The following is a 72,089-nucleotide window of genomic DNA, read 5'->3' on the forward strand; positions in this document are numbered from 1 at the left end:
TGCGGCATTAGCTAGTCGCTGCTATCTGTTCGCCGCGTAACGTTCCTATGGCCCCCGCGCTGCCTCCCGCAACCTCCTGATAACACAGTTGCTCTCTTCATTTCTCCGACCACAAAGCTTCTTCCATGACAGCCAAGAACTGTTAGTGGAGTGTTTCTTGAAGGAATACGTGCGAAAAATGAAAAAAGTTGTCTGTAATTGTAGATACGTGTCTTGCTCGAAATCTTTGCCTTAGTCTTTCGAACAGGTGAAACAACTGAAGAGTTGCGCTAAAATTTCGCATTAGGAAGTAACGTAATCGTGGGCAATTTTTTCGCTTGCATTTTGAAAAATCTCACCCGACTTTGGCAGAGAAGGCTCACTGAACGAGAGAGAACCGGCTTTTCAAAAGAATCGCCGTTCCAGCTATCTAGCAGATCTCCATCCATAGAAGAAAAGTAAAAGAACCACCTCACTCGCTTTCCAAAAGAACGGCTCTCTCCGCTCAAAAGACAGCCGAGGGCGAGGACATTATTGCGAATCTTGCGAGAAAAGGCAGGAGATTTCTTTCTCGCATCTCTAATAGATGGCGGGGAAATCGCACCCGCATGTGACAGAAAGTTTCACTGAACGAGAGAACCAGCAACCACCTGTCCGCAAGATCCGACGGCTCCGAACGCTGCGATGGCTCCGACCGCTTCAGCTCAGACTGCTGTGGGGGCTCACTGTGCGCGCGGGCAAAAAAGAGTAAAAAAAAAGGTCGCAAAAGAGAGAGTAATAAAATTGAAAATTTAATGGAATCTCTCCGGAAGAGTAAAAATCAGAGAAGCCTGAAAAAAATAAATAAATGTATGCTCACCAAAACCTGTGGCAAAATGAAATACGATTGCCCATGCCATACGAGTGCCTCCACAAGTATAGCTGCGGTGTCTGCTTTATTGAGTCCTCGTTCAGCGGCCATTAAATATAATTAAATGCGCGCCGTGCCCCTGCGATGGGCGTTTCTCCTAACAGCTCTCCGACAGGAACTTTCTGCGCATGGAGACGGGTCACCTGCGCCGCCCACTGCCACATGCTGGCTACTCGGGGACACTTTTTCTTGGCAATGGAGCGAAAGCCGAAACGCATCGTCTTCCTACGCAGCTGAATTTAGTCACTAGTTACATGAGCAGTTTCTGCAAAAACAAATTGAAATCATAGCGCTAGTTATTTACGGTAAAATTTTCTTATTACGGAACCGAGTTTCCGAAATGAAGGTGTTATGCCTAAAATACTTTTCTTGGTTCCACCGGGTTTTCTCGTTTGATGTCTGTCACGGGTTTTCGAGATGCCCCGACTTTCCAGACAAGATGGCGACAGGCGCCCGTTCGGGTCATTCCGGCTGTTCTAGTTCATCCACTCCATAAGGGTTGGAAGCGTTTTCACCAGACAAGATTCGAGGTAAGTTAGAAACGCTGGCTATCGATGCAAATGAAGGAAATGATCTAAAACGTTTATGCAGACAGAAAGCTGCACGGTCGAAGTATGGGGCGGAGTGACACGTTTAAAAACCTTTAAAGGGCCACTGTCCAGGGAAGGCCCTTTTAAGCAAAGGAGCCCAGCGTTTCGATCAGGTACCGGAGATAGTCTGTGCAAAATGCTACAGTGACATGCGCGCCGCAAAGCATCGAAAATACAGTTCAAAGCTCTCTCATGCTCTCCTCCGGGAAGCCAGCTTCCCCGTTTCCTGCGCTGGCCCGACGGGCCACAGCAATGACGTACGTACCGCGAACGATGTCCATTGGTCCGTCTCGCTGACTGACGGGAGAAGGATGGGTGTCTACCGCTCGCAGCTCGCTTTACCCTCGCCACGGCCAGACTGAATCCAGCGGCGCGCGCTCCCTCGACCGTTTTTCTTTTTCGCGCTCGCGGCGAGCCACGCCCCACCTCCTACCAAACGCGGAGGAGGAAGGGGAATTTGTATTGCGGAGGCTAGACGACCTCGGGCAGGAGAGTGAAAAACCTTTGCGAGGGAACGGAAGGAGAGAGGCATGACAGAATCGGGTGATTGCGGTGGCTGTAACTGCGTTATATTAGTTACTCTTCTCAAAAACATTTTGCGGCCTTGCGTTCTAGAGGCGAAGTCTCACAGTCACCGGGGAAGAAAATATTTTCGACCGGAGGGTAGACAGTGGGCCTTTAAAGACATCCCTACCTTTGCGCCCATTGCCAAGAAAAAGTGTCCCCGAGTATAGCGCTGTAAAACCGCGTGACGAGGGGAGCATCGGGCCGGCTTGAAAACAGTCGTGTGTCTGGCATACCTTTTTTATTTTTTTTTTTCATCGCAATATTGTTGTCGTGCGGAGAAGACGGCGTTTAGTGCACCGCTTGTCATGCGGGGAAGACAGCCAAGCTCGCCAGATGCTTGAGGCTGCTCTCGTACGGCCTGCTTCGCTGCTAAAGGAGACTGCAGCTATGATTTAAGGCTCAAATTCAAAGGAATTCGTACCGCGTGGCGCGACATGCGAGCAGCGCAAAGTTTAGTGTTCTGGTTTCTCCCTGCAACATAATTAGTGGCGAGCTGGCGCCCATGGAGCAGCCCATTGAGGTGCGCCCAGCGTGTTTTCCTTTTCGATGCCTAGCGGGAGGTGAATCTTGGCACGCGAGTGCGCGCCCGTATGCCTCTTGGGTTGCCGCACCCGCGGCGAATGGTGGCCTGCCGCTGTGCCTCGGGCAACACGTCACTGCAGGAAGTGCGCCAATCGCGTGGGAGCACCGTATTCACACTGCTAAGTTACAAACGGGCTTATCTGTTGGCATGTTTTAAATAACGAATTATCGATATATCGAAGTATTCGTAATCTACTTCCAGTTTGATATATCCAGAACTGACATATGCTGTTTTAAAGTATAGTGTCCTATATTTTAATAATTGTCTCACCAGACCCTGCATAATGCTATGGCAGTGGGTAGAATGGGCTGCGGATTCAGTGCAATGTGGGCGAGGTTAACACACACGCACCTGAAAGTGAAGCTTCCATAGTTGTTCAGAAAGTCTGTAAAACGTCTTATTGAAGGTCACTTACCGTGTCATCGACTTTGGTAAGATTGGCAGGAGTGGCAAAGAAAACTTATTACTATAAGGCTTGCAGAATCCCTCGACATTCAGTCGAATGTACACACAATTAAACGAACACGGGGAAATCTTACGAGAGACATACATCCGCTCCTTCAGATGAATCACTAATGCAGCAGCCCGTGTTTCGGTTCTCTGTTATCAAGGCACCCGTATGGGCGCCGAAACGTTAACCTTTTCTCATCTTAGTGCTCCATTTAGCGAATGTGTTTTTATGAAGTGGCTATAAAAAAGACAAGTGTAGCATTCGGCTAAACGTTCTAACTGGCACCAACCACCCAAAATATCTATGGTCGCCATTGTTCTGCACAAATGAGCAATTATTGTCCTCCTCATGGGTACAGTGTACATAGAGAATACAAACAACGTGTCTTCCCTGAGATACATACATACATACATACATACATACATACATACATACATACATACATACATACATACATACATACATACATACATACATACATACATACATACATACATACATACATACATACATACATACATACATACATACATACATACATACATACATACATACATACATACATACATACATACATACATACATACATACATACATACATGCATACATGCATACATACATACATACATACATAAATACATACATACATACATACATACATACATACATACATACATACATACATACATACATACATACATACATACATACATACATACATACATACATACATACATACATACATACATACATACAAGGATCTCTCAAATTATTTGCTTTAATATATTCCAAAAACGCTTTAATAGCTGCGCTCAAATTTTGCATTAGGGAGTATCGTAATCTTCCTTCGAATTTATTTTGAAACTGTTTAAACTATGAAAGCTCAATATTTTTGGCATAAATACATTTGGCAAGCATTGAACAGCACCTAGCAAGCTATTCAATGCTACAAGGTTAACCATAAGGAAGTGGTAACACCAGGAACTCAGTCGGAGCCTTGGAATCGAGTCTGCGGCTGGGTTTCGATACGTTGGTCCGCTCAGTGGGACAGGCCGTTGCCGTTCGCTATGCTTGGGGCAGTTGCTTGAGTAACGCCCCGATCACACGGAACTTCCCCAAGGCATTTACTGCAAAGGCGGTTTATTTCTCTGTAAGAGCGAAACCAAAAAGGGGCAGTGGCGCAGTGGCGCAGCTACACGGCAAGTGCAAGGAGATAGATGACGATTCAGCTAACGTCTGTGAGCGCCTTCTGTAGACCAGCAAAATCACGTTAAATATATAAAACAGTTCAAGTAAAACGTGGTAATACGAAAAAAAAGTTGTACATTAACGAGAAAACACTTCCCAACGAAAAATGCGCGCGCAACAAAAAGGCAGCTAAGAAAGAACACTGCGCAAGGGTCAAGGAAAAGCATATGTACGTCGATGCAGTTGCTGAAAACATTCGAAATCTTCTCTCAACACTCTAGACTTTCAAAGTTGATTGTAATGTAAAATTAACCCCTAATTATAATTAGGCTTAAATATAATATTCAAAATTATAGTTGTGTCAACGTTTCTGCTACGAACTCGCTCGATGGCGCTATGTTTGGACTGCTCTTTCAGGCTGATTGAAGGCTGCTGACGACCGCACTTCGGGCCTTTTTCGCAAGTCTCGAGGCTTTGCCGTATAGCTTCCAGGCAACCGCCTCTGGAGCAAAGACGCTTAATTCCCAAGGCTTACAAGTGTTCGTGTGATAGGCGCATGTTTCTCCACTTCATGTAATGGCACTGACAACCGTTAGAACCGAAACAAGCATCCATTATAAGGGAGACATACGCATAAATGTCATGACTGTGTCATGTAGCTGCTTGAGGAAAGTCTAGCTCTACTGCTGAGGTCACCGATTGGGGCATGAAAAATGCTGTCCTCTCGTTAAGCGAAGATTGTATACGAACATGGCAACGAAGGTTTTAGAAGTGAACTTCACCCTACCTTGAGTTCAGAAGAAAATTTCATCCTACCGTTTTATCTGGCGGTCTGTCTTTCACGTTCACAACCTCTAGTTTTTGTAACGACTGTAAACTTTCTTCTTTGTAAATACGACCTATAATGTGATGAGGTGTTTAGTAATATTGCTGTATTTACTCATTCCTAAAAACAGCAAAAGCATTGGTCTAATGAAGCGTGACCACATAGCTACATCATGCATTTAGCCCAAATAACAAGCCAAAATTCCGAAGTGGTAAAAATATTAACGCAAGAAACCCGAAAGTGACTTTCTGTGATAAACAGCAAGAAAAAAAAAGACCCCCCCCCCCCCCATTGTACTTTTAAAAACTAAAAACTAAAAATTCAACTTCAATTTATGACCAAAGAAATAAAAATGTTTCATATATACATAGCTTGTATACGAGAGAACTAAAACCTCCTAAACGAAAAAGCTCCAGCGACGAAGGTAAAGGAAGGCTTTAGGGATGGGTCACTCCGAAGCGAGTCGGATCTTCGGAGCCGCTCCTTTCAAAGAGCGGGTGAGCCATTTGACTCCGCAAAGTCGGAGCCGGAAGTTGAAAAGACTGTGGGCGGGGGCTAATTGTCGGCATTGTACAGTGCAGGCCCAACCTCAAATATATCAGGTTCCACATTATAGCTGTAGCATTTTCCATTGGCAATCAATTTGTTGTGCCGTAAATTGACTGGTAGATCATACTGTTTGGCGTATTCAATTAACCGCTTCCTCGCCTTACGTGTCGATGCGGAAAAATCTTCCCTTACAGACGGGTCCTTGAGCACAGATCGCTTGCAGTAAACCAGCGTTTTTGTTTTGTGGGTCTCAAATTGTAGCACGACTGGCCTGGTTTTGTTTTCTGCGAATCTACCGACTCTATGTGCCCGAGCAATGCAGTCACTAGTTACAGAGAGTTCGAGTTTTTCGTTGATAAGACCAACAACTTTTTCTTCAATTTGTTCATGAGTCTCAGGAGCGCTGTCAGGAAACCCATCAAATATAAGGTTGTCACGCCGGGAACGATCTTCGCTGTCGTCTAAACGAGCACGAAACGCACGTGTTTTCATTTCTACACGTTCGAGTGCTTTACGTGTACCACAAAGATCCCGCTTCCAGTTATCAATACCAGACTCTATATTTTCGACAGCTTGAAGACGCTTCTTACTGTCGGTAATGTCACGTGTTGCCGTCTGTTGGTCTCGTTTCAACTCTGATGGATCGTTAGACATAGCAACCTGCGCTGCTTCCATGCGAATCGATCTTTCGCGTATGTCCTGCAGCATTTCACAAATGTTAGAGAGGGACTCTCCATCCGGACAGGGTCGCTGTCGATGACACCGCATATCACCAATAAAATATCACTGAACGGCTGGATTAGTGCTCCGGGGCGTGGAAGCAGAACTATACACCGGTCATCGGATTTAAAACATGCATATGAAGGTTGACTGACCTGCACAAAGACCAGCATGAGGCCATTGCTGTCACGGTGCTTCCACGCCCACACACACACATATATATATATATATATATATATATATATATATATATATATATATATATATATATATATATATATATATATATATATATATATGAAGGAATGAAGCCAACAGTCGGCGAGGCCGAGGAACGCGTTGGGGATGGTACTTTTATGTTTTTTTTAATGTTTACTTGGATAATCACAGAGATTATTAATGTAACCTGATTAGGGGAAAGATAATTAAACACAAAGTAGAAGAAAAAACAACGTGCCGATGATGGGAACCGACCCCACGACCTCCGAATATCGCGTCCGGTGCTCTTCCAACTGAGCTACATCGGCCGCTGTCCCCCCTGCTACTTTCTTGGGTATTTATGTTGTCTGTATACGAACCTTGAGAGTTACATCAGGTTACATTAATAATTTCTGTGATTATCCAAGTAAACATTAAAAAAAAGACATAAAAGTACCATCCCCAACGCGTTTCTCGGCCTCGTCGACTGTTGGCTTCTTTCCTTCATGTATTATAACGAGCACCCTCATTTCCCCTTAATTGATCTGCTTCTAGCTTACGGGGGTCTCGGTTCTGGCAGTCTTGAAGCCACAGGTAGCGTAAGAGGGTTCTAGCACAGCTTTCGCCCTCGCTCTTGATCACGTTCCACGTGACGCTGACGGTAACAAAGGACGTTCCACGTCCGCCGCTATGGTTGAGGGTGGCGCTGGTGAACGCTCTCAAGGTTCGTATACAGACAACATAAATACCCCAGAAAGTAGCAGGGGGGACAGCGGCCGATGTAGCTCAGTTGGAAGAGCACCGGACGCGATATTTGGAGGTCGTGGGTTCGGTTCCCACCTTCGGCACGTTGTTTTTTCTTCTACTTTGTGTTTAATTATCTTTCCCCTAATGAGTAACATTAATCATTTCTGTGATTATCCAAGTAAACATTAAAAAAAAGACATAAAAGTACCATCCCCAACGCGTTCCTCGGCCACGCCGACTGTTGGCTTCTTTCCTTCATGTATTATAACGAGCACCCTCATTTCCCCTTTATATATATATATATTGTCACGTACTGGTGACGAGGTCAACGACACAAATGAAGGGGGTCGATAATTACACTAAAGCAACTCTTTATTTGGGCTGACTTGTGCCAGCAAAAGAACTAAGCAACTCGGCGGCGGCGATAGAAACAAACGTGCTCGTCGATCGTCGAACAAAGAATGCCCGTCACACTCGGCAACGCTCAATTTAAAGGCTGCACAGAACAATCTAGATAACGTCGCAAGCAGCTACCAGCACGGGCTGGAACATTGTGGAAAGACACCCGAGTGGCCGGAACCTTCGAGACAGATCTCGGTGCATCTTGTGCTACAACAAAACTGATAAAGGTGTGACTCGCGGCATCGAGCATTAACAAACAAAGATTACGGAACTGATACGCGGTCCAGAATCAGTGTGATAAGCCTGTATGCCGGCGGCTGTTGAAAAACAACAAATACTGTTTTGAAGGTTTCGCGGCATTACTCCCCTCTTAAAAAAAAACATCGCCTCGATGTTCCAAAACAAAGCAACTTAAACATAAGCACTGCAAATTTTAAACACCACACATTCTTCTTTAACGCGCGTATTATGGCTTCAGTCGTACAACATGTACAATTTCTGGGCGTGCGCGTCGCCGTTGTGATGCTGACATTCCGTCGGGAATGACTTCATAGTCCAGTGGGCCGACGCGGCGAATGATTTTGTACGGCCCAAAGTATCGACGCAACAACTTTTCACTTAATCCGCGACGGCGAACAGGTGTCCAAACCCACACCTGGTCTCCTGGATTATACTCTGCGTGGTGTCGTCGTAAGTTGTATCGTCGGCTCTCGGTGCGCTGTTGGTCCTAATACGCAGCCGTGCGAGTCGTCGGGCTTCCTCTGCACTCAGCAGGTAGGCGGCGACGTCGAGGTTGTCCTCGTTGGTTACGTGCGGTAGCATTGCGTCGAGCGTCGTCGTGGGCTCCCTACCGTACACTAGCTTGAACGGAGTCGCTCTGGTCGTCTCCTGGACTGCCGTGTTATACGCGAAGATCACGTACGGCAAGATGGCGTCCCAGGCCTTGTGTTCAGCGTCGACGTACATAGCGATCATGTCAGCGATCGTTTTGTTCAGGCGCTCCGTAAGGCCATTGGTCTGGGGATGGTACGCAGTTGTTCGTCGATGGCTTGTGTGACTGTATTCCAGGATGGCTTGCGTCAACTCTGCCGTAAACGCCGTTCCCCTGCCCGTGATGAGCACTTCTGGGGCGCCGTGTCGCAAGATAATTTGTTCGACAAAAAATTTGGCGACTTCTGCCGCGGTACCATTTGGTAGTGCTCTTGCTTCGGCGTAACGGGTAAGGTAGTCAGTGGCCACGATGATCCACTTGTTACCCATAGACGAAGATGGAAAGGGGCCGAGGAGATCCATCCCAATTTCTTGAAAGGGCAGGATTGGGGGCGGAATCGGGTTTAGTAGTCCTGCTGGTTTGATCGGCGGCGTCTTGCGTCGTTGGCACTCACGACATGTCTTCACGTAGTGGGCAACTTCGGCAGGCAGTCGCGACCAGTAATACTTATGGATTCGACGCAACGTGCGCGCCAATCCGAGGTGGCCTGCTGTGGGGTCATCGTGCAACGCCTGCAGAATTTCTTGCCGAAGGGTTTTAGGCACTACGAGAAGCTGCGCGGTCTTGTTGGGTGCGAAGTTCTTCTTCACGAGGAGGCCATTGTTTAACGTGAAGGATGATAAATGTCGCCTGAACACACCAGGAGGGGAAGCGGTCTTTCCTTCCAAGTAATCGGCCAGCGCTTTCAGCTCAGGGTCTGATCGCTGTTGTTCTACGAAACTGCTGGCGCTTACCGGTCCCAAAAAGGCGTCATCGTCATCGTCCTTCGGGGTAGAATCGACGGGTGCGCGGGATAAGCAGTCTGCGTCGGAATGCTTCCGGCCCGACTTATAGACTACAGTCATGTCAAATTCTTGAAGTCGCAGGCTCCATCTGGCAAGGCGGCCGGAAGGATCTTTCAAATTAGCCAGCCAGCAGAGCGCGTGATGGTCGCTTACCACCTTGAATGGTCGGCCGTATAGGTATGGACGAAACTTGGAAGTAGCCTAGATGATCGCAAGGCACTTCTTCTCGGTCGTCGAGTAATTGACTTCGGCTTTTGTGAGAGACCTGCTAGCGTAGGCGATTACTTTTTCCTGTCTGGCAGTCTTCTGGACGAGAATGGCTCCTAGGCCTACACTGCTCGCGTCGGTGTGAATTTCGGTCTCGGCATTTTCATCAAAGTGGCCAAGTACAGGAGGGCATTGCAGGCGGCGCTTAAGTTCGTCGAAGGCTTCTCCTTGCGGCGCTTCCCATTTAAAAGGTACGTCAGCCTTTGTATGCTGCGTCAACGGTTCGGCGATCCGCGAAAAGTTTCTGACAAATCGTCGATAATAAGCGCACAGCCCAAGGAACCGGCGCACAGCTTTCTTGTCGGCAGGCGGTGGGAATTGTCCGATTGCAGCTGTTTTCGCCGGGTCTGGGCGAATACCGTTCTTGCTAACGATGTGACCTAGGAATCGGAGTTCTTCGTAGGCGAAGTGACACTTCTCTGCTTTTAGCGTTAGCCCCGATGACTTGATGGCTTCCAGCACTGCAGCACTGTCTGTAGTCGTTTTAGGTGGTCTTCAAAGTTTGACGAGAAGACAACAACGTCGTCCAAATATATCAAACAAATTTGCCACTTCAAGCCTGCCAGGACTGTGTCCATTACTCGTTGAAACGTGGCTGGTGCGGAGCAGAGGCCAAATGGCATCACCTTAAATTCATAAAGGCCGTCCGGTGTGATGGATGCGGTCTTCTCGCGATCTCTTTCGTCGACCTCAATTTGCCAATATCCGCTCTTCAGGTCCATCTATGAGAAGTACCTTGCATTGCAGAGCCGGTCGAGAGTGTCGTCGATGCGGGGAAGCGGGTAGACATCCTTCTTCGTTATGCTATTCAAGCGGCGGTAATCAGCGCAGAAGCGAAGTGTGCTGTCTTTCTTCTTGACCAAAACGACTGGTGCCGCCCAGGGGCTGTTTGATGGCTGGATTACGTCATCACGCAGCATTTCCTCAACTTGATCGCGAATGGCCTGGCGTTCTCGCGGCGATACACGATAAGGACTTTGGCGCAGAGGTCGGGCGTGTTCGTCCGTTATTATGCGATGCTTGGCCAGTGGTGTTTGTCGTACCTTCGATGACGATGAGAAGCACTCCCCGTAGCTTCGAAGCAGACTGAGAATCTGCTTTTTCTTGTTGTGGGTCAATGCCGGGTTGATGTCAAATGTGGGCTGACGGAATAGGTCTGGTGAGTCTTCCAGCGTTTGGTTGTGGAGGGCGAATACGTCTTTGAGGCCCGCTCATTTGTCCAGAAAAGCGATCCTCGTGCATTTGTTGAGATGCCGGTATTCTTCGGTGAAGTTTGTTACCAGAACCTGAGCTTGACCTCTCCGGAATTTCGTGATGACTCTTGCGATGCCGACACCTCGTTCTAAGAGCAATTGGATATTTCCTTCGACGATGCCTTCAGCGGTTTCGATGTTGGCGCTACCTACGCAGACTGCGATACTTGATCGGGGCGGGACGTTCAATTCTTCGTCGAGGACGTTTAGAGGGATGTGTTGCATCGACGTCGTCGTAGCAGGAATGGCTTTGTCTGCAGAGAGCTTGATGAGCTTGGATCGCAGGTTAATGATAGCCCTATATTCATTTAGGAAGTCCATGCCTAAAATCACGTCGCGGGAGCACTGCTACAAGACCACAAAGCTGGTGGGGTAAGTACGCCCATTTACGGTTATTCTTGCAGTGCATCGTCCAGATGGAGTAATCAGGTTGCCACCTGCTGTGCGAATCAGCGGGCCATCCCAAGCGGTGGTAACTTTTCTTAGCTGAGAGGCTAACGGTCCACTAATGACTGAATAGTCAGCTCCGGTGTCTACTAGGGCAGTGACTGTGACCGTCGACTTCAACTTCAAGGTCACTTGTTCGCGTCCTCGCATTGCACGTGGGCCTTAGTGTCCGATCTCGGCTCCGTCGTTTCTTCAGGTCATGGCCGGGGCATACCGTTGTTACTTCGCTGGGCGGCGGTGTCTGCTTGCACTTTGGTCGTGTTGTCGTCGATGACGTCGTGTGGAGCGGCGGTGAAACGGCTGCGTCGTCGTTAGTGGTCGTCGGCGGCGGAGGATCTTCGTCTTTTCGCCGTTGAGCAACCTCACCTCCAAAGTTTGCTGCCTTTAGTTTCCCCTACGGGGGCTTGGGGACCTTCCGCGCACACTATCATCATAGTTACGTCCTGGCGACGCAAAGAGGGCCCTGTACGGCGATGGAGGCCTGAATCGACGGCTTGGTGGCGCAATCTCACCACTACGCAGATAGTTGTCGATTTCTTGCGGTCGTTCACCTGGGCGTGGTCGTGGAGCGTCGACTGCAAATCAACGGAGACCGATTGGTCGGTACGGGCAGTGCCGCAGGATGTGGCCGGCCTCACCGCAGTGGAAGCATAATGGCCGGTTGTTTGCAGTCCTCCAGGCGTCGCACTTCCTGGGGCTTGGGGGTCGTTGGTAGGCTTGGCGGGCGGGGGCCAAGGGGCGGCTTTCAGGAACAGCACGGTAGCGGCGAGGGCTCGGTAAGTCATCACGTCGGGGCGGAGGGCGACGTAATGCACCAGCGTAGTTCATTGCTGTTGCCTCTTGAGCTGGAACAGTCGCAGCCGTCGCTTGAGGAACGCCCAGCGCCTGCTGAACTTCTTCACGGACGACGTCGGCGAGCGTCGCCACCTGGGGTTGTTGCGATGATGGCAGCATTCGGCGGAGCTCCTCTCGCACGATCTCCCGGATTATGTCCCGAAGGTTCTCTCTGCTTGCAGATGCGCTGGGGTAATGGCATGAGTAGTCTGGTTGAAGTGGTCGCTCGAAGTGGCGCATCCGGGTGTCCAACGTCTTCTCGATGGTCGATGCTTCACTTTCAAATTCTTCCACAGTTTTCGGCGGGTTCCGGACAAGCCCCGCAAAAAGCGACTCTTTAACTCCTCGCATTAGGAATTTCACTCTCTCACCTTCGGTCATGCTAGGGTCGGCGCGGCGAAACAGGCGTTTCATCTCCTCTACGTAGACCAGGACGGGCTCGTTTGGTAGTTGAATTCTTGATTGGAGGAGGGCCTGAGCTCTTTCTTTTCGGACAGAACTTGTAAAGGCCGTCAAGAACTGTGCTTTGAATGTCTCCCAATCCTTGAAAGAAGTCTCGTGATTTTCAAACCAAATTCGGGCATGTCCTTGAAGAACAAAGTAGACCTGCCTGAGTTTCGCAGCGTCGTTCCAGCCGTTGAAATCTGCCCCACGGTCGAAAAGGTCCATCCAATCTCCCGCATCTTCATCTGGTAGTCCATTGAAGCAGGGGGGCTCACGGGGTTGGACGAAAACAACCGGTGCTGTAGGCTGGGCCATTGTCAGCGTCGATGCCTTCCGAGATCGAGTGGGGTCAGGCAGCAGACCGTGTTCGGGTTGTAGGCCTTGAAGTCGGCGGCTGGCTCGGCGACCTGTAGGCTGGTCGTCCAGGGCGTCAGGAACACGGCTTGGGTCTTCGCTTGAAGGATCAACGGCAGCACCTCCACCAGATGTCACGTAGTGGTGACGAGGTCAACGACACAAATGAAGGGGGTCGATAATTGCACTAAAGAAACTCTTTATTTGGGCTGACTTGCGCCCGCAAAAGAACTAAGCAACTCGGCGGCGGCGATAGAAACAAACGTGCTCGTCGATCGTCGAGCAAGGAATGCCCGTCACACTCGGCAACGCTCAATTTAAAGGCTGCACAGAACAATCTAGATAACGTCGCAAGCAGCTACCAGCACGGGCTGGAACATTGTGGAAAGACACCTGAGTGGCCGGAACCTTCGAGACAGATCTCGGTGCATCTTGTGCTACAACAAAACTGATAAAGGTGTGACTCGCGGCATCGAGCATTAACAAACAAAGATTAGGGAACTGATACGCGGTCCAGAATCAGAGTGATAAGCCTGTATGCCGGCGGCTGTTGAAAAACAACAAATACTGTTTTGAAGGTTTCGCGGCAATATATATATATATATATATATATATATATATATATATATATATATATATATATATATATATATAAGCAGATAAATGAAGGGGAAATGAGGGTACTCGTTATAATACATGAAGGAAAGAAGCCGACAGTCGGTGAGGCCAAGGAAAGCATTGGGTATTGTACTTTGTCTTTTTTTTTAATTTTTACTTCATAATCACGTAAATTAGTAATGTAATGTAATTAGTAAAGTAATGTAATGTCCACCGCTGTAGTTGAGGGCGGCTCTGGTGAACACTCTCAAGGTTCGTATACAGACAACATCCATACCCAAGAAAGTAGCAGGGGGGACAGCGGCCGATGTAGCTCAGTTGGAAGAGCACCGGACGCGTTATTCGGAGGTCGTGGGTTCGGTTCCCACCATCGGCACGTTGTTTTTCTTTCTACTTTGTGTTTATTTATCTTTCCCCTAAACACATTACATTACTAATTTACGTGATTATAAAGTAAAAATTAAAAAAAAAAGACAAAGTACAATACCCAATGCTTTCCTTGGCCTCGCCGACTGTCGGCTTCTTTCCTTCATATATATATATATATATATATATATATATATATATATATATATATATATATATATATATATATATATATATATATATAGATAGATATATATGGGCGTGGAAGCACCGTGACAGCAATGGCCTCATGCTGGTCTTTGTTCTTTGTGCAGTTTCTCGGCGCCGCCCTCAGTACCTACCAGTCCTGCTTTCCTCGTCCACTTGTCGAAATACTGTCTTGGACTGGTCTTTAGATCCTTTCTACGGCATCTCTGATGCAGCGGCACTTCCTTCACTGAGAGCCAAAAACATCATCGGCTTGAAAGATGGGGCAGCACAAAGGAACTTCGCTGCAATCAAGGCATCCGGAGCGTCATCGTCAATACCGAGGGTGCCACTGACGTCAGCTATAAAGCCAAATATCTCGAGCGCTTTCTTCAGTGGGCGTGGAAGCACCGTGACAGCAATGGCCTCACGCTGGTCTTTGTGCAGGTTAGTCAACCTTCATATGAATGTTTTAAATCCGATGACCGGTGTATAGTTGTGCTTCCACGCCCCGAAGCACTAATATATATATATATATATATATATATATATATATATATATATATATCTTCTCTAACACCGAAAGTACCAGGTTATCTCTCTCTCTCTCAAATGCAAGCGTATAGTTTTATCGAGGTAATTTTTCCTGCCCGGAGAAAATAAACAGCGATAATAATTAGTTTAAATTAGTAGAACCGCAACACGAAACTGAATTTTAAAGCTTTTAATACTTCGAACCTTTGCTGCGGCGACAGAAAAGTACAGCGAGCGCTGCGGACTACTCTACCCACGCTGCATTCGGCAACCTGCAAGGCACGCGTTATACCCCGCGAGAATAAACAGCATGAAGTTGAGAAGAGCGAGTTAGTGGGCGTTGGTTATGCATGGTGATGGAACAGCTTAAGGGACGTACACAAGCAGCAAAACCATGAAAGACACACATGAGCGCCCGTGTGTGTCGTTCACTGTTTCGCTACTTATGTACTGTCCCTTCCACTGTTCCATTGCCCTTAAACAGCAGTTTAGCTTTGGACTAATCACCCGCGCTGATGGAGTGCATGCGGCATTCGGGTTGCGGTGGGCGGGGAAGCGATCTCTGCAGGCAACCAAGCGGGAGACTCACCTGCGTTCAAAGCGGGAAACATATTGCAGACGTTAAAACATTTGCAAATCATCTGCTAACTATCGCTCTTATGTTTTGACCCCCACGACATGAAGAATAAAACTATATACTGTAGGCCACACTCAGTAGTGAAAGCTTGGTATGCATATGAGAAACAGTTAAGGCACACCTAACGTTACGTGTTGAGAATGGGATGGCATTAAAGTTCTCAACCTACTCGGCTTGCTTCTCTTTATTTGTCGCTGCTGGCCACCGCATTTCCTGGTAATCTGCAGCTGCAAATGCTTCAGCGATATGCTTCCGTGGCCGCTATCGCCGCTATTTCCTAGTTCTACGACCCACTCTGCATTGGTTCTGCTTGCATTCCAAAGCGATATGTTCAGCTCCGTAGACACGCCCGCACACAACCAAGCTCGGCTGTTAACTTCCGCCGAGCACGCTACCGTGTCCCATGACCATGTTCTGATGACCTCACATACATTTCCGACCAGTCAGCCAATTTTATGACGGACGCTGTTGTTGGGCTCCGCACATCTTCTTTCATAAGGCTGAAGGCAGCACGAAACTTCTAGACCAAACCGCGCGAAACCTATAGTTCAAATAAAGCGACGAAGCATGCAATCCATATATGAAATAGAGAAATAAAAAACGCTATGAGACATGTAAGATATACAAATGTGAGGCAAGTGAGTGAAGCGCAAGTGCACGTCCCTAATCGCTTCAAAACTCCAGTTATAGCCTCGTATAATGAATAATACACAGGTACAATTGAATGCTTAGTGTAGGAAAGTGAATGCACTACGCGAAAGCAGCAGAAAAAAAGAAATGGTTTTCATGGGTGAATAATTATATCTTGTCCCATGTCCTGCTGCCTTTATTGTTATGATAATTTTTAAAGGATGAACAATACGACCATTATTCTGAGGACAGTGAGGCCTGAATGAAGGGTTGTAAATTACGTATACGATTGGAGACAAAATTATTTTCATTTACATCCGCATGAGACATGTTACAGAAAAATAGGCGTCGTACTATTCAAGGTTGGTGGAGAGGTCCCCAGTAGCAACTACATCTTCATGGGAGACTTCGTCGACCAGGGCTTTCACAGTGTAGAGACATTTCGTTTGCTGCTCGCCATCAATTTACGGTGCCCAGAACGCATCACACTGATCAGGGGAAACCACTAGAGCCGACATGTTTCGATGCGGTGCGGCTTTTGTGATGAGTGCTTGCGAAAGTACAATTCCCTTGTTGTGTGGCATTTCTACACAGAGACCTTCGAATTCCTGCAATTGTCTGCTGTCACTGAAGGCAAGATTTTCTGCGTTCATGGAGGTCTGTCACCATCTATCCAAACTCTGGATATCTGATCCATCGACCGCAAGCAGGAGGTGGCCCGGTAGGGGGACCAAGTGTGACCTTCTTTGGTCAGACTCTGGAGGCCAACAAGGCTGGAAGACGAGTCCTCGAGTGACTTGCTACCTCTTGGGAAGCGACGCGGTCACTCTATTCAACGCGACCAATCACATCGATATGATCTGCCGCGAACCCCAACTAGTAAAGGAAGGAGTTCCCAGTGACCACTACAGTAATCTGATTTCCTATCTGATGTAGTCTGGACGCCACGGTGTTATTAAGAAACGCAGATTTTTTTCCTGCACACTGCCGCCTTTTCTTGATCACATAATTTTGATGCTAACACCTGAAAGTGCCATATAGCGTAAGATGAGAATTAAGGGTTGCCTTTTTAGGGGAAGTGGGTGGGCCTTTATTGCAGAAGGTACCTGCACTACAGTTTGTGCTCAACATATGCTTGAAAGCTATATCATTTGGATAGCGCTAGTAACCATTAGTTTAGAAGATATTGCTTCTTTCATATTCATCTTCCCCGTCCTCAATTATTGAAAGTTTTCTCGTAGTTTTATTTTTTTCAGCTGCTGCTGCTGCTTCTTGCTGCTGCTTGCTGCTACTACTCGCCTGCAAGCCTGATGCCTGCCTGCCTGCATAGAGGCTTTCTCTTGCTTTTTTGCAGATATTCTTATATTATTAAAGCTGCTGGACGGCTGACATCTATCATTACTTGCAGCATTCAGATCAAAAGGATACAACTGATCTTAAAAAAAAAGAAAAATTGATATTTTCTCTGCCAATGAGGGCGAATATTGAAATCAAGCAGAGTACTGACTATGGTAATATTGGGGAACCGCAACAACCGAAAATAAGAGTTGGAATAAATTCAATCATGAACGTACCCTTTTATTTAATATCTTTTTCACACTAGCCTTGCTGTGGGCACCCCTAAGAGGTGTTGGAAAGCTGGTGTGGCACGTTGACACCACCACCCCAAGTGAAGCATGTGTACGTGCCCTCGATGCTGGCAACAATAGATAATGTTTCGATTATGTTTAAAAACCATACGAAACCAAACTGCTCGCAAATGCGCTGTTTAGCCTTTTTAGACGAAGGATATGACGCTGTATTGAGCTTGAAATGGAATTTTTTCTCACCTGTGCAGAGTTGCAAAAGTATTCAAAATATCGAACTTCTCAGTGCAAAAGTAAAAATAAATTGCTTCATAAGTCTCCTAGATTTTAAAACTAAACATATTTTGAGTCACCGCTCAAACAAACATCTATACTTCAGGCCGTAGCTGGAAATTCCGCGTGATCTTCAAAACGCCAGTGGACGATGATGGTCCGATTTTGACTTCATGTCAGTGATGCCATAAATACTGGCCCTGAGTGCAATAAATTTCTATGGCGTAATATGGAAACATTTCATAAAGATAGCACGAATGTAAAAATCTAAGTTGAAAATAAAATACGCATGGCCGAGATTGTTAATATTGTTTTTCTAGCACGGCCAACAATCTGCTTGAGGCAGAAGACAAAGAGGTTCGAGAATTCTTTTGCACCCTCATCCAAATTTACAAACATCCACATTTTTGCTTCGTATTTTTTTTTCGTTTCAATAAATTTTGTGATCTTAAATCTTATGTTTTCGTTTAGGCGACAATTACTTTATGCACTAATTCAGTATGAGTAGGTCATTTGGCAGTCCACCTGAACAATGGCCAAACCCCCTTCGTGGGTATACGCCATATACCAAGGCACGAGGCCAGGATTCCCGATCATGGCTCTTTAGTTCTCGAAACGAACACCACGTGGTTGACCACCTTGAAGCCCTCCTCGCTATCTTATTTCTCTCCTCTCGGGGCGGATCTTCATCCTCCCACATGGCCGAGACTCAGGGCGACGGGGGGCGCGGGTTAGAATAGGGAAGTTTTTTGCTTGCGTTGGCTACCCTTCAGCAGTGCGAGCGCTGGCCCGTGGGGCAACCGGTGCAATGCCAGCACGGCATGTTCGGGTGTCATCTCCCCTTCCCATCTGAGAACGGTAACCCATGCGGAGGAGAAGGGGGGCGAGGGGGTGAGGAGTCTCTGCTCCGACGTTGCACACTCTTCTCTGTGGCTTATCAGCAAGCGAGTTTTTTTTTTTTTTTGCGATAAATTTCTTGTGCACAGCGGCCGCAACGACGGCGCTGGGCAGTCTGACTTGTTCTCTTTTGACTTCGACCATTGCAATGCATCCAAACCAGCTGGCCCAGACAGCCATTTTCGCCATCTATGTATCGCATCGCAGTCTTTCTACAGCACAAGCGCTAAGCTGACTTGCAAATTAAAAGAACAAAAAGACGCAGAGGTTACAGATTGGATCCCATGTGTTTAAACTACCGTAAATATTAGTAACGCGCATTTTATCTGCAATGTCTGTATTTAGGTTGAACCTTCTTCGAGTATTATGGATCTGATGGTTCGGTTACAGAAATATTATTAGAAAATATCACGCATTGCCCACATATGAGTTTGCGTACAAGTGTTATGTTTGGTAATAAAAAGACGTTTATTACAATGCATAACAATATTCAATGTGGAAAACTGTCTAGTCATTTCTTTCATGGTCCTTTTCTTGTGTTAAACCATCTGTTTGAGCGATCTCAAAATGGGGGATTTGGATTTCTGCTAAGCAGATTTAGACGTTTTCATTGTGGTGTTCTCAAAGGATGCGTCTCATCACTTATCTCATTCAACAATTATGTTTATTACCTTCTAAGTGATAAGATCATAAGAGATTCATGAATATGTAGATTGCAGTCTGCTCATCTTACCTAATACGGATTATTTTTTTCTGCGTGCCTATCGAGAGGTACAAAAGGTTGCTACTAAGTATTAGTTTAAATCTATCTTCGTCGCCATTATTTGATTGGAAGCGCAGCTTGTATGCTTTAGAAGTTCACACAAACTGGTCGCGAATAGTGCACCTGTTTTTTGTTTGTTTGTTGTCATTTTTTTTTTCGCACCGCCAAAAGCACCTCACCACCAGGTTACCCCATTATCTGTCGGAATACATACGGACGGCGAACTATCGTGGAATACACACATGCTTACCTGAACAATAAACTTAAATCGTCGAATGCTTGTTGTATGCTCCCAAATCGCGTACCTGGCGTTTACCACTCAACGTTTAATTGCTCAGTCTTTAGAATATACTAGAATGCTAGAATAGAATATCCTGTCACACGCCCTTTCTTTAAATGTTCTGCTGTGTGGAAAAGCAGGGTCAACCATACTTTAAAATAATTGCTAAATGTTTTATTAATTCTCCGCCCAATAATCCACAAAGTGTGTTAGGCAAATTCCTTGCTCCGCCCCAATACCATTCTCCAACGAAGGCCGACCAGACATAGTTGACAATTCCAGCTTAAAAGAATTTATTTCCGTAATTTCGAACATCTATTTTCACTCAGAGCGCGGTTTCTCATCTCTGTATCAAAGTTCAGTCTCTTCTTGCGTGGATGAGCTCCACTCGAAGACGTCCTCTTCTCCAAGGTTTTCCTCCCAAGGCATTTGGCTGATCCCTCTTCCTCTGTCTCTTTCTTTGCCCAAATTTCCGAAGGCAAGAATCGCGGCGGGTTCTTGGAACCTGGCGGCCGTTGCAGGATTCCGTAGTCGCCCCGAAGCGGGGGCCGCAATAAGGTGCGCCCCCCCCCCCCTTCCCCCTCTTCTCTGCCCCCACGGGGCCGCGTGCTCTCTCGAGCCAGCATCTCACCTTGCGGCTTTCCATGCGGCGGTCCTCTGGACCACTCCGTTGCTCCGCTTCCGTTGCTCTGAGGATGTATTTCATCCGTTGTCACTTGCCGGGACGCAAGGCACACGCACAAGTAAGTCTACCATTAGTTTTGCCAGTACTCCGGAAAAAAACCGCGAGCACGACAGTGTTCCTCTCGTCATGTTTTCCTTCTTTAATTCACATCATGTTCAAACAATTAATGTGATACGTCGCCTCCTAAATGAGGTTATAACTTGGTAAAATTAGTTAATTATAAAAAAAAAAATCCCGATACGCTGTCTCAGGAGTGCGAACCCATTTTAGTGAAATCAAGAAGTCCTACTATGGTGAAGGTGAAAACCAGTGAAAAGAGGACGCGTTAACAAGGAAGGAGTGCACAAGGACGACGCTGGAACACAACTGAATCAGTTGTGTTCCAGCGTCGTCCTTGTGCACTCCTTCCTTGTTAACGCGTCCTCTTTTCGCTGGTTTTCACCTTCATCTATGCATCAACTGGCCCAACAAGCTACGCTTCTTGAGTCCTACTATGCATGTCATATAGATTTATTGAGCCACCCGGCGATGAATTTAGCATAAGCACTCCAAGTCATATATACGTATATGGTGACACTGGTAAGCTTGAAAAATTGCGATTTCATGCTGTACACGATCGACACGAACAAAAAGCTACGTTTAGCAGTAATAGGCTTTTGTTGCACCGAAGCTAGAATACCATTTGAGGCTTTGGCGTATCCCCAAAATGAATATCATTATAAATAATAATAGTAACAAAATAATATTATTTTATCATTTTTTTTTAAATGGCGTGGAGATGCAACATAGCGGGCGAAAGAATGAGACAGAAAAGATTCGGGTATAAGTGCGTGGCAAGAACAATGAGCGGAACAGGACTCCCTATTTTGACCGCTCTGTTAGCATAGCGCGGCATCCGAGCTGTCTGATGCTGTGGAAGGCATCACTTGAGAGGTTTTAAAGACGATTGCAGGTCATTTGAAAGGGACATCAATGTTTTCAGCTACGTCTTATTTCCTACGTTTATAGAATGTATACGCGATGCGTGCGCAAAACGCCGACAACGCCGCCTGTCGCCAAAGCAGCAAAGCATAGGCGGGCTCTGTCGGGCGCTGTTCGCGTCAGCGTCTATGCGCGCGCGTCGTGGAACTTCGGCGACGCCTTAGCAGCGGAGCTAGAGGACGAAATTGGATGAGCTGCGTCACACCGGCGGCAGCTGCTAAAAGCTGAAATTTGCTTCTATTCCGGTTATCACTTCTTCCAAAATCTAGTCACATAACAGCCTTCCTCAGTAAAAATAATTTTGTTTAGATTCCTTCCTCAAATTAAGCGCGCATTATTTAGGATGAACAGAGCATGCTTTCCTTAAGGTGGCAAAAGAAATCCGCCGTGTCAGCGACTCGGCGCCGACAGACCGCGGCAGCGAGCGACCTGTTCCGCCCGCGCTGAGTGCGGTGGCGACGGGTTGGCTGGCAGCGATGGGTGCCAGTATTTTTTTTTTTTTTTTTACGACGCTATTTGACATATTTCTTATAGATGACTAGCAGCAAAACTATAGGAGCACAGTAGTATTTAATGCAGGTTGCACTTTTGTAGTTTAATTTGGGTGTATCTTCGCACAGTCTCTGGTGTCGACATAACACATTTCCTCGTTGATCGCATTCGGATGAGTACCTCAAACTCATTTGATAACTAATGTCGTTTTCATCGCATGTCATTATATTTTCTCATGTAGCAGCAAACAAATATTTTGAACGAGCGTCATTCGATACAAAAAGGCATTAAATTTGACTTGTGGCAGGGCTGAGTGATAACTATTTTTTCAATGTTTTCTGCTTGTCACTGCACCTTCCGTGAACACTTCTTGTTTAAACTTGGTCGCCTCCGCTAGCCGGGAAGATACAATACGCATTAAATTAGTGAAACGCTTAGCCAGAAAATCTTTAGCGTGCATGGACATCGCACAGCACACAGTTGCATTTTGCGTTTCGCCTTCACCTAAACGCGGGTGGCGCGGTCGACTTCGATCCCGATAACTCGATCCTCCTCAGTAGCCTGAGCCACTGCGGCGGGTTATTGAACAGATATTTGCCAATATGCGTTTTGAAACTTGCCATGCAATTACTTTGAAGACCAGAACCAGTGTTCCTGTTGTCTGGCAAGTTTACGAAAACATAACATGTCGCTGCACTTGCTATTTAGACTAAAGGCTCCAGAGCTTGTTATAAAGCGCCCTGTAATTCTGCAGTTGGGCACGAGGGTGACACAAATGAAATGAGGATGATACTACAATAATAAAATAGGACATAAAATTGAAATCTGATATGCTCTTGGCTAACCTGAGATGATGCAGGTTTTCAGATATTGCCTCTGCTGGTATCTCACTCCCCCACGAAATTATCTACCCGCTCTGCCTTTTTGACGACAGAATACGCGAAATCCATACCGTACAGGTAGTGGTAAAGCGCAAGCATGAAAAATCTGAACTCTTATTAGAGGAGCCCAATATGCGCTATTTTTCTGATGCTCAGAATGTTGGTTTGCAAGCTCGCTGGCTTTTCCTGCGGTCGCACCGGTACGAAACCGCTCGCAGTTTCGATGACGCTGCCTAGTTTACTGTAGCAATATGTTGCATGTAAACGAAGCAAGCATGTACCATTAGGCAAAGAAAGAACATTGGTTCATAGGTCAAGGAATTAGTGATTTAGCGTGGCGTTCTAATGAAAGTAGGATACTCAAAATGAGCTCCACTTCGTACGCAACCTTGTTGACGCTCGTCGGCAGCAGACACTTGATGCGTATGGAGGCGATGTAGTTCCAGATGGCCGTGATATCCAACACATATCCACTGTTATAAAGTGCGACCCCCTTGCACACACTGTCACCGCGGAAGTGCCCGTGAGACGCGCACAAACGGCAGATCGCACGCGTGCACCGCGGCCACGCTTGCAGCATGAGGCCCGCCTCTGGTTCCGATGGCCGCCGTCACGGCTTTCAGTGGCGCCCCTATAAGCGCTGCGCATGTCGTATAACTGCAAACTTTCCTACTTTCAGCTTCACTCTCAGCTCCCCAGTTGCCAACACCCTGTTTCACAAAACGACGGCCAGAGGGAGGAACAGAAGAAATGAGACAACAAAGGAGAGAAGGGCGTAGAAAGCGAGATAAGATCCGGGGCAGATCAGAGCGTGCGGGTGCGAACAATCTCACAGGCATTAAGCGGGAAGGGGAGAGTGGCGGCGAAAGTGAGGCCCCGCAAAATTAAAATGAGCGCACAAACAAAATACACGCGAGAAAAGTCTCCCTATTCTTTTTTTTCTCGCAACCCTCCCCCGCCCCTTCTTCTAGTCACATAGACCGAGCGGCTGCGATCCCACAAAACCATCAAGTGGTTGTTTGAGTGAAGCCCTAGTTAAGCAGAAGTGCTAGAAGAGGGCACGATGGTTTGGAGTGGGCGGCAAGAATCTGTTCGTTCCTGCAGTAGCTGTCGCAACACTCCTGAGGACTGAAGGGAGCGGCCCGAGAGCAGTAAGTACAGAGGATATTTTCAGAAAAGTAGTTCCAGTAAAGCGTTCTTTTCAATGCAAGCTTAATTGTGAGACTAGCTAGTCATGCACCCCAATGTACAAAGCTCCCCCCCCCCCCCCATCTCTTGTCCTTTCTTGATATCACTCCCTCAGTGCTTCCCCTCGCTTTCCTCTCCCTATCCCATTTTCTTCTCCGCTGGCCTCCACTCGGGTGGTTTAGATTTTAGATAGCAGTTGCCGCAGCCGAGAACACATTTTTTTCTTCCTTTTATATTATTTAATAAACCACTACCACCACCACCATGCACTCATCATTGACTCAGAGAAGTGAGAGCCTCCAAGAGAGCATCTGCATATTTGAGGTAGTTATCTATTTATTGCACATAAGGACGAATTCAAAAAGAAACTGAAAGATATTTCAAAGAAAGACAGAGATAAAGGGCAAAGGAAAACAATAGACACTGATTACGCTATTCACAACTACGTGCAAGTAAAAAAATGGCTAGGAATGCCACCCTCACACTGTGTTAACATTAGTGTTCCCCAAGGATGGGCGATAGCGATGAGTCACTGGGTCTGTCACCCGCGAGGACATGCATACAAGTAGCGCATTGGGAGCTTCGCTTAACGTGAATGCGCCAAATGCGCACAGTAGGTGTCCGGTCACTGCGGCGTTAGAGGCAGCTATATATAAGGCCTTCAAACTGGCTGCTGCCGTATGTTACCTGCTTCCCAATGGCAGCCCTCACGCAGAGAGAACTAGTGTTCCCACCAGACATGGCACGCGCGTCTGTCATCAACTTGCGTGTGGATCATATGTGACCCGCTAACGGCAGATGTGCCATGGACTATAATCTAGTGACGGCTGCCCAGTTGCGGCATGTTGAGATTGGAGGACTTCTATACGCTGCGGGGCTTTTACAAAGGCGCGTTACGAGGCGCAAAACGTCTACAGGAAGATGAGCATTATACCTCTGTTAATCTCAATATATATATATATATATATATATATATAGCAGATCAATCAAGGGGAAATGAGGGTGCTCGTTATAATACATGAAGGAAAGAAGCCAACAGTCGGCGAGGCCAAGGAAAGCGTTGGGGATGGTACTTTGTCTTTTTTTTTTTTTAATGTTTACTTGGATAACCACAGAAATTAGTAATGTAATCTGTTTAGGGGAAAGATAATTAGACACAAAGTAGAAGAAAAAACAACGTGCCGATGGTGGGATCCGAACCCACGACCTCCGAATAACGCGTCCGGTGCTCTACCAACTGAGCTACATCGGCCGCTGTCCCCCCTGCTACTTTCTTGGGTATTTATGTTGTCTGTATACGAACCTTGAGAGTGCTCACCAGCGCCACCCTCAGCCATAGCGGCGGACGTGGGACGTCCTTTGTTACCGCCAGCGTCACGTAGAACGTGATCAAGAGCGAGGGCGAAAGCTGTGCTAGAACCCTCTTACGCTACCTATGGCTTCAAGACTGCCAGAACCGAGACCCCCGTAAGCTACTAGCAGATCAATCAAGGGGAAATGAGGGTGCTCGTTATAATACATGAAGGAAAGAAGCCAACAGTCGGCGAGGCCAAGGAAAGCGTTGGGGATGGTACTTTGTCTTTTTTTTTTTTTTTTAATGTTTACTTGGATAACCACAGAAATTAGTAATGTAATCTGTTTAGGGGAAAGATAATTAGACACAAAGTAGAAGAAAAAACAACGTGCCGATGGTGGGATCCGAACCCACGACCTCCGAATAACGCGTCCGGTGCTCTACCAACTGAGCTACATCGGCCGCTGTCCCCCCTGCTACTTTCTTGGGTATTTATGTTGTCTGTATACGAACCTTGAGAGTGCTCACCAGCGCCACCCTCAGCCATAGCGGCGGACGTGGGACGTCCTTTGTTACCGCCAGCGTCACGTAGAACGTGATCAAGAGCGAGGGCGAAAGCTGTGCTAGAACCCTCTTACGCTACCTATGGCTTCAAGACTGCCAGAACCGAGACCCCCGTAAGCTACTAGCAGATCAATCAAGGGGAAATGAGGGTGCTCGTTATAATACATGAAGGAAAGAAGCCAACAGTCGGCGAGGCCAAGGAAAGCGTTGGGGATGGCACTTTGTCTTTTTTTTTTTTTTAATGTTTACTTGGATAACCACAGAAATTAGTAATGTAATCTGTTTAGGGGAAAGATAATTAGACACAAAGTAGAAGAAAAAACAACGTGCCGATGGTGGGATCCGAACCCACGACCTCCGAATAACGCGTCCGGTGCTCTACCAACTGAGCTACATCGGCCGCTGTCCCCCCTGCTACTTTCTTGGGTATTTATGTTGTCTGTATACGAACCTTGAGAGTGCTCACCAGCGCCACCCTCAGCCATAGCGGCGGACGTGGGACGTCCTTTGTTACCGCCAGCGTCACGTAGAACGTGATCAAGAGCGAGGGCGAAAGCTGTGCTAGAACCCTCTTACGCTACCTATGGCTTCAAGACTGCCAGAACCGAGACCCCCGTAAGCTACTAGCAGATCAATCAAGGGGAAATGAGGGTGCTCGTTATAATACATGAAGGAAAGAAGCCAACAGTCGGCGAGGCCAAGGAAAGCGTTGGGGATGGTACTTTGTCTTTTTTTTTTTTTTTTTTTTAATGTTTACTTGGATAACCACAGAAATTAGTAATGTAATCTGTTTAGGGGAAAGATAATTAGACACAAAGTAGAAGAAAAAACAACGTGCCGATGGTGGGATCCGAACCCACGACCTCCGAATAACGCGTCCGGTGCTCTACCAACTGAGCTACATCGGCCGCTGTCCCCCCTGCTACTTTCTTGGGTATTTATGTTGTCTGTATACGAACCTTGAGAGTGCTCACCAGCGCCACCCTCAGCCATAGCGGCGGACGTGGGACGTCCTTTGTTACCGCCAGCGTCACGTAGAACGTGATCAAGAGCGAGGGCGAAAGCTGTGCTAGAACCCTCTTACGCTACCTATGGCTTCAAGACTGCCAGAACCGAGACCCCCGTAAGCTACTAGCAGATCAATCAAGGGGAAATGAGGGTGCTCGTTATAATACATGAAGGAAAGAAGCCAACAGTCGGCGAGGCCAAGGAAAGCGTTGGGGATGGTACTTTGTCTTTTTTTTTTTTTTTTTTAATGTTTACTTGGATAACCACAGAAATTAGTAATGTAATCTGTTTAGGGGAAAGATAATTAGACACAAAGTAGAAGAAAAAACAACGTGCCGATGGTGGGATCCGAACCCACGACCTCCGAATAACGCGTCCGGTGCTCTACCAACTGAGCTACATCGGCCGCTGTCCCCCCTGCTACTTTCTTGGGTATTTATGTTGTCTGTATACGAACCTTGAGAGTGCTCACCAGCGCCACCCTCAGCCATAGCGGCGGACGTGGGACGTCCTTTGTTACCGCCAGCGTCACGTAGAACGTGATCAAGAGCGAGGGCGAAAGCTGTGCTAGAACCCTCTTACGCTACCTATGGCTTCAAGACTGCCAGAACCGAGACCCCCGTAAGCTACTAGCAGATCAATCAAGGGGAAATGAGGGTGCTCGTTATAATACATGAAGGAAAGAAGCCAACAGTCGGCGAGGCCAAGGAAAGCGTTGGGGATGGTACTTTGTCTTTTTTTTTTTTTTTTTTTTTAATGTTTACTTGGATAACCACAGAAATTAGTAATGTAATCTGTTTAGGGGAAAGATAATTAGACACAAAGTAGAAGAAAAAACAACGTGCCGATGGTGGGATCCGAACCCACGACCTCCGAATAACGCGTCCGGTGCTCTACCAACTGAGCTACATCGGCCGCTGTCCCCCCTGCTACTTTCTTGGGTATTTATGTTGTCTGTATACGAACCTTGAGAGTGCTCACCAGCGCCACCCTCAGCCATAGCGGCGGACGTGGGACGTCCTTTGTTACCGCCAGCGTCACGTAGAACGTGATCAAGAGCGAGGGCGAAAGCTGTGCTAGAACCCTCTTACGCTACCTATGGCTTCAAGACTGCCAGAACCGAGACCCCCGTAAGCTACTAGCAGATCAATCAAGGGGAAATGAGGGTGCTCGTTATAATACATGAAGGAAAGAAGCCAACAGTCGGCGAGGCCAAGGAAAGCGTTGGGGATGGTACTTTGTCTTTTTTTTTTTTTTTTTTAATGTTTACTTGGATAACCACAGAAATTAGTAATGTAATCTGTTTAGGGGAAAGATAATTAGACACAAAGTAGAAGAAAAAACAACGTGCCGATGGTGGGATCCGAACCCACGACCTCCGAATAACGCGTACGGTGCTCTACCAACTGAGCTACATCGGCCGCTGTCCCCCCTGCTACTTTCTTGGGTATTTATGTTGTCTGTATACGAACCTTGAGAGTGCTCACCAGCGCCACCCTCAGCCATAGCGGCGGACGTGGGACGTCCTTTGTTACCGCCAGCGTCAAGTAGAACGTGATCAAGAGCGAGGGCGAAAGCTGTGCTAGAACCCTCTTACGCTACCTATGGCTTCAAGACTGCCAGAACCGAGACCCCCGTAAGCTACTAGCAGATCAATCAAGGGGAAATGAGGGTGCTCGTTATAATACATGAAGGAAAGAAGCCAACAGTCGGCGAGGCCAAGGAAAGCGTTGGGGATGGTACTTTGTCTTTTTTTTTTTTTTTAATGTTTACTTGGATAACCACAGAAATTAGTAATGTAATCTGTTTAGGGGAAAGATAATTAGACACAAAGTAGAAGAAAAAACAACGTGCCGATGGTGGGATCCGAACCCACGACCTCCGAATAACGCGTCCGGTGCTCTACCAACTGAGCTACATCGGCCGCTGTCCCCCCTGCTACTTTCTTGGGTATTTATGTTGTCTGTATACGAACCTTGAGAGTGCTCACCAGCGCCACCCTCAGCCATAGCGGCGGACGTGGGACGTCCTTTGTTACCGCCAGCGTCACGTAGAACGTGATCAAGAGCGAGGGCGAAAGCTGTGCTAGAACCCTCTTACGCTACCTATGGCTTCAAGACTGCCAGAACCGAGACCCCCGTAAGCTACTAGCAGCTACTACTAGGCTGAGGGTGGCGCTGGTGAGCACTCTCAAGGTTCGTATACAGACAACATAAATACCCAAGAAAGTAGCAGGGGGGACAGCGGCCGATGTAGCTCAGTTGGTAGAGCACCGGACGCGTTATTCGGAGGTCGTGGGTTCGGATCCCACCATCGGCACGTTGTTTTTTCTTCTACTTTGTGTCTAATTATCTTTCCCCTAAACAGATTACATTACTAATTTCTGTGGTTATCCAAGTAAACATTAAAAAAAAAAAAAAAAGACAAAGTACCATCCCCAACGCTTTCCTTGGCCTCGCCGACTGTTGGCTTCTTTCCTTCATATATATATATATATATATATATATATATATATATATATATATATATATATATATATATATATATATATATATATATATTGTCGTGACGCTGGGGCTACGTCGACCCGGCCTTCACTTGGTAGCGTGCAGAGACTCGGGGTTGAAGTAGGATTGAATCTTCGAAGTTGGTGAAATATGTACAAGCAGGTTTAATGGCACTTTGAGAAACTTATTTACAAGATTATTTACACGAAAAAGAAGGGTACATCAGCAAAATGGCAAGCGTTAAGAGTTCATAGCGAGAAGCGACTGGATGAGCCGTTTACCCAGGGCTCAGAGCGACATTTCGTGCTCTGCAGCGTCCTTAAAACCCCCTATGTCCAGCCCCTCTCTGAAGATGCTGACCAACCAAATCCAGGGCACGCCCCTCAGGTATCGGCATCCAATCGAACACATCACTGCACTGATGGTCTGAAGCACTGACTGGTCCGGCATTCATTCGTTGGGCGTGATCACTTGTTGGCGGGAAAAGCTTGGGAACGGCGAGGAGAGGAGGTACATTTCTATTCTTCAGCAAAGAAACCACAGGCTGGTTCTGACAAGTGGTTTTACTTCTCAGAAACCCGAGTGCACGTGGCGCCGCATCCGCTCCCAGCATTGTCCGTTTTCGACAATTGCAAATCTTTCCTGCATTCCTGGGAAATCACTTAATGGCTGTATGCGTCATGCTCCTTTCTTGTCCTGCACGTCAGCGGACATGTCACTCTGTCGTCTCCTTTGAAAAGTAGACATTCCTCACTGGACGATAGCCCTTCTCGACTGGAAGGGTGAACAAAAGAAAGCACTTCCTGCTATTTCCCGCAGGGGGACGTTTCTTTGTGTTTTTCCAGACGTTCTCTTGACAGGGTCAATTTGGCATTTGCAGGTTGTCCACAAAGCAAGACAGGCTTACAAAACAGGATTCCTGGAAACAGGCTCACTTAGAGCCATTGGACCATCACCACATATTCACAATACTTTTCCATGCCCACAGGCGAACAATAGAGCGCGCAAATGCGGATGCACGGTCGTAACAGCCTCCTCCCCCGCCAGAAGAGTCACGGAGGGCAGCAGTCCCAGCTGCTGCATGAAGAGACGACTTAATGGCCTGCACGTGAACGCTTGAAGCTCGCTGTTGCTTGTCGCGTTGTCTCGATTGTTGTAGGCCAAATTGCTCGAGCTGTCTGAAACTCAACCACATGTCGAAGCAAGCACTCGGCTCCCGTCTGAAGAGACCAGGTTAAAAGAAAACTGCCATTGTTGTTCGAGAAAAGCCCACTCTCAAGACGTTCAGGACCCACGTATGCCTAGAAAACCAAACGTGCTGCTTTACATAGTCACACATATACAAGCGCACGGAAAAAAAAAAAAAAAAAAAAAAAAAAAAACCTGATTATCAATTTCGATACATGGTGAGGAACATCTCGGACCGCTTAGAAAGAGCGGCTAAGCGCGTCCGCATTCCCATTTAACTTCCCCTTTTTGTATCTTATTTCAAAATTGTACTGCTGTAAAATCAAGCTCCACCTGAGAAGGCGACTGTTCTTCGATGTCGCAGTTTGCAGCCAAGCCAGGGGACAATGGTCCGTCTCTACGGTGAATTTGGCCCCTCCAAGATAGCACTGCAATTTTTGAATGGCCCATACAATGCAAGCGCATTCTTTCTCTGACGCGCAATAAGCCCTCTCTCTAGAACTCAGTTTTCTGCTCAAGTAGAGCACGGGGTGCTCATTACCGTCGTCATCTCTCTGGCAGAGAACAGCACCTAACCCTCGATCACTGGCATCACACTGGACCGTGAATTCTCGGCCATAGTCTGGAGCTCGCAATACCGGACGGCTAATCAGCACAGCCTTCAGGTTTACGAAGGAGGCTTCCTTTTGTTCGTCCCAGACTACATTTGTCGGTTCTGTCCTGCGGAGAGCGTCGGTCAGAGGGCTAGCCAAAGCTGAATAGTTAGGGATGTAGTGATTGTAGTATCCAGTCAGACCCAGGAATGCTCGAATTTCCGTCTTCGTGCTCGGCCGCGGGTAGTCTGCTACCGCAGAAATCTTAATCTCGCTGGGTTTCCTGAAACCTTGACCTACATTGTGACCCAAGTAGTCCACGGTCGCCCTTGCCAGGCAACATTTCTCGGCCTTTACGGTTAGTCCAGCTTGACGCAAAAGGCTCAGTACAGCTCTTAGATGTACCATATGGTCCGCCCATGAGTCGGAAAAAACCGCAATGTCATCTAAGTAAGGCACTGCGAATGTTTCACACCCCTTTAAAACCCTATCCATGAGTCGGGAAAAACAAAATGGAGCATTTTTGAGCCCGAAACTCATCATTGTTGGCTGGTAGCTGCCCGTCGGAGTGACGAAAGCCGCGTATCTGCTGGCGCGTTCAGTGAGCGGTACTTGCCAGTATCCTCGAGTAAGGTCCAGCGTAGTCACATATGCCGCTCTACTGACCTGTTCTACTCTCTCCTCAATATTCGGAATAGGATACACTTGATCCCTGGTGAGAGAATTTAGCTTTCGGTAGTCTACCACAGGCCTAGGGTCTTTACCTGGAGCTTCTACTAAGATCATAGGCGAAGCATAATCGCTTTCCGAGGGTTTTATTACTCCTAATTCCAGCATGCGAGTTACTTCCCTATCCAGAATTTCTCTTTGCCTTGGAGAAAATCGGTAGTACCTTGATCGCACTGGCACGTCTGAAGTCAGCTCAATATCGTGCTCAGTCAAATCAGTCCTGCCTGGCCTGTCCACGAAGCAGGCCTCAAACTCTGTTATTATTTCGCCCAGATCGGACAGCTGGGATTTCTTTAGTTCTCCTCTCTGCTCTGTCTTTCTGAGAAGCTCCTGAGCGTTGCTTCCTTTTCCGCTGAGGCAAATCAAGTTATCCCCCATCTCCTCGGGAAGGTTTAACGTTAGATTTACCACGGTTTGCTCCATAGCTAAGTCCTCTCGGTTTTCACTTAAAAGTCTCGTTAGATTACTAGACGCTGGCGGCAAGAGGTTACTCCCAAGGACGTCCTCATTCCGCGTCTCATCAAGCTCACTTTCAAGTTGACTTATTTGAGATGCCTTGCTCTCAAAGTTTTCTGACCCACTGTCTTCCGCATCGACCACTGTTTTAGCTGTCGTTTCCTCCGCGGTGGATTTTTCTGGAATGAGCAGTGTAGCTAGTTCTCGCGCTTTTGAACGTGTTAAGGCTTGCACAACTCTGTCTCCGAAAAGGATGCCCCTCTTTCGCAGTAGCATGTCCGATTTGTTGGAGAACAAATACGGATAGCATTTAGGAAGCTTTCCTGAAACGGCAGCCTCGGTTGTTAATTCGCCGAAAGGGCCCTCGATGACCACGTTCGCGATTGGCAAGCACACACTCTGTTCCTCCACTACCTGGCGAATCCATGCACACTGTCCGGTATAGTCGGAAGGCGACACATACGCCGGATGGACAACATCCATCGTTGCGGCCGAATCGCGCAGTACCTTGCAAGGCTTCCCGTTGACTACTAGGTCATGCAGGTAGGGTTCTAAAAGCTGCATATTTTCATCGCAGTCACTGACATACGAGAAAGCAATCTTTTCTTTCCGGCAGTTGACGGCAATGTGACCCTGCTCATTACACCTAAAGCATGTGAGCGGCTTCCTAGCCTCAAGCTTGTTCTTTGTGCTCTTCGCGTTGGTCACTTCTCCACTTTTCTCACTGCCGTCCTTTCTAGGACGTTTGCCTGAAAAAGCCTTCCTTTCTTCGTTTGCAAATCTAGCAAAGTGCCTTTTCTGACGGTTATTCACTCTCAACTTGGGATTGCGGGGCCTATCCACTGCTGGGTTGCTGAATTGTCGGCGCGAAGCATACTCCTCAATAAGTTCGGCAGCTTCAGTTGCCGACTTAATTTCGCCTCGGTCCTGTAACCAATTTTTTTCTTTTTCTGGGAGGCAGTTATAAAACTGCTCCAAAAGAATTCGCTCGACTACAGCGTCCCTATCACTGTAGGAATCAGTGCTCTTTAGCCACTCGCCCAAATTAACTCTTAAATTGTACAGGAATTCAGGGTAACTCTCGTCCCTGGACTTAGTAGCGTTCCGAAAACGTTGTCTGAACGCCTCGGCGCTAAGCCTATACTTTCTCAGAAGGCAAGCTTTGACCTTCTCGTAGTTGTCCGCGTCCTCCTTGCTTAGCCGCGCGACAACCTCCGCTGCCTCGCAGGGCAGAACCGTCAATAATCTCTGAGACCAAGTGTCTCGCTGGAAGGACAGTTTTTCGCAAGTTCGCTCAAAGTTAGCCAGATACAGACCGATATCCCCTGATATCACATATGGCTGCATGTACTTTGACATCTTGAAATCTGCCTCCTTGTTGAGACGAGGTACCGCTAGCTGGGGACAATCGCCCGACCTCTTGCTCAACTCTAGTTCTAATTTCCGGAGCTCAATTTCTTGGTCCAGCTTTTTTGCTTCTCTTTCAAGCTTCTCACGTTCGTGCTCCCTTTCCTCTTTTTCCCTCTCAAGTTCACGCTCCCTTTCCTCTTTTTCCCTCTGACGTTCGCGCTCCCTTTCCTCTTTTTCCCGCTCTTTCTGCTGTCTGAGCTGTTCCTTTTTTTGCCCGATGAGGTTCCATGCTTCACTGAGCTCCTCATCATCGGTTCCCAGATCAGTGATTGCCTTTATAATCAAGGGTTTTCGTGCCAAACCACTTGTATCAATTCCCAATTCCTCACACAATAGCAACAGGTCCGGTTTCTGCAGCTTTTGTAGGTCCATGATCGCTCCGAGTGTCGGCTACTTCCAAAACAACAGTGCAAACTACCAAACCTAAAGGCGTTTCAACACTTTTTACCAGTTCTAAAATCTAACCCTGTTCTAGAACCTGGTCCACATCAGAAGAAAAGCCAAGCACTCACCCACACATGCGATCGATGTTCCGAGCTGCCCTCTTGTTGGCCGATTGTTGCTCCTGCTTGTTGCCTGAGATGCCACCTCCGATCACCAGATGTTGTGGCTTGTAGCTTCAGATCCACCTCCAATCACCAGATGTTGTGGCTTGTAGATTCAGATCCCAACGCTGGTCACCAGTTGTCGTGACGCTGGGGCTACGTCGACCCGGCCTTCACTTGGTAGCGTGCAGAGACTCGGGGTTGAAGTAGGATTGAATCTTCGAAGTTGGTGAAATATGTACAAGCAGGTTTAATGGCACTTTGAGAAACTTATTTACAAGATTATTTACACGAAAAAGAAGGATACATCAGCAAAATGGCAAGCGTTAAGAGTTCATAGCGAGAAGCGACTGGATGAGCCGTTTACCCAGGGCTCAGAGCGACATTTCGTGCTCTGCAGCGTCCTTAAAACCCCCTATGTCCAGCCCCTCTCTGAAGATGCTGACCAACCAAATCCAGGGCACGCCCCTCAGGTATCGGCATCCAATCGAACACATCACTGCACTGATGGTCTGAAGCACTGACTGGTCCGGCATTCATTCGTTGGGCGTGATCACTTGTTGGCGGGAAAAGCTTGGGAACGGCGAGGAGAGGAGGTACATTTCTATTCTTCAGCAAAGAAACCACAGGCTGGTTCTGACAAGTGGTTCTGACAAGTGACAGAAACCCGAGTGCACGTGGCGCCGCATCCGCTCCCAGCATTGTCCGTTTTCGACAATTGCAAATCTTTCCTGCATTCCTGGGAAATCACTTAATGGCTGTATGCGTCATGCTCCTTTCTTGTCCTGCACGTCAGCGGACATGTCACTCTGTCGTCTCCTTTGAAAAGTAGACATTCCTCACTGGATGATAGCCCTTCTCGACTGGAAGGGTGAACAAAAGAAAGCACTTCCTGCTATTTCCCGCAGGGGGACGTTTCTTTGTGTTTTTCCAGACGTTCTCTTGACAGGGTCAATTTGGCATTTGCAGGTTGTCCACAAAGCAAGACAGGCTTACAAAACAGGATTCCTGGAAACAGGCTCACTTAGAGCCATTGGACCATCACCAAATATTCACAATACTTTTCCATGCCCACAGGCGAACAATAGAGCGCGCAAATGCGGATGCACGGTCGTAACAATATATATATATATATATATATATATATATATATATATATATATATATATATATATATATATATATATATATATACACTGGGTGTTCCAGCTAACTTGAACCAAGGGTGACAAAATAATATACTTGAGGTAGGTCAGTGAAACCAGTTGCATACAACTGCCAGCCTCCTTGCGCACTAAAGGCATTTTTTTTTGTTTGCAATTGCTTAATTGGCTAATTATGTTATTTTTTCTCATTTTTTAAATGTTGACTTTAGACCAAAAATGTGAATTGGAAAGTTGGAGAGCGCCTTCAGAAACCCCGTTCCAGTAATTCCGATAACGAAAGTGTCACGTATATCTTTTTTCCCAGGCTCAGAAGAAAGCCCGCGAAATACAAATAAAACCACGTGACTAGCCCATTCGCGTGCCACTATTGTGGTGCTCTCAGTCGTGGTTTAAGTGAGCAAAATCAGCTGCAGCCGTGTCTTCTCGGCCCCGGTAAAGCGGCAGGCCGATATGCCTGCGATGGCTTCTTCGCCCGCTTCAGACAGGCGGCCCACGTGACGTTGCAAGTAGCAGCGAGAGCGGCAAGGCCTTTGCATACCTTCTTTCCCGTCAGCGAACGTCACGACAAGCGGAGGAGCGATAAGGTATCAGCCACTGAATGTGCGCGTAAAGGCTTGGGTAAAGGGGCGAGATGACGTCATGTGACTCAACTCAGATTCGCGCTCGCACCTTCATTTTCTGGTACTTTATCCTCATCCGCCTGTCGTGACGTAGGCTGCAGGGGTTCGCAGGCCTTCCCAAGGTCTTGGTGGCGACGGGCGAGCTCGAGCTCGCTCCAACCATTGCCAACATTTCAGCCTGCCGCTGCAACGGGTTCATCGGGTAACGGCCCCAGCTGATTTCGTTCGCTCAAACCACGACTTAGAGCACCACAATCATGGCGCTCAAATGCTCTAGTCATACGGTATTATTTGCAATTCGCGGGCTTTTTTTTTTTTGAGCCTCGAAAAAAAGATACACGTGAGACTTTCGCAATTCCTGGAATGGGGTTTTCTGAAGGTTCTCTACAACTTTCCAATTCACATTTTTGGCCTGAGGTGAATATTAAGGAAGTTACAGAAATTTACGTAATTACCTAATTAAGTAATTGCAAACTAAAAAATTGCCTGTGGTGCACAAGGAGGCTGGAAGTTGTATGCAACTGGTTTCACTGAGCTACCTCAAAGGTATTACTTTGTAACCCTTGGTTCAAGTTAGCTGGGACACCACTATATATATATATATATATATATATCTACGCGATATTCGGAGGTCGTGAATTCGGTTCCTACCGTCGGCACGTTGTTTTTTCTTCTACTTTGTGTTTACTTGTCTTTCACCTAATCAGATTAGAATACTAATTTCTGTGATTATCCAAGTAAACATTAAAAAAAAAGACATAAAAGTACCATATCCAACGCTTTCCTTGGCCTCGCCGACTGTTGGCTTCTTTCCTTCATGTATTATAACGAGCACCCTCATTCCCCTTAATTGATCTGCTTGTAGCTTACGGGGGTCTCGGTTCTGGCAGTCTTGAAGCCATAGTTAGCGTTAGAGGGGTTCTAGCACAGCTTTCGACCTCGCTCTTGATCACGTTCCACGTGATGCTGTCGGTAACACAGGACGTTTCACGTGCGCCGCTATTGTTGAGGGTGGCGCTGGTGAACACTCTCAAGGTTCGTATACAGACATTATAAATGCCTAAGAAAGTAGCAGGGGGGACAGCGGCCGATGTAGCTCAGTTGGAAGAGCACCGGACGCGATATTCGGAGGTCGTGGGTTCGGTTCCCACCATCGGCACGTTGTTTTTTCTTCTACTTTGTGTTTAATTGTCTTTCTCCTAATCAGATTACAATGAATTTCTGTGATTATCCAAGTAAACATAAAAAAAACACATAAAAGTACCATCCCCAACGCTTTCCTTGGCCTCGCCGACTGTTCGCTTCTTTCCTTCATGTATTATAACGAGCACCCTCATTCCCCTAAATAATCTGATATATATATATATATATATATATATATATATATATATATATATATATATATATATATATATATATATATATATATTTACGCCCCGTCGGACGGATGCGGCGCTGGCCATCGAGCCGCCCTAGGACAATCAGCGACCAGGCGCCTTACCTCGGCTGCTTTTCAGGCGAAAACCTTTCTTGGCTCTTCGGCAGGAAATGTTCGCACTAACTGACACTAAAGAAAAAAAATTGTCTCTGCCTGGAATACAACCACTATCCCTCCGATCTACTGCCGAGAGCGCGAAAACTGCACGTCGGGCTTATGAGAAGACGGTCACAATTCACCTTGTCAAGCCGGAGATTATAATACTGATGATAATAACAATGCAGTTAGCGATAATGATGAAAGTAAGATGATAATTACACTGCGATTAGTGATAACGATGATGGTAGTAGCGATGAGCATTGCAGTGCATTTAGTTCATAATAATGATAGTAGCGATAGCTATGATGATGATTGTAAGGATGACAATGACGATGCAGTTCAGTTAGTGAGAACAACCCTTTTTGGCCATCACCATTTCCGCTCTTCAGTAGACTTAAGCGCAGTCCTGTAATATTTTTTTTTACGTTGATCTGTGTGCGGGAGAGAATGATAGGACGTTTCCTGCGCGTAAGCAGCTAGTGTTCTGTACATAGTCTAGCATGATTACATGGGTATCGCGTGGACGTCAACCAAGAACAAAAACAGCGCCATTTCCGAGAATCTTTGGGCGTGGTATAAGGCAGATAACAGTCTCCTCACTATTGTAGCTGTTTGCAGCGTTCACTCCTTTTTTATCGAGGCTTTTATTATAAATATATATAATTTTTTCATTCTCGTTCGCTTTTCAGCGAACAAGCAATGATAGTATTGATATCTGTGACTGCGCGTTTCAAAGCTACACCACTGGCTAGTGCAGCGTCAAGGCGTGGCGCATGAATAATTCGCTCGCTATCTTACACCAAGCTCACTGCTGAGGCAAAGCGTAACACCACCATTGCCAGATCATGTCAAGTGTGCATGGTTGTATCGTTCGTGAAGAACAGCAGCTCGCCACAATGACAGATGGTCGCAATTAACATGTACCTTAAAACAGGGAGAGAGAGAAACACATGACCCTATGTCAGTCGCTGGGACGATTGTCATAGCCCAGAAGAGCTAACGTTTCTGTAATGGGGTGCACAGAAATCACGCAGGATACAGTCCTTTTACAATTCGTGTTCATCTAAATGCGGCTGCCGGCGCACACACCGCAAGTGATACGTCACAGTTCTGCCGCAGCCTTCTTCCGCTGCCTTTGCCGCCGGAGGGAGCACGAATTTACGAAGCCAAACCCAGCACCCGCTTGCAATATAGAAACTTATTGTCGCTATTTCTCTACGGTCAACTTCCCGCTGTGTCACTAAAATCACTAAACCCTTCCCGGCAACATTTTCTTCTCTGTTTATTTCTTTCTCCTAAGACATTTGCGTTGCGTTTCTTCGTTGGCTGTCCTGGTCCTTAGTTGCCTTTCGCTTTCCTCTTTTTTTACTTTTCCTTTTCCCGATCATATTTAGGAAAGCAGCACGGTCATCCGATACTTTCCGACTGTTCGAGTCTCATAGATCAGGAACAAGGCCCTATTAGATTGAGCAAAAGCCAGCTTGATGGTGATGGTGAGGCGCACGCAGTTGTCAGTGCGGTTTTCCCACGCAGAGTCGATTGGGTCCGCAGCAAGCTCAAGGCACACAGTCAGCGTTTACCCTGTGTCTACACTCCCATTCAAACAGACAATGTGCGCATCCTCCTTTTCTTAAATGCTTCGCGAGTACGGAAACGCTTGTGAAAGTTACTTTGGCTTACAGCTAACATTTACAAAACATTAAGCAACCAGCACTTCAAGCAGTACAACATTGTTAAAATCACATAATGACAGGATCATACTCTAAAAGCGAGGATTAAACATTCTAACTCGTAAGTGCAACGCTGAAGCCAAGCTTGCACGCTTTCGGAATGTCAAAGTTCATGAAAAGTCCGCAAGAGCTGCGATATATCTGACGGAATCGTTCTCTGCCACGCAATCCAGCCATTTCGCCAAACTCGTCCAGCACCATTGCCCACCACCGAGTTCGCGCGCAAACGCTGAAGCAAAGCACTGAAACCAACATAAGCCTTCAAAAACGAAATTGGAACAAGATTCTAAATATCGCAAATAGCAGCCAATTGACCGCCCAATGTGAACCTGCTGAAAAGCGAGACTTCACTTTAAAAAAGAAACACAAATAAAAAGAAAGTACTGGCCCTCCCCCAGTCAGTCTGAAGACACAGACTCGCACTTGCCAGCGAATACATATTACGAAACGATAACTCCTCGCGCTTAATATTGCGCTGATAATTTCCTCTCTCTCTCTCTCTTTCTAATCAGGCTTCAACGAATGTCTTCATGGTCCTCACTAGCCTAACTTCTCTCTCTCCCTTTTCTTTCCCGCCAGCCACTACTCGGGTGCTTAAGATATTACATAGCAGTTCCCGCGGCCGACAACTTTAATTCTTTTCCTGACTTTTTGAATATTATTTTAATGAGCACCTACCACTACCACAAGGCCTGAACACCTGCAAAAAATCTGGACAGGAAGCGCGAACTGTAGGCAAGCACAAAGAAGGGAAGAAGGAAAAAGCTTTGTACTCTGACCTCAGTAGGTCCGCCAACTTTTCCCAGAAAAGAGGCATCCGCGGTCGATGCTTGGAACACTCCTTGTCAGAGTACTTCTAGCACCGTGCAGCGGAAGAAAGAAATGTCAGAACCGGATTGAGAAAACGTTTCTCGCTCTTTGCCGGGTGACGCGACACTGTATGTTATCGACGAAGCGGTTTAAGAAAAAAAAAACCGCTAATATTTTAATAATTGAAGCACTGCAATTCGAAAAGACGCTTTGAATTATTAAAGTGTACGGTAGAAGACAAAACGTAACACGCAATAACTTACTCTCCTATCGGACTAGAGGCGACGCGAAGTGACTCGCTCATTTAGACGAAGGCCCCGCAAAACGAGTTCTGTTCTCAATCGAACATACATGTTGTTAAGAGAGGGTTAACGCGGCACTGGATATTATGTGGGGATATACTGACAGGTCATCCCAAAGCGGTCGCTTGGTGTCGTGATGCGTGCTCGTCAAGATCTGAAATTGATGGACTTTTCAATTGTCACGCCCACAACAGTAAACGATCAAATTGGCAGCGCAGCACAATATACGCGAATAACCGAAGAGTAGGAATGCGCCAGACGAAAGGAAGGACATTTTGTGCCATCTCGACCTTCCAGTCAGCGCGCAACAAAAGTTAGAGGGGGCTAACCGAACAGGGAAGAAGCCTGTGGATAGGTCCTCAGCACTTCGAAAGTGGGAGTAAGTGCCTTTTAGGCCGGTCATGCTGATCGCTATACAGAGCCGTGGGCGCTGAAAGTAAAGGGGCCAAACTAAAGTGTGACGCTGACCAGTTAAATGATTGCTATATTCTCTATATTCTAGCAGGAACTGTAACTACACACCACGGCAAGCCCCGAAGTTGCCAGCAGATTCAGCAAATTATATCTGGTGTAGTTCACGGCTAGGGCGCTCGACTACTGTTCCCAAGAAAGCGGGATCGAATCCCGGCCTCGGCGGCCGCTTTTCGATGGAGACGAAAAGCAAGGCGCCCGTGTGCTGTGCGATGTCAGTGCACGTTAAAGAACCCCAGGTGGTTGAAATTTCCGGAGTCCTCCACTACGGCGTCTCTCATAGCCTGAGTCGCTTTGGGACGTTAAACCGCATGAACCAACCAACCAGTTCACGGCTAGATTTCAGCCCTCACACAGCACAATGCAACGCAAGCCAATGTTTGCGCCTTCGGCGCTTATCGTGAAAATAGCATTCATGTAATGAACGGTTCTCTGTACACACAATCAAATTTGAATTAAGAACGAAGCTTTGAAATAAAGAAAAAGTGATTTCCTGTCCTATACTATGAACTTAGGTCCCTTTCGTTCACACCCACGCAGTGCTGTTGATGAACTGGCGGGTGTTGCCATCAGAAGCTGCGGTGATTGCTCCGCCTGTAGCCGGTAATGATATGTGAAAAGCATCCACACCTACCAAGTGGCCGAGTTTCCTCTAAAAACTCCACACAGTATTCTGTAATTTCTCGTCGCGCACTTCGCGAGCCTTTGGGAAACACTGCACTGGAGGCGTTGTCCAATGAAAGAGTAATTTTACTGAGTTTGTAGCAGGGGGCGGCAAAAAGTTAGGTGGGCGGATGAGATTAAGAAGTTCGCAGGGGTAAAGTGGATGCAGCTAGCACAGAACCGGGTTGTGGAGAAATATGGGAGAGGCCTTCGCCCTGCAATCGGTATAGTCTGGCTGATGATGATGATGATGATGATGATGATGAAGATTTAAATGTCTGTCAGCTCGGTCGATTAGCTCTCGAATCTTCTTCAAACCGCGTTTTCTACGTCTTTTTGTCAGGGAAATGAAGTTAGATTGGTTCTTTGAATGACTGATTGATTGACTCACTGAGTGAAATCAAACAATGCGTTCAATCTCATCGTTCATCTCTTCATGAAGTAACTGTATACCAGCAAGCTCGTCCTGTGAAGGGGGGAAGGAAGGGGGGGGGGAGGTTCGCACAGACTCAAATGAAAATTTTGACCAAAACATATCTAACATCAAAGGAAACTGCGTTTGAGGTCAGTATATTTATAACACCTCCCCCGTCATACCATGTTACCTGCCTTTTGCTGCTCGTTTTTTCACTCCTGCAGTTTTTATTATAATATCGATTGGGACAGTTCCTCGCGTATGCCACTCAGATTCATTCCGATCTGTTCAAAGTGAGGCAGTCTGGAACATTACGGGGGACACTCAAGCTGCGCCTTTAAGAGTATAAAGCGATAGCTTATAGCTACCAGCCCACGCGCCAAGTGCGCGGTTGTATTGCCCTGGCCGCGGGCAGCACGAGCGGAAAGAAACGATTGCCATATGGGGATGTGAGTGCGCGCGAACGGCCATGGTAGGCGCGCCTTTCCGCTGAACGGCTCAAACCGCTCAAACGTCTGGTGGCTGATACCTCTCGAACGGCCAGTGCAAGAAGAGAGATGCTGGCAGCAGCAAAAGATCGCCTTCGAAATGAGACAAAGCGACCAGGCCAGCGGGAGGGCGTTCCGAGAATTGCGCTCGCGGCCCACTGCGGTAACGGCGACGAAGAAAGGATGGCTGGAAAGAAGAAATCGGCGGAGCTCGGGAGGCCGTAGACAAAAGTGAAAGGAGAGAAAGGAAGGAGGAGTCAGAGGGCAGCGGTGGCTCTGAACAAGGCGGCGATTTGGACTAACTGAACTCGAGTATTTAGACGAAAGGCACTCTGAATGAAATGAAGTGTTCGCAGTTGTGTAAATAAATTTCTTGTAACTTGGATTTTCAAAGAAGGACGGATCAAGAGACCTGACTGATTCCACGTATAAAATCCCGCTTTAACCATGCCGTTATGAAGTGCTTGCGTGTCTTAGGAAAGAGAGAAACGCTTTATTTATTGGTATCGTGAACGCAACGGTCTTGGCAGGTTGATTCTGATATCATCCTCCCATACGAAAGAAGAGACCCGAATTGGAAATTCCTGCCAAGCGTAATGTCAGCCAACCCTACATCCAGTTAATGTTCGGCCATGTCCGCTGCCAGCTACCGCCTGCTAGCTCCATGATCATGATTGTTCCCTCACCACATATATATTGTCACTTAGTGGTGACAAGGCCGTTTACTTCAAAAGACACAGGCTTGATGGTACTGAAAGTAACTCTTTATTGGGCTGACTTGCGCCCGCAAAAGAGCTAAGCAACTCGGCGGCGGCGATAGCAACAAACGTGCTCGTCGATCGTCGAACAAAGAAGGCCCGTCACAGTGTCACACTCGTCGACGCTCAATTTAAAGGCTGCTCAGAACAATCTAGATAGCGTCGCCAACTGCTACTAGCACAACATGGAACATTCTAGAAACATACGCAAGTGATCGGAACCTTCGAGACTGGTGTCGGCGCATCTTTCGCGACAAAAAAAAAAAAAAAATGATAACGCGTCGTATCGCGACAACGAGCATGAACAAACACGGGATACAGAATTGATACGCCTGCCAGAATCACAGTGATAAGGCCGCATGCCGGCGGCTGTTAAAAAATGAAAAATACAGTTTTGAATGTTTCGTGGTAATATATAGGCGCCGGCGGGCGACCGCCGCATCGGGTATTCGTTGAACAAGGCCTTTAACAATATCAGGTTAAAATACTGGCCATAAACAGTTTTAAACAAGTGTTATGCTAGCCAAAGCTTTTTGGTCGGTTTTAGATGTGTAGAAAAATCCAGGAAATTTTTTTTATTTAATCATATCTGCAGCAGGACATTACACTACATTACAGAACAGTCGTATCTTTTGAAGATGGTTTGGTTTGGTTTGTGGGGTTTAACGTCCCAAAGCAACTCAGGCTATAAGAGACGCCGTAGTGGAGGACTCCGGAAATTTCGACCACCTGGGGATCTTTAATGTGCACTGACATCGCACAGCACACGGGCGCCTTACTTTTCGCTTCCATCGAAAAGCTGCCGCCGAGGCCGGGATTCGATACCGCGTTCTTGGGAACAGTAGTCGAGCGCCGTAACCACTGCGCCACCCCGGCGGGGAGTATCTTCTGAAGAGTATCATCACTGTGTTTTCGCCACATGTTATTTACAACGTATTAATTACGCTAGGCCGATCCCTGAAATTTCGTCCACATCCTTAAGCAATGCCTTGCCACTTAACCTGAGAACTTCACGCGGATTCGTGATTTTTCTATAAGAAATTGTGGCCCTGGCGGCGTTGGCTTGGAACGCCATAAAATTGTCATTTTTCTGTCCAAGCTGGAACTTTATTTTTATCTCTAACGAGGCGTGCAGTGCCCATGCTGGAAACCACGGCTCTTTCGCCGACTTCATCGTTTACCACACTTCCATTGATGAACATGCATCGAATGGTATGTTATTTATAACACGCAAAAAGACTTGGCAGCCCTACCAAAAGCATTATTTGTAATGAGTTAGATTTCTTTGCTTCTGTTGTTGCAATGTCGGGTCCTAGGTGCAGATGTGGTTCGTTGAGTCCAACATGTTGCAGAAGGATGACACGGTTGGACGTTTCTTCCCGGTACAGATATGCAAAGGAATTTATTTACACTATATACACAATATTTACACTACGGCCAGTGCGATCGCAATGAATCTGTAAAGATCATCGCGCTACTCGTAGCGGTTCCTCATTCCTCGGTGCGCACTCAGACCTTGACATGGACCGACCACTCACTCCTCCGACCCTGTCCAAGTCTCCTTTTTGGTGACAAAACACTTTCTTGCATAAGTTAACCCAGAAATTTGAGGACCATCTGAATGACCAATCGGGAAAGCGTTTACTGGAACCAGTCGGAGTGTGTTCTTTAAATTTGAACAAAGCAATAGCAGACTGGTTTACTTCGAGCACAGCTTGCTCCAGGATTTCGTTCAATATATTCCCCTTGAATACTATGCAGAGAGACCCAATCTCCCAAACAGCACTGTAACCACAAAGTCACGTTCAAATGCCACATTCACCAGCGGTGCCCGCAGAACAGATACATACGGATATGGCGTCTGTACTTGGTTGGCCGGCCATCGACGAGGCGCGGCCGAAAACCATTTAAGCACCCCATTTCAGCGTGGCGGCTCGCACGTGTTTTTACTGGGGTGTACGTCCGTAGCCGCCCTCCGCGTTACACTTTACAACCATCCCAAGGCAGCTTCTCCAAAAAGGCCATCAACCACTGCATCCGGACAATGCGCGGGGAGCGCCACACAGTCACCGTCGCCGAACGCGCGCTTCCCTCCAGAATCCTTCCTGTCGGAACGGTTTTTACTTTACCGCTCGACATCCCTCTGCAAGCAGCAGATCGCTCCCTTAGTTTAACGAGGGCAGGACAACTGGGGTGGGGACGATACGAGGAGCCCCTTAGAAAAAAAAATGATTCAAGGCACAGACAAACCCGACCTCCGTGTGTGCCCACCGCCCAGCGGCCTGCAAACCAAACCTAAATAAAACAGGAAGGAAAACATGCTGATAGCCTCAATAATTGCTATTTTATAATCAAACCCTAGCTACGGCCGGCGAGCATACAAAAAGACACGGAGTGGATTGCAAGATGTAAACTAAAGCGGGGCCAACACGAGAAGCTTGCAGAGAGAGCTATTTACAAAACAAAAAGGCACACGAATTCAAGCCGGTCGCGTGAAAGTTCACCGGCACTGTCTGCAAAAATAACTAAGCTTGAGCCGCCACAACAACAATAAAATTATAATAAAATGCGCTGTATATACAACCCTCATTTCGGAATGCCTGCATCACCGCCGAGGTTTCAACTGAGTCAAATGCTTTTTCGTAATCAATGAATGCTATGTATAAGGGCTGGTTATATTCCGAGCATTTTTCTATCACTTGGTTGATGGTATGGATATGATCGATAGTAGAGTACCGCTTCCGAAAACCTGCTTGATCATTTTCTTGATTGAAGTCTAAGGTTGTCCTGATTCTATGAGCGATTACCTTAGTAAATATCTTATACGTAACAGACAGTAAGCTGATTGGTCTGTAATTTTTAAAGTCCTGACAGCCGTACGTGAAAGTGCTGGAAGATATATTAGTGGCTGCACAGCAACAATAGTTCTGCATAAAGAAAGTAACAAAATTCCCATAAAGAAAGGAGTTAGGCAAGGAGACACAATCTCCCCAGTACTATTCACAGCTTGCTTAGAGGAAGTATTCAGAGACTTGGAATGGGAGCAGTTAGGGATAAGGGTAGATGGAGAATACCTCAGTAATCTGCGATTTGCTGCTGACATTGTTTTGCTAAGCAACTCGGGGGATGAACTACAAATAATGGTTGATGACCTAGACAGGGTAGAAAGGTAGGCTTGAAAATCAATATGCAGAAGACTAAGGTAATGCTCAACAGCCTCGGGAAGGAACAGCAGTTTACATTAGGTAGCGGAGTGCTGGAGTAGTAGGCGAATATGTCTACTTATGACAGGTGTTAACTGCAGATCCGGACCATGAAAAGGAAATAACAAGAAGAATAAGATTGGGATGGAGCGCATTTGGCAAGCACTCGCACATTGTGACTAATAGCAGCTTACCGGTATCGCTCAAGAGGAAAGTATACAACAGTTGCATCTTACCTGTACTCACCTATGGGGTTGAAACGTGGAGGCTAGCCAAGAGGGTTCTACTTAAGTTCAGGACAACCCAGAGGGCTATGGAACGAAAAATGGTAGGGGTAACATTGAGAGATAGGAAGCGTGCAGAGTGGATCAGAGAAATAAGTCATGTTACCGAGATTCTAGCGGAAATTAAGAAGAAATGGACATGGGCAGGACATGTAGTGCAATTAGAGGATAACCGATGGTCGCTTAGGGTAACAAACTGGATTCCAAGGGAAGGAAAGCGTAACAGGGGGCGGCAGAAAGTTAGTTCGGCGGATGAGGTCAAGAAGTTCGCAGGGGTCAAGTGGATGCAGCTACCACAGAACCGGGTTAATTAGAGAAATATGGGAGAGGCCTTCGCCCTGCAGTGGGCATAGTCAGGCTGATGATGATGATGATATACAACCTGCGGTCGCGTTGTGTCATATTGGTTATTAAACACGCGTGCGGCACACACCATAAGCGGCGGAGGGGTGGGGGGGGGGAGGAGACTGATAACAACAGTACGCACTACAGCGTTTAAGTGCTGTTGGTTCGTTCCTGTGATGCATTTTCGGACGGAGTTGAACTCGGTTAATGCTCCGTACTACAGAGTTTTGCGTGGTTTAGCGTTTGATTTCGGATTTACGCGTCGGGGCCTTTTCAACGATATGACTTGAATTTGTAATTTAAAGATATATTATTCATCACATTTAAATAAATAATGACCATTAACTAAGACCGGCAATCAGGGTAGTAAGCTAAAGATATAAGCTATCCAATGATATGACTTGATGTTATAATATAAATTTCATTTTTTCATTTCTTTATCTGATGAATGGTAAACAACTGAAACGTGCATCTAGTTCAGTGTGTTTATAGACGACATAAGCTATCCAATGATATCTCAATTCTTGTTGTAGTGTAAATTTCAATTTTTAATCAGTAATAACTAATAAAAGATGGCATAAGCAAGCTGTGCAAATGGCACCGTGCAATTATACCCTACGTAAGCTATCCAATGATATATTACTTGCAGTCGTGGTGTAAAGTGTATTTTTAATCACAATTAGCTAATTATCTATAAACAATTAGGACGTACTATTAGTCCAGTGCAATTTGTACTTGGCAGACTGCCCAACAACAGAACACGTGTGGCTGTTTACTTGACATGAGCTACATCGCCGCTGAAGACAGTGTACACACATGCCATACGCACAATCTACACCGTTAGGAGAAAATTAAAGATCACCGCAGAATCTGCATTGGAGTAATGCGAAAGGACGGATGCTTCTGTTGGCTGCTTCTGATTTCTTCTAGTTGCTTGATTCCCTTCTTGTTTACCCATTTTAGTCTTTGGTACTTTAAATTGCGCTCCAATCCCTTCCTACGTCCGTTTTTGGCTCTACTTCCGGTTGCGTGACATCACATCCCTGACGTCACATTAATTCATATCTTGTTTACCCATTTTAGCCTTCGGTGCTTTATAATTGCGCGCCAATCCTTTCCTATGCTCTTTTTTGGCTCTACTTCAGGTTGTGTGGCATCATCCTTGACATCACCCTAATTGACGGGTTTAATTATTTTACTATTTGATAGATTCAAATGTGGCGCCAAGCCATTGGTTAATGAGACCATTTTCGCCTTTATTTTACAATTTTACCTCTAATTAATTACCTAATTAAATTATTGCCCTAGTGATTTTTTAGACCAAGCATTATGTCACCATCGATTGACACCACTCGTTAACCTATACCACTTCTCAATTACAACATCTGCGGGCACGATTTTGCGTGTTTGCTTTTCATTGATTACCAAATTACCTTATAGGCCTAATTATTTTTCGGACACAACATTACGTCACTCTCTATGGATTGACTCCACTCATTAACTACTACCATTTCTCAATTGCTCACAACTGTTGCAGTCAAGTTTTACATTTTTTCCTTTAAATAATTATCTAATAACGTATTGGCCTAATAACTTTTTGGTCACAACATTACGTCACCTTCTATCTATTGACACCGCTCATTAACCGCTACTACTTCTCAATTAATTACAACTGCTCCGGACACGATTTTGCTGATTCGGTATGCGGAAGAAGTCTGTGAACATAGCGAATGCTTTCGCATTAATAAGCCAAGTAATGCTATGCACTAAAAGCTAACCCGCGAACAACGGTCATACCCCTCTCACAGCAAAACAAAGCTCCAAACCCGCGGCACAAAGCCTCCGCCGAATACCGGCGCTGACGAGGCTGTTAAAGATGCACCAAACTAAAAGAGCGAAGAAGCAAGCGCCACAATCATTCTTCCTCTAAACCACAGCCATCCGCTGTCGTGTGCATCCCTCCCACTCTTGCCGCCAGCAAAATAGACATCCTTCTCTTTTCCCCCAGTGAAAAAAAAAAACAAACATATGAAAGGCGCCGTCTCCTCCAAACACGGTCGCGCGCACCAGCAGTCAGGTCTGTAACGTCTCCGAGGACGTCATGACTTCGCCTTCGAGGAGCAACCAATCCTGCGAGGCCCCGCTTGACAGGAATACATTTTCTGATCAGAAAAAAACAAGAGTAGGAACCTGCTGCCTTCAATCAATTGTAAACAAATTTAAATTGTTTTGAAGGTAAAAAACACTGCACTACTAAAAGTCCGGGAAACATTTTATAGCTTGCCAATTGGCGCAGTAGTCGATGATTGAATAGCAAGAAGTGGTGTGTTTTTGACGAAATTCTCATAGGCCCCATACATTGATTTTACGATTACCCAGGAAACCTGTGTGTTCTATCTAGGTAGAAAAAATGATTAAAAGAAGAAACTCCGCGAAGCTTATAAGAAGTAATCGGGGGAAACAACTGATTACTCTTATGCGTGACGAGCTATCGATTTTTATTTCTCAGCACCATTCAGTTTCGCAGCATCGCGCCGCTGGCTGCCGCAGGATGGCGCGAGGCGTTTTCCGAGGCGCGTGAGGCAGAATCCGGGGTAGGTAGAAGAAGAACAACAACAAGAACGGCGGACCTACTATTATGAGCTGTTCGTTCTTCAGGAAATGTGTCCACCCGTGATTTACTCGGCAACATGTTTCGGCTGCTTCCGGGCTCATATTTAGACCTTTAAGCTGGCTTCAATCACACCGCAAAGCAAATGTGTGGAGGCATGGGTGAGAGCACTGATCTGCCCAGCCAGATCGAGCAACTGCGAAGGTGCAAATTCCTCAGTGAGTCCGAAGAGAATTTACTGTGCGCCAAAGCCCGGGAAATTCTTGTCAAAGAGATTAACTTGCAGAGAATGGACTCATCAGTCAGCGTATGTGGTGATATCTATGGCCAGTTTTATGACCTGCAAGAACTGTTCAAGGTTTGTGGAGAGGCCCCCAGTACCAAATACCTCTTCATGGGAGACTTCATCGACTAGGGCTTTAACAGCATAGATACATTTCGTTTGCTGTTCGCCATCTATTTACGCTGCCCAGAACGCATCACACTGATCAGGGGAAACCACTAGAGCCGACATGTTTCGATGCGGTGTGGCTTTTGTGACGAGTGCTTGCAAAAGTACAATTCCCTTGTTGTGTGGCGTTGCTGCCCAGAGACCTTCGACTACCTGCCATTGTCTGCTGTCTTTGATGGCAAGATTTTCGGTGTTCATGGAGGTCTGTCGCCATCTATCCAAACTCTGGACGACATCTGAGCCATCGCCCGCAAGCAGGAGGTGCCTCGGTAGGGGGCCCAAGTGTGACCTTCTTTGGTCAGACTCTGGAGGCCAACAATGCTGGAAGACGAGTCTCCGAGGGGCTAGATACCTCTTCTGAAGCGACGCGGTCAATCATTTCAACGCGACCAATCACATCGATATGATCTACCACGCCCCCAACTAGTAAACGGAGGGCACAAGTGGCAGTTTCAAAAGAGAATCGTCAAAGTATAGTCGGCACTTAATGACTGCTGCAGATGTGGCATTGTTGTGGAAACATAGATCTGGGCGAGAACTTACAACCAGACTTCACGTTTTTGAAGCCGCACCACAGGAGAGCAGAAAAATCCCGACGAAGAAGACACAGCCGGATTACTTCCTGCGATGACCATACCGATGCCCCTTTTGTTCTTTTTTAACTGCATACAAACCTTCTACACCGTGTGATGCAAAAGCGGTGTTAAACCGAAAAGAAGACTGTCAATGGTGAAGCGAATATTACCTCTTTCCACAAAGAAGCAAGCACCGTCAGCCGGTTGTTGACGTAATGCCTCTCTCCAAATGTAGCCGCCCCACACAAAAAGAAAAGGCGCGAAGACCTTTTACAACACGCCTTCCAAGTAATTTTGATGCCAACAACACATTCGCATATTTTCGGATATGGATGTTCTCTACCTCTTGTATCTGTCATTGGAGTAGTCAGCGACCACTATAGTAATCAGATTTCCTATCTGATCTTGTCCGGACGCCATGGTGTTATTAAGAAACGAAGATTTCTTTCCTGCACTCTGTCGCCTTTTCTTGATCACATAATTTTGATGCTAACACCTGAAAGTGCCATATAGCGTAAGATGAGAATTAAAGGTTGCCTTTTTAGGGGGGCGGGTGGGCCTTTATTGCAGAAGGTACCTGTAATACAGTTTGTGCTCAAAATATTCTTCTTCAAAGCTATATCACTTGGATAGCGCTAGTAACCATTACTTCAGAAGCTTTGGCTTCTTTCATTTTCTTCTTCCCCGTCCTCAATTACTTAACGTTTTCTCGTTGTTATATTTTGTGTGATAGGATTTAGCGAGGCTTGCCTTTTGTTCCATCACCTATTTTTTGCGTATTTTCGTAGAAGAATTTTTATCTGTTAGGGGGGGGGGGGGGGACAGCTTCAAAGTGACTAGTGCAGGCTTGGATAACCTTCATCCATATAATATTAAACTATTTGAAAGCCTGAGATACCATGTTCTAAGAGTAATAAATAATCTCATGCATTTTCTTTGCGAACCAAAGCATGGTAAGATAACACGTATATTTAAAACAATGTGATCGCACCTGAGTGAAGAACTAAAGACTAATTTGTGTACTACCATATTTTAGCAAACTAATTGAAAAACGATTTTTAAAGTGCCTAACAAAATATCTTGAGATGTTGAACATCCTTTCTTCATGACAGTATGGCTACCGCTCTGGGTACTCTAGTGATCTAGCACTTGTTTTTATGACACAGCAACTTAAGAAGTCGCTTGAGAATGGGAAATGTGCTTTCTGTGTGCATTAACTTAACTAAGGCTATCGACTCGCCTAATCATGCAATTCTATTTATTAAACTCAAACGAATTGAAATTACTGGCCTACCTTTATTGTTACTTCTTAATTACTTGTTGTTAGTATTGCAGGCACCTACTCAAACGTAACGACTAATATAGGCTGCCCTCAGGGTTCCGTCTTAGGAGTGTTTCTCTTTAGGGCTCCTTACGTGCGAAAATGCGAATGCATAGGGAGTTCTGTACCTAGCTTAAATCTGCCTGTTCTGTGTTCCGTTGCTTTTCAGACCATATTTCTTTACATATGCTTTAGTTTACGTTATGCGCTTACCTTTTTCTCATCTTTTTTATTTTTTTTTTCTATTTAAATTTTTTTTTGCGTTCGGATTTCCTAAATCTTTACTTTTCGATTTTACGTTTTTATCATATTTTATTTCTGAGCACTTTTTATTTTCTCTCGATTTATTTTTACCTACGTGCTTACATTACTTCTCGTTTTTTTTCCGTCTCCCTCAACGTCCCCCAACGTCCTTACGCTAGGCAAGGAGAATTATAGACACAAGCGCCGCAGGCCGGTGCAGTTTGGTTGGAGGGCCACAAATAGAGATCAGGTATCAGCTGCTTGTTTGAAGCTCTTCCTCGACTTGACGATGAACAGCGTGATGAAGTATAGAGGGCCATCACTTTGGACGAGATAAATCTTCTTTTGTACACCGCACAGTCATCTGGGGTACTACCAGCGATTCCCTTAAGACATTTTCGCCTTGCATTGCATCTGCTTTGTTGGAGGTTTTCTATACATTGCATGGTTCTTGTTTTCTGCCTCCAACTTTATACTCCGTGCATACTCTAGTAATACGAACAAGCACAGACACTTATCTCTTGATTGCCTCCCGCAGCTCCTAGTTCTCGTGCATGCCTTCGCTACTCCAATTGGTTATGAATCCTTGAGTTTGTGCCTCTAGTAGCACTATTAACTACTCTCTGGCGCATGCTAATTAGAATTTAGTCGTAAGCTACACAATTGTGCGAAAACCCACCCGTTGCATAGAAAATTGGGCCCCGCTTCCACAAAGGTGTAGAAATTAGCCTACGTTAATGCCTAGTAATAATTCTTAATGGGAGCTAGAGGGTCCCTCTGGGTTAAGTCCCATTTCATCCTCACTGCTCAAAAGAGAAACTAAAGTAGGCAGGTTCTGTCACGTCATGTAGTGCATCGTGACGTCACACATCACCGCTAAACGATCCGTTCCACAACAGTATGCCCGTGCTATTATTCAGTACACCAGATGCCGCAGTAGACCCCCAAGACGGACGGTGGTCAGTGCTAGCTGTGCCGTTCATGGAGAGCATAGCCGGCGAGAAGGGAACCTGCTATGACTGTGAAAGAAATAAACACTAATGTATCAACGCCGAGCCTGTATTTCAATCCCGCGGCGAAGCGTACAGGGGTGCAATAATATTGCGATTCCATGTCACCACCCGCCTAATGAGGTTGCACTGCAAGATGTCAGGAGACGTCAAGTCCGAGAAAGCAAAAACGGCTTTACAATAAATAAATGCAGGTTTATCAGGCACAATAAAGCATATACATAATTGCGTATAAATACCAGACTTTTCTTTTTTTTTCAATAAGGAAGCCCTTGCCGAGGCCTGAGCTTTGTCCTTGGAGAACTTGGAGTTCCTGTGTTGCTCTGAGCTTGTAAGCCGAGCCACGTCCAAACTGAAATGACTTGGTCATATAAAGTGCATTGCTGCGATTGAGGATCGTCGAAACCGGAACATCTCGAAACGAAATTATCCGCTTGTGACACTACTAAGTGCAGAATTTATTTGCCTTCCTGAAGTGTGACTGTTTGAAGTTAGACCGACATTGGCTTTCCCTTTTAAGTGTTTTGATACCAATGTGCCCTCTTTTTTCTAATGTTTCATTTCTTTAATTATTTTAGTGTCTCATCAATCATGCACTATACATTTTGTTTCCTCGTCAAGCGTTGGCGTTTTATTCTTAGCATTTCGCCATCTCTGACTCATCCTTTTTGCGAGCTTGGCACATTACAATTAATGAAAGTAATTAATCATTTACAAACACTAAAAATTTTTAATTTAGCGTCATCAGATATTGTTTTTTTTTTTAGTCTTAGCAATCTTGTACCTTTGAACTCCCTTTTTCCTATTTTTCATTAATTTATTTGTGAAATATGTCACTTATCCGCTCACGTAAACATTTGTGGTGCGCGATAGTGAGATGACGTCTCTCTGGCTCCTGCTCCATTATTAATGGAGAGAAATTAACAGGCATGGCGCGCAGTCACAAGGTAACGAAGCCCTTTTTGTGTCTGGGCGCTGTGGAGGACGACAATGTTGCGGCTATTTCGTGTCTGTGGCTAGTTTTAGACCGTAAATTTTTAGAGCTGCCATTCACGAAGGCCATGTGACGCCAGGATGTGACCTCTGGTGCGACGCGAGGTTCCGGCCCCGGTCGCTTCTCCTTCTTCTGCTTCACTTCTTCTTTTACTTGGCACATCTGCTTCTTCACACACCCGCCAAACTTTATTCACACCGGCAAATATCTCAACAATAGACAACAATGCATGGCACAATGTCACACAGCGTTCCAGTCGCCTGTCTACCTTGGGCACAGCAGCCGAGTGCCCAAGCAACTGCACCGCCGCGGTAGACTGATCAATTTCCCAGGATATGCGTAAACTGAAACTCCCTAAGCAACAAGCCCAATATTGGAAGCAAGCTCACTGCTAAAAATGATCTATTTAGACCCCGCTCAATCATGGAATCTTGAATCTATTACATCCAGCATGTTGAAGCGCTCTACCGCACAGCGCATGTAGGAGGCTGATAAAGTAGGCGGACACGTACCTCACGAGGCATTCAAAATGTTCTGTTCTGCAAACACTGAGCTACAGTTGACTTTGTGTTCCAGGTGCTCGCGTAGTACCGGGGAGCTGAGCACCATCGCACTGCTTATCGTTTCGAGCTCCTCGCAAACACGGTCCCTACGTCATAGTGCGAAGAACAGCCGACTTTACAGCAGCGGTACTATCCACTTATATGGTCAGGACAGTCCAATGAGAACTGGAGGCTATGCACCCGTCGCCTCCATCCCTGAGCCAGCCGAAGCTACGATGGCTCTAACCTATTCTATGGTCGCAAAAAGTTCGCCGACGTATCCTCAACTCTTGACGCACCACTGGGACGCCCTGCTCCTATCTCCATCTCCTATGGTAGCTGCTCGACGCGCTACCGCTTCTATTATCCACGGGAGTGGATGCTCAGTTGATCTTTTAGTTCACTAGCAATAAAGCCGCTAATGTCTCATTTCGCCTAAGTTCGTCTGTCCGAAGCCTCTCCTTGACCTTGAAACAATCTGAAACCAGCTTCATTGCTGAAAGTGGGCTTCGAGCCCCCGATGGCGCGAACAGGCTAGCTTTGCTGGCCTAGTATTAGACCACTACAATGTCGCCGTAGCCGAGGACCCCTCAAAGTACCTGCGAGTCTCTCATGGTGTGCGCTGCATCTCCTCGTCTTCATCAATATGCATCGTGCGAAATGGAGCTCCGGAGTTTTTTCCACCTCCCCGAGTTTTACTGGAACTTTCACTGTACGTTCTGTTCAGTTCGTTGGTCATTTATGCCAAATTTCGCAGCGGTTAGATATTTTATTGCAGCTCAAACGAATTTTAAAATTTCATATTTTGTGGCTTTAAACGCGTAATTTCAAATTTCAAATTTCAAAAATTTCATATTTGGGGCTTCAAAAAGTATCCTTGAGAGTGTGATGTCACTAGATGCACGGCCATCTATATTTGCTCTGTGTTTGCTACAGATAACACGTTTTAGCTTCGTTTTGGTCGTTTAAGAAAATAAGGATTCCAGCAGTAAAGAACAGTCGCCACTTTAGCTAATCAACGCACAAATGGTGGAATTTCTGGTCATATCCGGGGCGTGATAAATTAGTCGATAGCGACGTCATAGCCGAGTCGAAACCTATATTCAATCGCTCGGTTTTCGCTCTATTAAAATGCTTCTGCTTTATCCATTGAAAAACTTTTTCCTTCCTTTTGGGGGGGGGGGGGGGGCAGAACGAGGAGGGTCTAAAGAATGTGATGGGGTTATTAACTCTAAATGCTAAAAAGGTGGCGGAGGCTTAACCTTACTTAAACCTGGTTTTAACAAGCGGAAGCGTTTAGCCGCCGATGTGTCTTTCTTACACGGTCGCGTTCCCTATCCTTAGCGAGGGCTGATTGACAATTGACAAAGCGCGAGTAGAAGCATCCGCTGGGTTATGGGAAGAGACCTGGCCGTTCCAACGCTCGCTTTTGTAGGATGGAAGTTTTGACTACGTTCCGGCGTGCTCTTCTTCCATGGCTAATCTGAACGCATCGCCGTACACACACTACATTTTTACATGCATCTTATCGCATGATCCACCTCCAAGGTACGGTAATGTAACGTCATTGTGACAGCTGCAAGTTATGTTGAAGGTTACCTTAAGGTCAAGGGTCACAAGTCAATGTCATATGATATGCCATACACTCTTAGCCTTGGAGGTGTGCTTGGTTTGACCATGGTTTAGTTTCTAGGTCAATGGGTCGGAGCCAGGCGAAACTAGATTGTACATGGAGTAGTAAAGCTTTTGCTTAAATAGTAAACGCATAATGCTGCAGAGATGCATTATGAAGATAGTAATCAACATCTGCGAAAGCTGCATTTCATTTCCATGCTTTACATAATTCTGTCTCTGTAATGTCAGTTCAATATTACGCAAATGCAGGCGTTTGGATCCAATAACTTTGGCCTTGCTACAATTTCACTATCACCACAAAGCTTTGCCTCCTCTTCCACGAGCGGTACGCTGCATTTTATGAGCCATGCTCATACCGTTTTCCACGACTGTAAACTGCAAAAGAGGCAGAAAAAATTAAATGGCCCCAGAAAATGTCCTCGCAAGGACAATATTCCTGCTTTTTATTCACGGGAAGTGCATTCATATGCAAAAATGCAGGAAAAATAGAACATCCCCAGAAATACACCAGCTGAAATCAGTCGTGGATGCTCAGATAACAAGAACATAGATGTCACAGGAAAAAATTAAGGGCAACAAGAAAAATTAGCAGTACGCTCTGGCTTCGCTTCATGAGCAGACGCGGTGGTGAGTTCGAAACTTCCTTTCAATGCGGGAAACTTTGTTTTATACTTTTTTGCTTAGCATCTTTGTTGGAAAAGTAAAGCGCCAGACTAGTACCAGTCTTACTTCTCGGTGAACGCCAACAGTTACAATTAACGGCATACTATCGGAGCTACATATATCGTCGGTTTTAATCCATATCGTAATCTATCTTGCAACATGGCTAGCAGAAGGATGCTAAATAGAAAGTGGAAGGCATGACACCACCCTGAACGCTGCATAAAGAACGGCTGCGTAAACGTTTTGACGCGGAATCGCGCACGCATTTTTTTCCGGCACGTCTGGAATGATGCCAACTTTTCACCAACAATTACATGCTACAAGTTTTCGGAACAAGGAGCCCAGTACGCTATCGCGTAAAATAGCATCATAGACCAGAGACATATTGTTGACAGAGGCTAGGTCAAACCATAGACACTCTAGAAATAAGGACACTGAGATGGTCAGGCGTAAAAGCAGAAACTAAAATGCGCACGTAATAGACCGAAAACCGGCAGATAATTACAAGACAAAACTTAAAAGTCATAGAATAAAACAAGGTTTAACCGGAAAAGAAAGTAAAAAAATAAATGGAGAACTACAGGCGGCATAGAATGGGAGGAGTGGTTTATTAAATTCATTTTACCTCCTTATCTATACACAATTCGGTAGCTACCAATCCATCAATATATTTTTGTTCATGTGCTTTGGTGCGACCTTCCAGGTAGTCCAGCATCTGTGATTATCATGGATTAGTTATGCCCTTAATAAGAATTCATCTCATTGTATATTGTGTCTCAATAATCACTGCGTGAATTTTTCCTTGAGATGGCAGTGTGCTTCCTAATATTTATGAATATATCAGTCACAAAGATATGTATGATTTGAAGTATTTTTGTTTCTATAAATACTGCTTACGATTCCCTGCCTATCATATAACCACACAGAAGCCTACCCTTCTACGCTGTTTCCATGCGTAATCCTTTATACTGCCTTTTGTGTACTTTCCTTTTTCTATGTCAAATAACTACGACGTGAGCATATTCCAGGAGCCTTGTGTTATGGGCAGTTGATTACAAGTTTTGATTTCTGTGCAGGTCAAATACATGGTGAACCCCTTCTCCGACATTGTGTGCGTAATTTTTCCGGCACGTTTGAAACGATACCAAGATATTTTCCAACATTACTGGGATACGGCGACTGCGACGGCTTTTCCCAGTCCGTCGCTGTATATTGGGTGCAGCATGATGTGAAATGAATGCCATGGCACGTTTGTTTCACTGGTTGTTCCATGAGTTTGTTTCATCTATTTAGTAAAACCTACGGCTTGAACACAAGATGACACAGCCCACCACCTTGAAGCATTTTTCACTGTCCCAAAACAGATGACATAGAAAATACTGCACCGTTTCAGTATTACCATTCCTTCCAGAAAGAGTACGTCATGAAACTTACTGGAAAATTCTATTCCCGCATTCAGTGACCCCTTTTACAATGCAGAGGGGTCGTAGTACTCTTCCTTGGACAGCATATGATACAGGTCCAGATGATGCATAGCTATCCTACATTACCTTATCTAACTAGCAAAGTAATATTATACCTCTTCTGGTCACCTCAGTTTGCACTAGAAGGGTGCAAACAGGCTTTCATTATCGCAGTATAAATTTCGTTTTCGAAAATGTAACTACGCACCTGCACGTATATTATAAGTTCGCGTGCTCAAGGTGTAAATTTGAGCCTTCGATGGACAGACATATTTATACCAACATCAGACTATACCTTAGTCATACTAGAAAGGTATGATGTTATACCTTTTGACCATGACTTAAATAGACACATAAATGCTTTATTTATGCACTATTCCATTTGCGTGGTGAAAGAAAAGATCAAATGCTGGAAAACAGAGGTTGAAGAGATTGTGCTAGTGAAGGCAAATGCTGCACCGTTTCATCATGTACGCTAGCTGACTCCTCAACGAGGCGCCAGCACCGACTGTATTGCGCCGTAGGTGGTCTTGTAAGCACAGACGACGGGCTAGCTGCAGCATATTTTGTGTTGTAATTTACATCAGCCAGAAACTTGCACTTGATTCCTATATGCCGGCGTGCTCTGCTTTGAGTGCTTCAGCAAGGGACGAATGATGAACAAACCCTTTAGGTTGTTGATGCAGCATAGCTCATAGTCAAAAGGTAGATTCCCCCACATAAAAAAAAAATAAATATTATTTTCTATACGTTCTCTACCTTCGCCTGGCGGAGAAAAAAAATCTAGCTTTCTCAGATGTTCTGGAATGAAGTGTATTTAAATTCAATAGCATTGAACGCTGCCCAACGTTTTACTACAAGTTGTGTACTTGTTGTGGCAGCTGTTTAACTAGTTCGGACTTGACATTTGCTGGTAAAGACTTAAAAGAGAAAATATTGAAGAAGCTTGAAGCATAGCAACCCCACATTGGGTACTGGAAATAAGTGTCAAATAATTTTTGTTTTACAGAAACAACAAAAAAACATGAATGCATGTTCATCACCAAAATATTTGTCCCAAAATTATTGTTGCCTGGTCATGCTGCTCTTCAAGGAAATTATTTTTGTCCAAAAGCTGTATAAGCGCGTGTAACTCTCATGACCTGCCTTTGAATATTTTTGCAAAGTCGGCTTAACATCACGCGTTTAAAGACGTTTTTTTTCTTACGCAAGCTTGTCATACGCATATTATAGAAACTCGTGTAAATTATTTTCCGTGAGGAACCGGAGCAGGCTCCTCTTAGCGTTGTCGGTGAGCCATTCAGAAAAGTCCTCTTCCCTTGTTGTGGTTAGTAGCACTTCGCGCAGAATCTGTGTCCTTGATGCCCTTGTCCCTGCACAAGTCTATAGCAGGTGGCGAACATCCACTTCTGCAGCTGGTGTGGAACACTTCGGGCATGTGGTTTGTCCGATGTCTGCTTAAGATTCCCATCGTCATGTTACCGACGGGGTAAGGGTCGCCCCAGTTCATATTCCTCTAGGGGAAACCTCCTCCAATCTCGTTAAGTTATGAGGGAGGGGGAATGAGGGCACCTGTACTTTTCTCTAAAGAGGATGCTAAGATGAGAACAGCGGAGCGGGCATCAATTAGTGTTCGGCACTTCGTATGCGAGGTGGTCAACTTTTCTCTGCTCAGCGTGGATTCCTTCATGGCGGTTGAAGCAGGCGGACACGCGTCACTTCAGCTCCGCAAATTTTGACCGATTTCACCGGACCAACGCTTTTTCGCCACCGGATTTCATTCGGAACTGAAATACATCAAGTGCTGGATCCCCTGGATGCCATATTTCAAGCGGTAGGACCATTTTTTCGGATCTTTACCGGACTTGAAAGTTCCAAAGCGGGCGCCAGCCCGCTAACCCTGACGGGACGCCCAGCACGACATCGGGAGAGCATGGGACGCTAGGGTTATTGACCACGGCGGCGCCTAGCACCGACGCTTCTTCAAAGAGAGACCATATGGCAGGGCCAAGCCAAGCCCCAAGTGCGTCGCCACAACCACCAAATGCCCTCCTTGACGAATTCCAAGGGATGGATGAAGACGACTTTGGAGACGCCGAGTCAGGAAGCGAAGACGGAATGCCGTCAGATTCCTCATCGGAGCGCGTCGGGTACAACAACGATGCCAGTTGGGAGCTTGTTCAATCCAAGCGCCAGAAAAAAAAACTTCAGAGACAAGGACAACGGAAAGGCACGGGAACCGGCCCGGACGCCCAACCTCATGATGGAAAATCACTGGGTAATGCGACCGGCTGCAACAAGACCGGAGAGGTGGAGCAGAGGAGGCCTAGGCGAAGACTGCCGCCACTCCCCAAAAATGACATCAAAATAATTTTTCGACCCAAGAAAGGACTCATGGTGAAATCACTCACCACACACCAAGTAGCGCGCGCAGTTATCATGGCGTGCGGCCAACAATGCAAGGACGAGGACATACTTGTAAGGCTTCGCACAGGATCAAATATCATTATCGTTAGCACCCCACATGAAGAAACGGCTCACCTGGTGCGGCGCATTACCCGCCTTAAATTCGCTGGAAAGTCGTACGAGGTCAACGCTTACGTGGCAGCTCCGGAGGACGTCTTTCGCGGCGTAATTCACGGTGTTGACCCAGGTACGTCTCCCGAAGAGCTGAAAGCACACCTACGAGTCAGAACTCAAGGAGTAACCATTCTCCAGGCAAGGATGCTTGGAAAATCCAAGACCGCCGTGATCACGTTCGACGGCCCGATCTTGCCGAAATTCGTAATATACTACGGAGGTGAACTACCGTGCTACCAGTACCGCCCCACGAGGCAAGTGTGCTACGTCTGTTTCCAGCAAGGACACCGCTCCGACGTGTGCCCCACACCGGACATTATTGTGTGCGGACTGTGCGGAGATAAAAATCCGACGAAAGACCATGTGTGCGAGCTCAAGTGCCTAATATGCGGTGAGGCACATCGCACCGGATCCAAAGAGTGCCCCGAGAGACTGAAAAAAGCAAGACCAAAGCCCAGCGGGGAAAGAGGGCGCAGTGGCCAACGCGGGCGACACGCAAGCGATGGTTCAGCTCAGAAGGAGAGACCTCGAGGAGCCGATCAAGGTCCAATTCCTTCCCACCTCTGTCGCCGGCCGGTTCACAGGAGGGGAACAAACAAGAAAAGCAGAAAACGAAGCTTTCCCAGAAAGGCGGCAGCAAGGTAAGCTGGGCATCTACCATTGATCCGCACTCGGTAGAAAATAGTAACACAAACAATACAAACAACAAAAATATTCCTGTCAAAGAAGCTAAAGACGCGAGCAGTGATGCACTCAGACGCGAGCTTTAACTCGCTCGACTCAAACAAAATGAGCTCGAACGCAAGGTCGAGGAACTAACAAAAACACTAAAGGCACAACAGCGGGAGCTTGAAATCACTAGAGCCTTTCCAAAACAGCCACAAGCATCCAACAATGGAGAACTTGAAACACGAATGCAACAGATGATGCAGCAGATGATGCAGGATATGATGCGGCAAATCCAATCTCAAATGCAACAGATGCAAGCACAATTTCAGGGGCAGATCTCAGAAATCAAAAGTGCTTTTCGAAAACAAAGACATAACGAAAACATTAGGGAAAGAGCGTACAACCGTCCAGCGTTAACGGCGTTCGCTGTCGAACAAGGCAACAGCACGAACACGTAAACATGACCAAGACGCGTCAGCAAGACCAAGAAAACTTAGAAATTTGGCAATGGAACTGCAGAGGCTACCGCAAAAAACAGGCCCTACTAAAACAATACATAAACACACAGCTTACACCCCCCGTTGTGATTGCGCTCCAAGAGACTGGAACCAGGCCCTCTTTACAGGGGTACGATGTTTACGAGAGCCAAAACGGAGGTAAAGCAGCCGTTCTAGTCATCAAAGCCATCACCGCAATCAGGCACGATACCATCGCCGACACGGACATCGAGCACGCGCTTGTCGAAATCATCCCGAAAAAGCGAAAGGAAAGGAGCACATTCGTACTAAACGTGTACAGCCCGCCACGACAAAGAAAAGCCAAATTCTTCGAACTCTTCCACGGAGCGCACAAGCTGGCCAAAGAAAATGCACTCATTATCGTGGGAGATTTCAACGCCATGGACACGAGTTGGGGATATCGGAAACAAGATATCAAGGGAAGAACATTAGCGGACGTAGCCGAATATTTTGGCTGTAAGCTAATCACAGATCCCGCTACCCCCACGAGAATCGGTAATAGTGTGAGCACGGACACTTGCCCGGACCTCACGTTCGTAAGGAAGAGCAAGGAGTCACAGTGGGAAAACATGATGGAAAACCTAGGTAGCGATCATTTTATCCTCCGGACGCGAATAGCATCGGAAAGGGTAAGATGCCGGATCGGACAAGCAAAACTCACGGACTGGAACGCGTTCCGCGGGGCTTGCAAAAAATCTGAAGGCGGCATTCAATCACTAGAAGACTGGAGCGGCATGTTGACAGAAACGCGAGACAAATGCACAAAAAGTGTAAGACGAACAACAACAACGCCCGAGTAGACGGGCACCTTCTGCGACTATGGGAAGCCAGACGCTGTCTCACCAAAAGATGGCGGAAGCAAAAACACAACAGGAAACTAAAACTAAAGATAGCAGAAGTTACGGCAAAAGCTGAAGAATACGCAGCGCAACTCGCGAGACAAAATTGGGAACAATTCAGCGACTCGCTTAAGGGAACCTTAGGTACGGCCAGAACCTGGAATCTCCTAAGAGCACTAATCGATCCGACCAAAACAAAATCAAAAAACAATAAAAGCATCCACAAATTCATCCACTCCTTCAAGGGCTCGGACACCGACCTTTTAGAGAAGGCACGAAAAAAATGTTTCGGTGATAGCAACCCCTCACGATACCAAGGAAACTATCGCGGAGCCGAAAACGAGAGACTCGACCGCCCAATAACTGTGGAAGAAGTTTATGCGGCCATAAGGAATACGACAAGAAACACGGCAGCAGGAGCCGACAGAATCGACAATGCCCTGATCCGAAACCTGAGTGACGACATCATACAAGAGCTCGTAAGTTTTCTAAACAAACACTGGGAGGCGGAGACGGTTCCCGCAGACTGGAAACACGCCGAAGTAATTATGATACCTAAACCTGGCAAACAGCTCCAAATTGAAAATCTCAGGCCCATATCGCTCACGTCGTGCCTCGGCAAGCTTTACGAGCGGGTGGTGATGCTCAGACTGCAAAATTTCATGGAAGATAATGAACATGTACCCATACCATGTTCGGCTTCAGAGCAAAACTCTCGACGCAGGACGTGCTGCTTCAAATACAAGAAGATGTGCTCCGCAACGTACCCCGAACAGGTGAAAATGTCATAATGGCCCTTGACATCAAGGGAGCATTTGATAACGTCAGTCACGAAGCGATCCTTAGAGGCCTAGACGACCTGGACTGCGGACGCAGAATCCACGGGTACGTCAAAGCCTTCCTGTCAGATAGAACTGCCACCATCGGCATGGGAGACCTTCGATCGAACAAAATTCACGCGCCAAACAAAGGAACACCACAAGGATCAGTCATCTCACCTATCCTCTTCAATATAGCTATGATAGGTCTAGCACGAAAACTAGAGAAGATCGAAGGCATCAGGCACGCCATGTATGCAGACGACATAACAGTCTGGACGAACACCGGTTCCCTCGGGGAGAAGGAAGAAAAACTACAGGAAGCGGTCTCCTGTGTACAGAAATATCTCGGAGAAAGAGGACTCGCATGCTCGACCGAGAAATCGGAACTGCTTCGAGTGTGGAGAGGCAAACAAAACCGGACCGTCCCAACCAGTGAGAGCCTGAAACTCAACATCTACCTGGAAGGAATGCCCATCCCTGAAAAGACAAAAATAAGAATATTAGGTATGTGGGTTCAATCGAACCAACGCAGTAGTCACACTTTTACCATGCTCAAAACTACAACGCTACAAGTGACACGCATGATCACCCGCATCACCAACAGGCGGCATGGCATGCGCGAAGAGGACACACTAAAACTAGTTAGAAACCTGGTAGTGAGCCGAATTATGTACAGCCTGCCCTACCAGTGCCTCAACAAGAGTGAAATACAACAAGCTGATGCCCTGCTACGCGAAGCGTATAAGACGGCGCTCCGATTACCGCGCAACACGTCTACAGAAAAGCTCATGGCGCTTGGATTGCAAAACACATTCGAAGAACTACGCGAGGCGCAGCTTGAGTCGCAAAAACTCAGGCTGCTGCAGACAACGACTGGAAGAGCGCTTTTACAGAGACTCGGATACTGTGAGCAGATGCGAGAAATAGCGAGGACGGTAACGATCCCCGACGAACTTCGCAAGTCCCTCAAGGTAGCTCCAATCCCGAGAAACATGGACCCTAACCTCCACCAAGGTAGAAGAGAAGCAAGGGCCAATTTTATTCAAAAAACATACGCTCCTGAAGACACGACTGTGTATGCAGACGCGTCCTCGAGAGGAGGACAGAACAAAATTGCAGTGGCCACGGTGGTCAATTCGTCTCTACGCGAAGTGACCAGCGCCTCTATCCGACACTGCACAGCAGCAGAGGCCGAGGAAGTAGCCATTTCTCTAGCGGTGGCGGAGGGCTATAGAGCTGGGCGGTCGCTAACGATACTCACGGACTCTCAAACAGCCTGTCGAAATTTCATGAATGGTAGGATTGGTCGTCACGCGCTTCGTATACTCCTCGAAGCGAGCGACAGATTTAAAAACCACGAAGAAAACAAGACCAGACACAAAATTATATGGGTACCGGGGCACATGGGGGTGGCAGGGAACCAAGAGGCTGACAGGATAGCTCGAGCATACACTACTTTCCGAGCATCCGACGGGTCCGCGGAACTTTTGCCAGCACCGAAGGCATACTCGGCCATACTAGAAAGCTATAGAGGAAGAAGAATGCGATATCCCCCACCGCACAGTTCTCTCACCAGAGAGGAAACTGTCATATGGAGACAATTACAGACGGGTTCATACCGAAACCTACACATACTAAACAAAATGCACCCTACCATATACGCTGACAGATGTCCGTGGTGCTATGAAAAACCAACACTATATCACATCACATGGGCATGTCAAAACATAGATGTGGTCCCCAAAATTCGAAACCCGAGTGCGGAGCAATGGGAGACTCTGCTGTCCAGCGACCGCTGCGAAGACCAGAAAGGTCTGGTACAGCGAGCCCAACGGGCGGCAGCAGCCAGCGGAGCCCTGGACTGAGGGCAACCGACCATTGTAAAAAGTGGACGAAGTCGACGGAGAAGACTCTTGTGGATACAACAAGCAGACATCTCTGAAGACGTCCAAAAACCGCCAAATAATATAGGACTAAATAAAGTTTTTCCTCCTCCTCCTCCTCCTCTGCTCAGCGTTCTCAGCATCGTCTTGCGTCCAATGTATCTGGATGCGTATCTTTGTTTTTTTATTGAGTGCGTATATTTCCTGGGTAACACATAGCGTCTTCGTCACTTTCTTCAGTTGTTTTATGGCGACTAAGGAGTCTCTATAGATGTGGGATTCTGTTATGGTATCTTATTTATGGCCTCCATAGCATCGTGGATTGCATAGAGTTCCATCACAAGCGGGTCCGGGTATTCTGAAACATATTCATTATGTACCTTTAGTTCACTGTGTGTTGGACTAGTAGCTGCTGTTCTACCGCCATTTTCTATAATTGATGTGTCCGTATATGCAATGCAGGTACCTGGAAGTGCATCAACCAGAGGTCGAGATGCCAGCTTTTCTTTGCGGCGAAGCCGAGTGGTCTTGTTTGTCGTAATAGTCGTGAATTCCCACGGAGGGGGGTCAGCCATTGGTGGTGTTTGAACTGCCACTTCGTTGTCCAAGGATGCTATGGCGTAACGTACTTTTTCCTATGCAGTATTCTGGTAGGATTCTCCATGCTATTATAGGAGTATTATCAAAACATATTGCCACCAGACCGAAGGTATTTCAATTTAGAAATTACGTTTGTTCGCTCTAACAGTTTCGAGAAAACATATGTTCTTTCTAGCAGTAATAGACAGGCGGCTATTTGCGACGCAGACAACGCAGCGGCGCGAGCCTTCGCCCTGGCAGCGTACGCGTTATTCGTTCCCACGCCTCAGCAGCGGGCAGCGAACGTCAGCGGAATTCCAACTTGCGGTGTCATATGAAACCATGCGGACAGCCCTGCCGTGCTCGTCCGACTGGCGCCGGCACCTTCGCTCTTCCCTCTCCTCTCTACTAGCGCAGGTGCGCGCCTCGCGTTGGCTGCGGCTGCTCCGCTCGCACTCGGAGAATAAACAGTAGAACCATGACATGCCTCGTCTTGTCTCGCGGATCTTAGAACAGTTTGCAACTCAGTGTGAGTACCACTGACCCTTTATTTTAAAATATATGTTCGTAACGGAGTAGGTATTGGGGAGCATTTGTTACTTTATTTGCATGCCTTGTTGCTACATTCCTTGCATGAGTAAAGATTCAGGATCACTAGGACAGACCTTTGCGTGCCAATTTCCTCTTGGGCTGCTTCGGTTGACGCTGCATGCAAGGCTGTGTTTTACGACCGGTAAGATATTCATTTTTTATACAGTGCGGTGTATTAAATTGAAATTACTCATTTTGTCACTCACTGGCACCTGATAATAGGATTAGCACAAAACAGACTGTGCTTATCTGCTGTTTATTTACGTCGAGAGTGAGAAAAGCTTTCACTTCAACTCTATTGCACCAAACAGAATATATGCATTCTTCATGAATTCCAATTTCAGCACACTGGCATGGACAAACTAATTTTGTAGCAGTGGCAAATTTTACTACTCATTAAGAGTTTGCCCAAGTTGTACTAAAAAAACGATTCTGCATAATATTGTCTCTTATTTTTGTTTTCGCTTGCAGATGTATGTACGAAAGGGAAGATGGTGACATGCAAGCTGCTCGAGCATACATCGACAATGGCCGCTTAAAGCTGCTGTCCTTATAACCGAGAGCAAAAGGCGCATGCTAGAGATGCTGGCTTGGCAGTCACCTAAAGCTGCCTTTATTGCGGCGTCTTCCTACAACCTGGGATCTGCCGACACCTTCTCAATGGACCCAACCAGAGGTTAAGTCCTGGAAGTCTGAAAGAATTCTGCCTATAGTTTTTTTTTTCACTATGTACCACATGCGCACCTAATAAATATCCATGAAACATACAATTCTGACTTTTTGTCTGAATGCATGTATACGCACAGCCTCAGGATGCTGTATATACTTTAATAGCTGCATGTAAAATACCTGCACAAAAACAAACTCAACCCTGTGCTTGGCAAATGATGGCCTTAGCTGCCTCTGCGCCATAACTCTCATCAAATAAAAAATAGTCACAAAAAACAACATTCAACAATAATGGGATTGCCTGTATGCCAATGATGCAAAACCGGTGGAGAAGCTTGGGTGGGCGATGTTGGGCAGCCGATGAGCCTAGATGGATAGCAGTTGCTAAAAGCCAGTGAGTAAGCTTGGTTGTAAATATTGCATAGCCAGTGAGAGCGGCTGGATGTACTACGTTGTGTAGGAGCCAGTGGGTACGCTTGGGTGGAATATATTGGGTAGCCGTTGAGTGAGGCTGCATGCCAATAAATAACCTAGTCTGCCATTGGTGGCCACTGTAGGAAAGCCAGTCTAGTAGATTGGATTAAATTTTGTCACGGGTAGCGCAATGAAACGCCAATATTGGCCCCAATATTGGGCTGATGGCGGTCCATGGACGGCGTGCTACTGGGAATGTGCACGAGGGCCATGTCCTTCCGCAGCTGTTTGGTGAGAGTATAGTGGCTCGACATTCTTAAGTCGCGTTCAGACTACGTGCACATCCGTCGTAAGTATCGTATTTATCGCAGTGCGCATAGCGGCTGGAACTCCCGTTTACGTAGCTTGCGTCCGCGCGCATGTTCACACTGGGCCGTTCGGTAAGATGCGTTCTTTACGACCCGCCAATCACTGCTTTCAACATGGCGCCGGTTAGCAAGCGGCTGATAGCGGAGGTCTGGGCTCTTCAACTTCAAAATGAGATGTGACAGAAAAGACTGGACACACAAATAAAATACGAAAAAGAACAATGGGTATATTAACAATTAGCCACTCGGTTACAAATACACTTCGTTTCGCACACGCACGTTCGCACATGGTTTTCAAACGTCCGCTCACCGTAATGACGCACCACACACTCCTTCGCACATTTCTTCACGCACCCGCTCTCATTGTCGACGTACCGCTCACTCCTGCTCGGTGACCCATGATGGCACTCTCTCGCACCAAAACAGGCATACGGTCGGTCCGCCTGCATTCCTGCTTGCGATGTTACCAGTGCCCCGGAGCGATCTTGGAGACGGGCCGGGGCGATGGCTTAAAGGCCGTTCTATACTGCCACCAAACAATGAGCCGGGCGCGCGGCACACACGGAAGCGTCCGCGGAACCTCGTCCCCCCTCAGATCATGCTGTTTTCTTCCTCTTTTTTTACGGTAGCTTCTTTCAAACTTCGACGAGTCCGCACCAGCTCCGTTCTGCGGCCCGACCACAACATCGCGCCGAATCGGCCTTTCTCTGTAGGCCAACTGTTTCCTCATTTGTCAACGGAGTCGATGAGCTGCGAGAATGCACGGGGATGACGCGGGCATCCCCCGCCTCCATAACCTCCCTTTTCTAAACTAGAGGAAACATTTGCTTCTTGAGAGTTTGTTCGCACATGAAAAAACGGATTAATAAACCAGTTACTACTTTGACTCCGCGCACTGGCAATTTGCAGCCAGGCATCGTTTTGCACTTCTCTCTGTGCGATTTCAGCGACTCGTAGTAGAGAGTCGGCCTGTGCCGAAATTTTTTTAATGAGAGGCTGATAATTCCCCAGCGAAGATTCCGCACTGCGCATGATCAAGCTGTGAACAGACACAATCAGCGACACAACACCAATAACACCGGCGAGCCGGGACACAGCAGCAGAGTAGGAGCGTTAGATGATGTCGCCTACTAGTGGTTTGCGCGTGAAATCTGGGAGGACCGGAAGCCCCGTGACCGGAAAGGGAAAACCGAAACGGCTGTGCGCTTTGGTCGCGCGTAACAGACGTATCTGTGCTAGTCGTAAAAGTCGTCCACGCTGGGTGTGGACGTTACGCGTCACGCTCAATGCGACAGCAGTCTGAACAGACAAATTACGTTTTTTGCGCTTACGCTTACGATCCTTACAAACGATACGTGCGGTGCGCACGTAGTCTGAACGCGGCTTAAGGATGCGGGGTGGAATCCCGACTGCAGCGGCCCCTTTTCAATGGAGGCCAAAAACAAGGCGCCCGTGTGCTGTGCGATGTAAGTGCACGTTAAAGAACTCTAGGTGGTCGAAATTCCCCCCCCGCCCCCCGCTACGGTGTCTCTCGTAGGCTGAGTCGCTTTGGGATGGTAAACGGCCCACGAAAAGATACCAACCGCAATTATAAAACGCGCACGAGCAATAGGTATCCCATAAATACTCTCGGCAACGCAAAATTCTTTAAGTTAGTCATTGGAGCCGAACATATGAGCTATCGAAAATGATGCTCCTTCTCTCCCCCTCAACTCAACCAACGCCGGCGCGCAAAAACAATAACAACAACAAGAAAACAAGTATCGACGGCGTCCCACCGTGCTCGGTCTCGCCTTCGTAACTTGGGAGCGTCCAATGAGCGGGCGCGCCCAGCAGCCCCACTGAGGTCAGTGGGGAGCTTCGCGCGCGGTCACCCGGAGCACTATTAAAAAATTACTTTTAAATTATCGACTTCACGCACAGCTTTCAAATTTGACTCGAATATACACAAAGGCCACCTCTAAGTATTGCATGCGCCAGAATTTCACTCCAAGCAGCATTTCAGGGTCCTTTAGACACCATAAAACAAACGAAACATTTCTGCTTACATTTACTCGCAATTTTAAGCACAGACAGCGGTCTTTTTTAGCCTTTCTAGATTTTTCTTTTAAAACTTTCGAGGGGTACACCTCGAGCGGTCTGGGCAGGTGGATTGCACATAAATGCATACACGTGCGAAAAAAAAACAATCAAACGATTAAGCAAAACTTATCTAATCAATTTTGTTACTTTTTTTTTTATTTATGAGAAGCAATATTCTGAAATACAAAAAGTGTGAACCTCGAATGTGAGCCAAGGCTTTACATTTTCTGAATTGGTAACGTAGTTCAAGGTTTCGAATGGCAAAAATAGGTTTTTCAAAACTCGTTTAGTGCCCTTTCACGCTTTGCAGACCTTCGAAATGGTGTCATTGGGTGTGAAATCACCGCTGACATCATGATACCTTCTTCTACGCTATGAAATACTTGAACGACGTCTGTATCTAGCATAACAAATAAAAGCGACATAGTTTATACTGGTGCAGTGCGAAAAAACCAGCTCAACGAGACTTCAAATGAGTATTTTTGCATTCCATATTAAACTTGCGTAGCTGATTCCAAAAATGAAAAATCACGCTAACCTTCACTCTTTGCGGCCATAAATTTCCTTGTGTAATAATAGAGTGTAAGCTCCACTACTGGGGGTTCAACTTCGGATTTCGCCTCGGTTACTCACTCACTGATTATTCGCTCACTATTAATCATTAATGCTCCAATGCTTCTTTACCGGAGAGGTATTTGGTGTAGCAGTCTCTAGAATTTGGTACCACCGAGAGCATACCCCGCCGCCGTTGGCATTGTGTTTCGCTCACAGCGGTCCTCTTAATACTTTCGTATTACTGTAAGTAGATGGCTTCATTGGGTGTTTTTAGTTTCGGTAACCTCTTCCTGATTTCACTGCAAGTGCGAAGGCGCAATGTCTGTGGCTGTCAACTCATTTTTCGTGCTGGGTATGATTCAACAAACCAATATATTTTGAACACTTTTGGGAGAGTTTCTGAACGTAATTTATTCGCATATCATTTCAGACCACGTCAACAGTCAATATATCCGCAGATCTTAAGTCTGCAGGCTTCTAGCATGTTTGCTGTTATTTTCACAAAAACACGCGTTATTGGTTTTGGTGTGGCAGTCTGACTTATTTTTGTAAATGCAGGACAAACTTCAGAAACAGAATTTTGGCTCCGCATCAAAAGCTAGGCCATTTCTACCAATGTACATATGCATACAATTTGCAATATTTCGCAATTTTATCACAGTGATATTCACAAGCGTAGGTCATGTTGGTTTTCTGTTGGAGTGCTGCCAGCTGAGGAAAAGCTTTTGAAAGCAAACTCTGTCCAATCACCGGATGCTTAGATCATTCCCATCGAAGTGTGCATAGCAGTACTTTTAGTGCCCCACAGTAGCCAAAACAACTAAAAGGTGTTCCACAATCGTGCA

General features: G+C 46.5%; 7 non-coding genes and 2 pseudogenes across 7 annotated transcripts; 2 read left to right on the forward strand and 7 right to left on the reverse strand.

Annotated features, from left to right (window-relative positions):
- The first annotated feature begins 14,676 nt into the window (after positions 1–14,676).
- LOC146182619 (serine/threonine-protein phosphatase 4 catalytic subunit pseudogene) lies at positions 14,677–16,992 on the forward strand (annotated as a pseudogene).
- Positions 16,993–25,261: 8,269 nt separating this feature from the next.
- TRNAT-CGU (transfer RNA threonine (anticodon CGU)) lies at positions 25,262–25,334 on the reverse strand. Its single transcript has one exon. It is a non-coding gene; the product is annotated as a tRNA-Thr (tRNA).
- Positions 25,335–25,765: 431 nt separating this feature from the next.
- Positions 25,766–25,838, reverse strand: TRNAT-CGU (transfer RNA threonine (anticodon CGU)). Its single transcript has one exon. It is a non-coding gene; the product is annotated as a tRNA-Thr (tRNA).
- Positions 25,839–26,267: 429 nt separating this feature from the next.
- Positions 26,268–26,340, reverse strand: TRNAT-CGU (transfer RNA threonine (anticodon CGU)). Its single transcript has one exon. It is a non-coding gene; the product is annotated as a tRNA-Thr (tRNA).
- Positions 26,341–26,775: 435 nt separating this feature from the next.
- Positions 26,776–26,848, reverse strand: TRNAT-CGU (transfer RNA threonine (anticodon CGU)). The gene has a single exon. It is a non-coding gene; the product is annotated as a tRNA-Thr (tRNA).
- A 433-nt stretch (positions 26,849–27,281) lies between these two features.
- On the reverse strand, positions 27,282–27,354 carry TRNAT-CGU (transfer RNA threonine (anticodon CGU)). The gene has a single exon. It is a non-coding gene; the product is annotated as a tRNA-Thr (tRNA).
- Positions 27,355–27,790: 436 nt separating this feature from the next.
- Positions 27,791–27,863, reverse strand: TRNAT-CGU (transfer RNA threonine (anticodon CGU)). The gene has a single exon. It is a non-coding gene; the product is annotated as a tRNA-Thr (tRNA).
- A 936-nt stretch (positions 27,864–28,799) lies between these two features.
- TRNAT-CGU (transfer RNA threonine (anticodon CGU)) lies at positions 28,800–28,872 on the reverse strand. Its single transcript has one exon. It is a non-coding gene; the product is annotated as a tRNA-Thr (tRNA).
- A 21,052-nt stretch (positions 28,873–49,924) lies between these two features.
- Positions 49,925–50,861, forward strand: LOC146182627 (serine/threonine-protein phosphatase 4 catalytic subunit pseudogene; annotated as a pseudogene).
- The last annotated feature ends 21,228 nt before the right edge of the window (positions 50,862–72,089 follow it).

Source organism: Amblyomma maculatum, chromosome 7 (assembly GCF_055883805.1).
Source record: "Amblyomma maculatum isolate TAMU_Amacu chromosome 7, ASM5588380v1, whole genome shotgun sequence".
Lineage (NCBI taxonomy): Eukaryota > Metazoa > Arthropoda > Arachnida > Ixodida > Ixodidae > Amblyomma > Amblyomma maculatum.